The 72,089-nt window shown below is 40.7% G+C and overlaps 2 protein-coding genes across 11 annotated transcripts; one reads left to right on the top strand and one right to left on the bottom strand.

Moving 5' to 3' along the window:
• Positions 1 to 24,626: 24,626 nt before the first annotated feature.
• barx1 (BARX homeobox 1) lies at positions 24,627 to 28,756 on the bottom strand. The gene is made up of 4 exons (XM_040115746.1): positions 28,212 to 28,756; positions 26,463 to 26,754; positions 25,634 to 25,718; positions 24,627 to 25,119 (listed from the first exon to the last, which is right to left on the bottom strand). Exons 1-4 carry the CDS (start codon positions 28,411 to 28,413, stop codon positions 24,952 to 24,954), a joined length of 747 nt encoding a protein of 248 aa, XP_039971680.1. The 5' UTR covers positions 28,414 to 28,756; the 3' UTR covers positions 24,627 to 24,951.
• Positions 28,757 to 34,345: 5,589 nt separating this feature from the next.
• On the top strand, positions 34,346 to 66,551 carry ptpdc1a (protein tyrosine phosphatase domain containing 1a). 10 transcript variants are annotated; one of them, XM_040159573.1, is made up of 10 exons: positions 34,346 to 34,535; positions 39,378 to 39,476; positions 41,692 to 41,863; positions 42,184 to 42,264; positions 43,296 to 43,414; positions 47,142 to 47,279; positions 47,375 to 48,495; positions 58,387 to 58,572; positions 64,852 to 64,962; positions 65,045 to 66,551. In XM_040159573.1, the coding sequence occupies exons 2-10, from the start codon at positions 39,389 to 39,391 to the stop codon at positions 65,147 to 65,149; spliced, it is 2,121 nt and encodes a 706-aa protein (XP_040015507.1). In that variant the 5' UTR covers positions 34,346 to 34,535; positions 39,378 to 39,388; the 3' UTR covers positions 65,150 to 66,551. The 10 variants fall into 10 exon arrangements, with proteins under 10 accessions (XP_040015507.1, XP_040015506.1, XP_040015505.1 ...); XM_040159572.1 differs by lacking the exon at positions 34,346 to 34,535 and adding an exon at positions 37,608 to 37,733; XM_040159571.1 differs by lacking the exon at positions 34,346 to 34,535 and adding an exon at positions 37,609 to 37,848.
• Positions 66,552 to 72,089: the final 5,538 nt, after the last annotated feature.

Raw genomic sequence — 72,089 nt, 5'->3', positions numbered from 1 at the left:
GAGGTTTTCTTTGTCGTTTGCACTTGTATGTCAGTTAAGGCTTCATTTCACAGGCCAAGGGCAGACCAGAGGAATTAGGATATCATAACATCACAGCGAAATACTACATTTCGTTCCTGATGACTGCAAAACACAGAATTGCAGTTACAAAGAAATAACAGTGGCGATTCGTATGGAAGACAAAACGTATTGTTTCAGGCACTGAATATGCATCATATCTCTGTGTGGTCTCGTTTTATTTATTTTTATAAACCATAGCCTGCCATTTATACCATTACTAAATACCACTGTGATTAACAAACTGACATTCTGCAGAAAAGGCTGACGCATGATCAGTGTGTTGATTAAATTAATCTTAAAATGAGATTCTTAACAGAAATGGCAGTATATTTTCTTTCCCAGTCCAGTTATTTTCAATTTAAAACAGCAGTTTCACAATTATATTTAATCAGAGAGGGAAGAAGTATTCAGATCCTTTACTTGAGTAAAGGCAAAACCACAATGTAAAAATGTGTAATTAAAAGTACAGAAGTATTATTGGCAAAATGTACTTCCAGTATTATACTTTGTATTAAAACTCACAGGTAACCAGTGAAGGGCACCATGGATTTGGGTAATATGGTCGCTTCTCTTGGCACATGTTTAAAGACTTGCAGCAGCATTTTGTATTAAATGCAGTCTTTGGATGTTTTCGCTTACTGATACCAGAATAAAGTGTATTGTATAAAAAAGTAGTAATTTAGTGTAGGAGAAGTACAAAGTAGCATAAAATGGAACTCAAGGACACCACTGTTATTAATTACATTTTCATGAATACTGTTTTTTATTTGAGTGTATTAACTGAGATGTTAATCCTTCTGGTGTTCGACCTGAAGACGTGGAAAATGTCTCAGCTTATGACTTTGACAGATGGTGACAAATGCCTTATTGAAAGGTATGAATTTCTGATGAATTATGCCATGATCCATTCAGTGAAACTTGATGATGCAGAGCCAAGCCTTACTGGATTCATTATATGGAAATGCTGCTTCAGCATCTTGAATGAACATTAGCAACTTTCAACAATGTACAAGAAAGGCCTTGTCTCTGTGGTGGAAATATTATAGGGTTAATGAAAAGCTCATAATGAAAAAAAAAAAAGTCTTTTGTTCACTCATGTCTCCTATTTTCTTTTCCATACCCTTTTAGTGATTTTCCTTCATAAGATGCAATCTGTCACACTTGCAGCACAAAATGCAAGGAAGTCAATCCTGAAATGCTCTGTCTGCAGTAACTAAAAAGCACCAGAGAATTAAATACAAATACAAACCAGCATGACAGCAGGAGGTGGATGCTCTCAGAGCTCAAAATTCAAAGTACAGTTAACTGCCCACTAGGCTATATCTGTTCTATTAGCGTACACAAAATGGAGATAACTAGCTAGCCATGCTGAACGGATAATGACAGAGGTGTCCAGTACATATACAAACAAATTTTTAACACAAAATCTTCAGACTGAACTGACTTTAGTGAATCATCACTGCTACTGAAAAAATCAGTAACTTTTAGCACTGGAGCTTCTCACTGGTGACTGACAGCACTGTTGTCAGCAAAGCCATGACTCACAGTACATTACTGCCTGGTTAAAAGCTTATCAAAAGACTGCGAAAGCCGCAGAATATGATGATACAATCACAACTCTGTTGCAAATAGGTGACTGCGGCGCCATTAACCTTATAAAAAATGATTGTGTAAACCAAGTTTTGTCTTTAACTGAATGTAACAATCTGAAAGTAAAATATGGAATACCAATACTAATGAACTAAAGACAGTCACAAACAGCGGTATAAATGGTGATACATTCACCTACTGATGTACTGTACATACTGAAGTGCATTAGAATGGTGATATAATCGATTAGCTTAGAAAAAAAGCACGCAAACTACTTTGTCAGTGACTACAAATCTTTGAACTAAACTGAATAAAATGTTTCAAATCAAGTTATTTCCACCTCTCCACTCACCAAACTCCAAACCATCTGAGAAGCCATGTCTGGAGGCATTTTATATTTGACTCCATAAATGGAAAAATAGTGGAAACAGTAAAGCTGACATCCTAAAATGCTAATGCTTATTAACGTTAGCTTGTCACAACATTAATTCTACAACATAACCTCATCAAGCACTTTATTAGGAACACTTTCACACCTGCTTATACATGCAATTATCCAAACAGTCAATTGTGTGGCAGCAGTGCAATTTATAAAATCATACAGATACAGATCAGGAGCCTCAGTTAATGTCCATATCAAACATCAGAATGGGGAAAAACTGTGATGTCAGCGACTTTGACAATGTTATGATTGTTGGTGCCAGATGAGCTGGTTTGAGTATTTCTGAAACTGATGATCTCCTTGGATTTTTACAGCACAACAGTTTCTAGAGTTTTTACTCAGAACGGTGTGAAAAACAAAAAATATCCAGTGCGCAGCAGTTCTCTGGATGGAAACGTCTTGTTGATGAGAGAGGTCAGAGGAGAATGGCCAGACTGGTTGGAGCTGATAGAAAGGCTATGGTAACTCAGATAACCACTCTGTACAACTGCAGAAAAGTATTTCAGAGTTCACAACACGTCCAACCTTGAAAAGGATAGGCTACAACAGGATCACGTTAGGTTCCAGTACCGTCAGCCAAGAACAGAAAAATGAGGTTGCAGTGGGCACAGGCTCACCAAAACTGGACAGCTAAAGACTGGAAAAACATAGCCTGCTCTGATGAATCAGATCAATAGGATTAGGCTTTATGGGTTGCGTTTATATTAATTTGAACAAATTGTAGGTTTGAATTTGTTCAAACTTGATTTTTTGAAGATCTGACTTCCTTAAAACCCCCTGAGGGGGAAGTTGCTGTATACTGAGAAGACAAGAAGTGCTAGGAAATGACAATTCTTATATACAAACATGCAACAAGAGCAATCTTCAGCTGCCATCCATCAAAGGCTTCCTTTGTAGGTGCAGGTAGTTTGGCAGGTGGGTCATCGGTCAGCGTCTGGTTTACACCTCTCTCTCCCTGTTCCAGGCCAAAGTGGGTTGACTGGAGGGGGTCATGGTATTGATCGGGGCCTTGGATGGGGGCCCTTGACCTGTGTCTCCACTTAAAAGCTATAAAGGAAGCCCTGCTCCAATCTAATGTTTTCCACTGAGGTGCCAGAGGAGGTGGTGGACACCTGCACTATGTCAATCTGTTTAGATTGGGAGCTCAGGCCAATAGGTCCAGCTGGGCTTTTCTATCATTAGATCCTACAACGCTTACAATAACAGAGAAGAAGGCAACACAGAAACACATTAGATTTCGCCTTATTTATGGCATTTGATGACAAGGGAACAGCTCACAATCCAACTTGGACATTAGCTGGCTAAATTGATGCAAAGCACTTACGGAGCTCATCCACCAGTCTAGTGTCTAGTGCGATGATGCTTGTCTGTTGTAAATATTAGCTTTGAGGAATATTTCAGCTTGTCAAAACAAAGCCCAGCAATTGCTTTTAACATCCTTAATCTTTGGATGATAGTTCAAGACAGATTCTTGACTCACTCTGCCTTACATCTGTTCAAACAGCTCCCTTCAAAGTTTTATAAAACTGTATGGCTATAGACAACAACAAAAAGGAATTTCTATTAAACTTTAATGGAAATATATATTCTACACTGTGAAAATTATAGAAGTTATTGGATTACCTATACATAGCTTGTTTATGAAAGTCTCATGAATACTTATGAAAACCTTTTTTTTCCCATGCAGCTTGGAAAGTAAAGATATCACTTAAAAACTCTTAGTGAAATTTGACTGAGGTTTCTGAAAGTTATTTCGTTAAATATCTGACCTGTTAAGATATTAATTTCATCGTGGGACTTTAGTCTCAAAAATTGTATGTTGAATGTTACTCATGATGAACCTAATCATGAGAGTTTTATATTATGTTTAGGCTTGTGAATAATGGAGCTGGGAATTTGCAGGCTATAATGTCCAGAATCTACCACCATTTTGAATCCAACATTTACTAAAAATATCCTGTTATTAAAAGTAAATTATCAATGATGAAAGGTCCAGACAATGTTGTGGCTTTCATTGGCAAAACTTTAATAACAGGTCACAAATTTATAGTTTCATTAAAAAAAATAAAAAAAATAAGAACCCTCAGTAAATTCCTAAAACACCTTGGCACTGTAGTTTTAAACAACACTTGAACATGAGGATATAATTGATAACTTATTGAGTGTTTTTAATGGCAGCTCAATGGCACAAACGAATAAGCTATATCAGTCTTTATAGAAAAATAGAAGAAGAATATCACCAGACTTTTCCTTTAAATTGTATAATCCAATATAGTGAAAATTAAGTCTGCATTATTTTTTGTGAATGGTACAATATCGTTGTGTTGTAATGCACTGCAGAAATTTCAAATCAATCAGTGCTTAAATTCCATTACCACACAACAACGTTGAAAAAACTTAATAAAATTGATTGAATAAGTCGGATTTTTATACTGTACAGAAATGAATGGAAATCAATGGTTGCCTGGAATGGTAGGAAAAAATAGATAGAAATTTCCAAAGCACAACAGTACTGTTTACTCAAATGGTTGTGTTGTACATGTGATTTGTAGTGAATGGGTTAAATCATAAAAACCACTGGTATGGTCCTTAAGGTATAGAGCCAACTTTGTCTTTTTATTTATATTTTTCATCTCGGATAAAATCTTGTCATTTTCAGTGAGACCTCCGAGACCTTTGAGAAAAGTTCCTCCCATCCAGGCAAGGTGAGGAGCACATACAGAGACTTAGCTTCTCCGTTTCACTCAGTGTGTGTGTGTGGTGGGTCCCACGGCTAAATCTAAATTGCAGCTAATTGTTGGGTTGTTTTTTGTCAACGCTTTCCTTCATTGTTTCCATAAACATTAACACATTCCTAACTAGGTTTATAATAGGATATCTGTGCTTGACAATTCTGCTGCCCATAACCACAGAATTTTTATGCTGTAATGTTGTCAGCTTGTCTGCAGTAATCACGAGTAACACAAACTTTTATTCATAGCCAGCATACGCTTTCATTTAAAATGAAATAAGAGTCAGCGTAGTCAGATTTGTCTGAGCTTCCAGTGCAGAGGACACAGGAGAGAAACAGAAAAAGAGAGGTAACAACAGAGAAGAAAAGAAGGGAAAAGATAGGGAGAGAAATGCTGTGTGGCCAAGCAGCCTAGGGCAAGGTTAGCAGAAAAGGCGCCCATCTGGCAGTGTGAATTTTGACTGGCACATAGTTAAACAGTGATGCAGTTTGACAAATTTCAAACAGAGCTTATGAAAAGATAACATAAACACAATAGTCACTCTAGGCTCAGCGTCCACCTGTGTGTGTCACCCCAGAGTGTGAGTTAAAGGCCATGGCTAATGAGCAGAGCTGCTCCACACTCTTGGATTAAAGTTTTTGCAAAGTAAATCACTGTCAGATAAAGGCACAGTGTTTATAACATACCATTAATATTTTGATCAGTATGTTTAAGAGAGCCAGCTCCTTAATGCACACTTTCCTGGGCTTTAATGGGATGCACTGGCATATCTTCCTCTGCCCCCCAGTGTGTTAACAGGTCATGAATCTTTTGCCAATTTAGGCACCTTACTGTTAGACAAGATTTTTTTTTTTCCTTTGTAGGGACGTGTCCGTGTAAGGCTTGGTGAGATATTCTTGGCAGCTGCAGTGTTATTCGGTTAATATTGTGGGTGGAGGTGGGATGCCAGTGGGTAGAAGGGGAGGGATCAGGGACATTATTGACTGAATAGCCATGTCTGATTTGACTGTAGCAAAGTAACACTAGGATAATGTGAGAATGTGTCGTTTTGGCTTGGGTGGCCTTGGAACAAAAAACACTTTTTGTTTTTTTCATTTGAGGTGTCATGGGACAGTTTAAAGCTCTTGAAATGTGGTTTGGCAGAATAATTTTCAGTTTCATTCATTCATTCCTGCAGCAAACACATTATGCTTCTGCAGGATTTACTTGAGAAATACTAAAGCATTGGAATTATAATGTGCTACACTGCACCATTAAACTTTTTCTCAAACTTAGCTCAGTCATCTAATGCAGCCATTCATGTCTTTGTGTTCGCATTAGAATTATTTATGATAACATTAAAGACAACTGATTATCAGTAATGAGTGAAATGCAGGTTTGAGTGCAGCAACAATATTAATCCAAAATACCTTACGATCATATGGGTTGGCTACTTTAACAGAGCCAGACATGTTTAAGCCAAATGTATTGAAGGATAATCGCAGTTCATTAAAACTTGAATTACACCATTGCAGCTTTATCTGTCATTTCCTATGATAACATTGTACTCACCAAGTTAACTGCTGAAATCTGGGAATGTGGTAACATTGCTACAACAAAGTACAACGGGAAGGAGAAGCACTAGCAATGAGATGACCACACAGGTCATAAACAAGCCAACTGTTTATCCAGACTATACAAACCACTTTATTCGGAGGAAAAACCAAAAGTTAGTGGAAATAAAATGTAACCAATAATCCCTCATTGCACAAGAAGACTTTTGAACGTACAACTATGGCAAGTTCCGTTATTTGTAAACTGTGGTAGGTGCTTATAAGTTATTATCAATTGTAACAATGGCCAAAATGACAAAAAAATAAGACCAAAGCCATAATAACCAGGAACTACAGACTATCTTGTGATGGGATCACACCAGCCGCAACACACATCAACATGTTGACATTCCCAGTTTACGTACTCAGTAGTCATTACTACATTATTACATGAGTACTAAGCAGTCATGGGTCGCACCACACCCATCTTCCAACCAAGCCTTCATTGTCAACTACACACCTGTAAAGTTTTGTGACTGTCTCTTGCACAATTGCGATGCTATCGCAGTGACAAAATCTGTCCACAGATAGACAGATAAAAAAGAAATATAAACACCTGCCAAATTACTCAAAACCTCCTCTGTGGTTCCCACTACAGTAGGTGTGTCCAGGACCACAATTTTTCTATGATGACACACACACACACACACACACACACACACACACACACACACACACACACACACACACACACACACACACACACACACACACACGCACACACACACACACCCACACACAGACTTACAAGGTGAAACCAAAATTAGCCCTCCTGCCGCAGCTGTTAATAACCCTTTACATACAGAACTGTATTACTGTTAAGGCCTGATTACACCAGCACTTAAAACATAAAAAATTTCAAAATCAGTCTCTGTTATTGCATTTGCCAAAATTGTTGATCCACGCTCTGGGATCAGTTAGTGTTAGTGTAGTAATCATATGCACAACCTTAGCACTGAGTTCAACTAGCTTGTGTATTACAGTCCTGGTTGATTTTATTAGCACCCCTGAATTTCGAGTACAAAGTTTAGAATATCTTCAGAAATAAATGCAAACCAATTTTGTATAATCAAAATATTTCAATAAATTGTCCAAGGTTACTGAACAAAACTTGCATAATAGTGAAATAATACAAACACAAAATGTACCACAGACACAATTATTGGGAGCCCTTCACTAATATTTGGTTGCAGAACCTTTAGCAACAATGGCAGCCTTCTGAACATTTACTTGTAGCTATCTAGAAGCTTCTTGCACCAGTCTGCTGGTAGTTTCTGCCACTCTTCCATTGCTTGTTCAAGCCATTTTAAGTTAGGAGTCCTTTTTGCAATGGCAGATTTCAGCTCTGTCCAAAGGTTTTCAATGGGATTTAGGTCAGGACTCATTGTTGGCCAGTTTTAAACAGTCCATCTTTTCTTTTTCAAACAATCTTTTGTGTTGCCGGATGTGTGGTTTGGGTCGTTGTACAGCTGAGAGACCCAAGACCTCCCCCTAAAACTTAGTTTTCTGACACTGGGTAACACGTTTCGCTCTAAAATTCCTTGGTAATCTTCTGATTTCATCATTCCTATGATACATCCAATGTCTCCAGTACCAGAGGCAGCAAGACCTCCACCATGTTTTAATGTAGGTAGGGTGTTCTTTTCCTTATGGGCTTCATTTCGTTGCCTATAAACAAACTGATGCACTGCATTCCCAAAGAGCTCTACTTTGTTTTCATCTGATCACAGAACATTATCCCGGAAAGAGTGTGGCTTATGTATGAAAGTCTTTGCAAACATTAGTCCTGCCTTTTTGTGCCTTTCTGTCAATAGTTATGTCTTCCTTGGCCTTCACCCATGGAGCCCTACTTGATTTTATTTGCTGTGTATGGTAGGAGCAGAAACCACCACTCCAGATTGCACCCTGTCAGCCTGAAGGGCTTGCATGGTGTTTTTCCCACAATCTCCACCAACCTCCGCAGACTTCTTTCATTGAGTTTCTTCTTAGCACCATGTCCTGGAAACATCTTAACAGTTGTTAAACTTCTTAATAACATTATGAACTGTGGAAACAGGGATTTCAAGATCTCTGCCTTCTAGCCTTTTGAATTCTTATGTTTTTTGATAATAGCAATTCTGATGCTCTCAGACTCTTGTCTTCGCCATTGTAAAAAATAAACTGGAAACAATCAGCCCCTTTTTATGAAGTAAAACCACCATTCATTGGTTAATTCAGGTCATGTGAACACTGAAAATTAAGCTTAAGAGAGTTTTATTTGGTTTTTTATTTTGTTTGAGGCACTAATTTAAACTCATCAACAGGGTGACAATAATTGTGTCAAGCATACATTTCTTGTCTGTATGATTTATTTCACTGTATGAAAGCATTTTGTTGTTTCTGCTGTTGTTCAGTAACTTTGGAAATTTCATTATATATTCTTATTCTGCAAGTTGGTTATTTTGCATTTATTTCTGAAAATATTCTAAATTCTGTACTCAAAATTCAGGAATGCCAGTAATTTCAACAAGGACTGTAACTTCACTGTGCCACTCTATGGTGTAACTGGGCCCATAGACCCGTACTATATATTGATATAAATATTTTAAACACATAAACCCATTGATAAGATGATGGACACGTCACTACAGACCACACCTGCCTGTTGTAAAGCCTGTTTTTCCTGCTGCAAAAAGAATGTTGCTTCTTGTCTGCCAGGCATTCTTTGTTTCATTCCAGTTTTAGGAAACAGATAAGCCTGTTTGAAGGTAATTTTTCCTTTGGTATCATGATGGCTTCCAATAGCTGCCAATGCCATAAAGTGAAAGCTTTAGCTCTGCTTACCTTGGGAAAACAGTCCTTTCTTACTGTTTTGTTCCATAAATCAATTACAATTAGTGCTATAAAGCACAAGAGACCCCTACACAGACAGAGGTTCGTCACCTGAACATAAATATATGTCGTTGTGGGGTATTTGCTGAAACAACTGATGCTGTTGTTTTTCTTGGGAGGACAGTTCCACTAAATTAGGTGCACTGATGAATAGATCATAAGGCCCGAACAGATCCCGGACAGTATGTTAGGTCCTCCAGTTTAGTCCAAGTCATGTCCAACATGTTTTCCGTGAACATCTTTTATAGCCATGTGGAGGAATATCTTCCACGTAGCTTGCCACTCGTCATGGCTATACAACGGTGATTATATCTGTCACCTCTTGTAACTGTCTCCAAGGCCATCATAGAATTACATACAGTTCCTGTGCCAGGCATTTCTGATTGTTTTTACTGAATCCACATAAGGCCTGCGAGGAAACTTCTCCAACGATTCCAGAGCTATGTGAGGCACATCTGGGAGATTACTACCACAGTGTCAAGCACCGAAGGCCTTCTGCTATTTTAATCCACACTGAATATTCCAGCAGCCTGCAATCAGACCAAATGAGAGAGGACTGGACATACAACAGAAGGTTGTAAAATTAAAAACATTTGCCGGAAATTGGAGAGTATGATTGTGTTGTGCATGTCTTGTTCAAATAAATATCAAGACATGTATCCTGAAACTGCAGCAGCACATAAAACTTGTAGGACCTCAAAATCCAGAAGTGTCAAAATTTAGTTACAGCTAAAATAAAACCCTGAAAAAATTTTATGGTGACTTTTGAAACTGCTCCACCAATTTCATTTTTTTGTCTTAACGTTATGTCTTTGATATTACGTTAATCGATTCAGAATTACTCATAATTGCAATAATATGATGCAGATGGAGTCAAGCTGTCATAATATCATAAATGGTGAAAACATTCCTTGTGATTGTTTGTAATAGGTGTAAGGAGAATAATTTGTCCATTCAGAGACATTATTTCAACAATGTATTAATCATCACTGTCTTCCAATGTCAGAAAGAAAAACAAAAGGGAAAAAACAGAATATCAAAGGAAAAATGCAGACTTCTGACAACAAACAGTCTTTCACTGCACATTTTCATACTGTGAAGGGTAATTTAGATGATAGAAAAGTTCAGAAAAACAGTAAACGGGGTAATAGTCATCTGCACATGTTTGTATCAGATTTACAGCTCTGGAGCTCTTGTTTCAGACTTTAGAGAATTCATTGTTTTCATAAATGCTGATTAGCAAATTAACTTTTCATGCTTTTATTTATTATTTTATATTTTATTTTATATTTATGTTTTTTTTGTTTACATTTTTTTTTTTTTTTTTTAGATTTTGTTTTGGTGGGAAAAGTATCGACTTTAGTGCAAAGTGTTGTTTTCTGTCTTTATTGCTAAGCAATCATCACTGTAATGTTTGTGTAGTGATCTTCCACATCATCACCTGTCAATCAAACCTTGTCGGCAGGACGTATTTTCCTTGGATTTTCTGTTAATGACCTGGAGCTCTCTGCTTTGTCTGTTCAGTCAAGAGGTCGGCAGTGCTGATATGAACTGCCCAATGCTTCAGGTTATTATCAGTTAACTGGAAACGTTACACTCAAACATAAAACACTCATAAAATGACTACCTTTACAATATACAATCCAAAAGCCTGAAACTAAATATTTATCGTTTTCATTTTTTTGTTGACACTTAGTCAGAGGTAAAATGACTCTATATGATTCTGGTGCTGCTTACTAAGAAATCTTTTGGGTTTAAAGAAATCATAAATACTTTCAGATGCTACTGTCACTACTGGGAAATACTGAGCCCATATTTAACAACTCTAACACTTAGCGGTGCAGCTAGTCAGTGTGAAAAGAGAATTTCTTACTCATCTAAACCTTAAAACACTTTGTATGAAGATTAAGGTAAATATGTATTGGAAAAATAAATCCTTAAATGTTGCTTGTTCTCCTCACTATGGAATGGAAGAGTGGAAAACTATGGTTTATTACAACCTGGATTTTATATTTGTATCTCTGGCCAAAAACTCTCGCTAACATTATACTCTCAAAAGTAATTGCTGAGATCTGGACATGCTGTAACATCACTAAGTTGTGCCCAACACAGCAAGAAACAGATACCATATGTGCATCCAGGATGTTTAACCAGCATAGCAGTTTGGGAGTCCAGATTAGTGCTGAAAAGATTAGTCTATCAGTCAGTTCTTTCAAGCAAAGCGACATTAAGGTCTGAGCTTCTCAAAGGTGATGATTGTCTTCTTTTTTCATCACTGCGAAACTTTCAATATCTGAGTTTTTGACGGTTGGTCGGGTAATACAAGCGATTTAAAGATGACACCTCGGGATCTGTGAACTTGTTATAGACAGGTTTGGCTATTTTCATATGCTGTAATTATTTATTTGAATTTTTAAAGAGCAATTCGTAAGACAGGTTTGCACCCCTAACCCAACCTCAACCTGCATTCATATTCATAACGTCAGAGCCACATACTGTAGAACCATGGCTGATGCCTTGACGAGAAAACAACCTTTAAGAGGATCAAGTGGTGTTGAAGCTGCTTCTTTAAAAACCCTCTGCACATCCACCTGTTTTTACTGAGCACGCCAAACTCCACTACTAATACTTAAGATAACAACACAACTTCACATAATAACTTCTGAACTAAACATGTTCTGTTTAGCTTTGTGAGTCACCAGAAGAGTTATGCTGAATGATAAAAATCAGGAGTCAAAAGTGCAGTAGCTCTAAAGACTCTAATGTTTTCTTACAGTGTTTTTTGCTGTTCAAACTAAGTTTCCGCTTCTTGGGTTTCATCTGTTTTCATAATCTGTATCACTTAAGACACAGAGTGCTCTTGCGTGGCCGCTGCTGGGCTGCTTTAGCCAGTCCAGAAAGGTTTAAGACTATCAGCTACATCTAAATAAGAAGCAAAATATGAACACAGCAAATATCCATAATGAATTATGGAGGGCTATAATGAGAAATGAAACTGTTTCCACACAGTCATGCTGTGATATGATGCCTCAATAGAAGGATCTGTCCAAACAGCTCTTGGAAACAATGTGAAGAGGGCATGACAAACTGTTATGACGTTTGTATTTTGTTTAAAGTGCTGGGGAGAAGGCCTCAGAAAAAATATGGGGATAAACTGTTCACCATTTCAAACAATTAAGCATTTAACTGGCTTTCGATGATGGAGAGTATTAAAGGAAATATGTGTAATAGGAAAAAAGATTTGGTTGTTTTCTGAAGAATAAACTACAGAGGAATTTTTCACAAAAACAAATGAATGACTGGATAAATCCTTTGCTGTGCATCATGGGTAGTGTAAGTCTTGAAGTTGTTAGCAAAGATAAGTTGCTGCCTTGTCATATCTTGCTTTTGAAAAGCTCTAGAAAGTGGGAATGACTTTCAAGCTGGATTTTGAAAGGAAAGGGGCTTGTGCTGTAATTGCTTTAAAATGAGGGTTTCACTGACCTCCTGCCACATCTTGGCCGTTTTTTTTTTATTTACTCGTATAGCAAAAGGGAATGACTCGGTTAAACAGATGGAAAAAATATGGCTTTCCTGCTCCTGCAGGAATTTGATTTCTCCCAACAGCTGTCTTGCTTTATACAAGCATGAAGTCAGGGAATCGCCCATTTCAAATCAATCACACTGGCTGACGTTTCCTGCAAACTGTGCTCGCAGAGCTGACTGGAGGCGCAGTGGGTTGAGAGGGGAGCATCATCGTGGAAGAGGGGCTGATGGGCTGATGTACTCTTGTTTATGTCCTCTAATGCCTTCTCCCATTAGCTGCATGACTGAGAGCTGTGATCTGAGCCACAGGAAATCACATGACGCCTACAGGAGGAAAATTTACTTTTACACAACTCCATTTGGTCTGAAAAGGACTCTGTGTTGCATATGCACTGATGATGGACCAGTTTGCTACCATTACAAGTTATATTTTTTTTAATTGACCGTGAAAGGCAGCAATACCACTAAAGTAAAAACCCATAATAATTTCATGTATAAATGTCTCTTTTGCTACTCGCTACTACCAAGCAGGGGAAAAGCTGTTCGATTCACTGCTCATAAACACATTGATGAAAAAAAAACCAACGATCTTTGCAAGTCTTTTAAAACATATCTTTTTTAAACAAGAGAAATTTTGGCAGTGTTGACTCTTGAAATGAAACACTGAAAGACGTATTGAAGTAGTTGATTTGTATAGCTTAAATGTAATAAAGATTTTGCGACTCAACCAACGCTAAAACTCTAAAATTTGTTGTTTTGCAGTACATTCAATGTCTTTCAATTCAATTGGTCTTTTCTGAAGTAAGTCTATCCAGGGTGCTCGGGAAACAATGTGTTACATTTTGAATTTGTTTGGAAATAACCCTGCATATGATTAAACACTCATTGGCCATAAACATACCATAAATTCTACCTTTACAAAGTTTATAATATTCAGTTTTTTTGGTGAAATTTTCAGAAATGTGTATATTCAACTAAATATTTATTAGAGGTCAAAATGAAAGGTGGTGTTGTACTGGATTACATTATATTGACAGGGGTTTTCTATTTTTTTTTTTTTTATAATTTACACGCATGAGGTGGGCAGAATATTAGAAACACCCCACGAAATACTGCGCTCCAGTACAACACCACCACTAATTATGACCTCAGTGTTGAAGTGTAAATTGAAACATTCCTTTACTGCTATTGGGATTATAGGGATGGGATTCTTCGCGTCTCCAATACAAATAGTTGAACTTTTATTAGTCCTGAGTTTGAGACATCCATCTCTTTGAAAAGTTGCACTAAATATTAAGAGCAGTGAAACCCTGTTATGCTGGATAATCCACAGAACAGACTGTGGAGCAGTTTTCATTGGAACTAATTTGCCCCACACAAAAAGTTCCCTTAAGATAAGTGAGCAAATACGTTTTCTGTTTCTGGATAATTAGCATGAGCAAGAATTAGCATGTACCCACATAGAAATGTGCACCACCTACGGTATATTAAAGTGTCAGTTCACCAAAATTAACCAAAAGTACATTGCTTAATACCATTTTCAGTGCTGTGAACAGCACCGACTACTGCACTACAAATGAAATCCTATTTGCTTCCGTTGTATTGGAGTGGATATCTCGTCATATCAACATAACTATCTGAATGGCTACCATGGGTAAGTGAGAAAATGTGTTTTTTGGTCGTTTGGGTGAACTGACCCTTTAATTTTCAAATCTTGTGGTAACCTCAAAATAGAAAAGACTTCACTGAAAAAAAAAAAAAATGCTACTGTTTCATATGTAACACGGCATGCCCAAGGATATGTGGTTCATTTACATTTTGGCAAGTTGCAAATATGTTGATAGTGAATATATCAGTAAAATGTTCACAGACCACATATTTGTTTTCCACCAAAATATCAGATCTTGCCATGCAACGTCCATTTGGAAGGACTACAGCATTATAAAACTTTTTTATGGCTATGTTTAAACTCTCACAGCCCTTAGGGAAAAATCGTGGTCTGGTTTAATTCAGAAAAAATTTACAGTGAGTTCAGATACAACATGATCTTACCCTAACCTTAACCAAATGCTGTTGTTGCCTAAATATAACCACAGGCATGTGAACTCCACTCCAACTCTACTGCCATTAATAAACCTAGCAGTTCATTCTTTAAAAAATATGTTGCCTCTGAACATAATCCAGTAATCCAAGTTTTTTTTTTACATTCAGCGTTACTCACCAAAACACAGTATGTGTATCATAGAGTTCTAACAAAGGATGAGTGTATTTCCTTCCCCATAAAACATTTTCAAATTTAGTATTTGAAATCCTACATTGTCTACATACATTTTTAATTGCTAGTGGTCTTCTTCCCTGCCTTTGTTGGCACATTGCTGCGTTTCTTGGCTCATTACCATCACCTGTAGATCAATGAAATCATCTGAAACAGCTCCAAAAAACAGCCCCATGGTGCTTCTAGAGGCCCAAAGCTCAACAGAGAACCTTTAATTTGTAAAGCAGCACCAACTATTACTGTAAATGTCATGCACCTCCACTGTATTGAGGTAGCAGTCGAAATCTCAGGCCTCAGAGGAATGTATTTTTATCTTTTGGGAAAAATTTCTATCCTACTTTTAAATTCCACAAATGCAATGAAAAGCTGGACATCCAAGTTTTCCGCCAGCAGCGAAACACAACATTGCATCTGTGGGTGGAAGACTGTGAAGATTCTCAAAACTCCACACACAAAAGTAACCCAACACACAGGTGCCAGGCAATCTGTGCACACGCATTTATCCGCATAGGAAGTGTTTCAAAAGCAAACGTTAGTAGGTCTATGGTCTTGAAGTAGGAAATTTATATGTAAAATACTTTTATCCAAGTTGCCTTTTTTTTTTTTATTAGTAAAATTGTTCTGCATTTGCTAAACTTGGTTGGCATTTGTTTGCGGATTGGACAATGCATTTGTGCATTTACTTACCAGTTGTCATTATGAAACATGCACGTGTCGCCAATACTGAGACTACTTTCTCTCCATAGAAAGGTGAGTGAGAAAGTATGTTTTCTGTAATTCTGGTGAACAGACCCAGTAAATTTCATCAGGAATTAAACAGGAAGACGATGTTGTAATGCTGAGTACAATGTGAGATAGAAAAGTAGCAGTCTGTGAGAAATGTAGATCAGTGAATCTCACGGACCGTAATGGTCACCATGATGATCATAACACTGACAATAGCAACTGTTCCATCACTTAAAACTTTTTATATCTGATAGAGTAGGCCAAACACCCAGGGGTAGGTGGAAAAATCCTTAAATAAATGATATCCTGAGAAAAGTAATTTTCCCTTGGATGGATATGGCAGGTAGAATGTCCATTCTGGTTATTCTGAAATATGAAATTTGACTCTGGATGCTGAGTACACACAGAAAACGGTATTTATTTAAACTGCAGCCCTGGGTGAGGGCCCATTCAGTGACACAAGTTGTTGTAGAGAGCGAAACAGTACGATCTTTATTCCCCATCACTTCAAACTGCGAATGTTGCTCTGCAGTTCACTTCATGTCCCCCTCAGAGCGCCGAGCGTTTAGCCTCGTAATGAACTGGAGACACACTGAGCTATTTATAAAGATTGGGAGTCTGTGAACACGCCATGTGTTAATGTTACAGCAGGTGATTGCCAGGATAATTGATTATCATGCAAAATGGAGAATTACTGAGGAAATGAATCATCAAATTTTCTTTATTTTTACAGCACATATTTACACCTTGACTGTGGCTTTGTCAACAAGGGGGGGGGGGGGGCTGTGGCTCAGGTGGTAGAGCAGGTTTGACCGCTGATCCCTATTTAGGTGGCTTGGTCCCAAGCTCCCCGAACAAAGGTTCTGTCGGGGAAGGCATCCGGTGCAAAAGCCTATGCCAAATCAAATGAGAGACCCCTACTGGGAGCTGCCACAAGGTATCTCACACACACACACACACACACACACACACACACACACACACACACACACACACACACACACACACACACACACACACACACACACACACAGACCCACACTGTTACATTGTCACATTATCAGTCATGTTACTAAGAGAAGTGCAGGTAAATGATAGCTAGCCGAGAATTAGGAAATGTTTAACTGGCTGGCAGCTGGTTAGTCATCCATAACCCTTTTCTAGGCTTGGATATTAAAGGGTAAGTTCACTTTTCACAATTATTTATTGTTTTATTGTGCTTTATTAGGTTGTAATTTTGTGTTTTTGTACTCTTTTCTGCTTTTATTGTAAAGCTATAACTGTGTTTTCAAAAGTGCTGTATGAATAAGGTTTAATTTTTAATATTATCTATCAAGTTGTGACCCGTGAACCAAAGCAGTAAGCAAAAACACGCTAAAAAGCTCTGCAGAGATGAAGGTTACTGCAGAGTTGGTGATAACTTCCTGTGGGTGACTGCTTTTACATTACACATTCTTATCTTTTCAATTGTCAATAAAAACATTTTGATCCGTGCAGCTTTAGACTAAGCTTTAACACAGAGACCCTTGTACAGACAGGACCTCAAGATCAGGTAGTAAAACATGGGGTGATTCCACATCAGGTACATTTTGAAAATATATAAAACCCACTAACAGAGGTAGTATCTTTGGTACTGACACAGTTTTGTTGAGAAGTTGTCTAATAGGTATTTTCCTTTGAATGGACTTGATCATGTTGGCTGTACCTTTGGGCAGGATACTTCAGAAAGGTTTCTCTTCCGTTTTTTTACCATTTAAGCCTCATGCTTCCATTTCCAAAAGATGCAATTGAACAATGATAATATCGACATCATTTAGTTAGAATTATCTCTGCAAACAGAATTTATAACAGTCTGATAAAAAAAAGGGGATGTTGTCAGGGAACTTCCAGTGAAAACAAAGAGAAGAATGGCAGAGCTAATGTGGAGTTGGGCCTGCACCGAGTTGGGTTTCAGTCTAATTGGGATCATACACCGCATGTGCAGTTTTGGCACATACGTTAGATTAATCAGGGGCTCTTTAATCGTGGAGAAATTCTCCTGTGCGTGGCTGGGCGGACCTGGGCCCCCCCAGACCCTCAGCCTGGGCTCTGTCTAAGCACAGACCTTTTGACTCCATAAACACCCGCTCTCAAAAATTGGGGTCAGCCTCTCATTGCTCGCACCAGAGCACTATCATGCCACTATAAAGGGTCCCCCTTAATGATTAAATTGCATCAAGTATAGATGTTCCGAATCCGCAGATTCCTGGCGGCTGACTCTTCCTCCTGATTGTAATTTATGTCGGAAGTCATTGCTGTCCAACACTCAGCCCATTCAAAGCCCTGGAGAGAGAATGTGCACGTGGATAAGGCTTGCATCATCCAGCCTGCTGCACTGTGAAGCAAAGGCAGCCTCACACATTCACCTTATACCATTTACAAATTGACAATGGTAATAAATGCATTTCTAAAATGTGCTTCTGTTTTTCTTTTTTATTGCTGGGACTCTCCTGCCAACCTCAGCTCTGTTGTTTAGGTTAACCTGTCATTAATCTGCATATGATTAAGCCTTGACATCAATTTGACGTTCTGAGCATGGACTGATTAGACATTTGCTTGGATGATGATGATGGTAGTGGTGATGATGGTGGTGGTGTGTGTGTGTGCATGTGTGTGTTGGGGGGGGGGGGGGGGGCAGATGTACATGTGGATCTTTAGGTGAAACTGAGAACTGTTATACAAGACCACCAAGTAAAAGAAAGGTGCACTTTGGGGAAAAAAGATAATTAGCATGAATTTTTAGGGACTTTGGTTTCCATCATTTTTAAAGCGCCACCAGTGAAAATGAATATTGAGTTTAAAAAGCCTCAGAAGCTTCACCACAATTCTGCTGGATAGAACTAATATAAATATTATGAACTAACATTGTAGAATTTTGACTATATGGTTATTTCATCCATACAATAATTCAATATATGTAGTTTTTTTATCATAATGAAAATGCCATACTTTACATCCATTGCCATAATTAAGGCTGACCCTCAGTGATGAAAGCATATTTTAAAAACTTAAAAAGGCCGGTCATTTGATATTACAGGAAAAACACAAAGAATGCCTCTTTATAAGCAACTTGGGGAAAAAATGAGCAGATGCCCAGCGAAAAAACTCTGTGTATAATGTGTGTTTATTCAGATTAAAACTTGGAAGTTTCAGAGACCAAATTGTGTGTTTTGAGCCTGAACTGGGAGATCCAGACCTCTAATTTTCGAATTTAAGACACGTATAAGAGACATTTCCTTTGAAGAAAATGATCTCTTCACTCTTGCTTTGTTCTTTTGTTTACAGCACTTTATGCACGCAGACATGAGTGCTGATGTTTGCCACATTATAAACCCAGCTGCTTATTGATCCCACACACTTCCAACCTCAAGGACAACACCTTAACCTCAAGGTCATCGGGCCTAAAATAAAGCTTAGGGAAAGTAACTTAAACGTAGGAGCAAACACAGAAAAAAAAAAAAAAAACATGTTGAATTCCAAGACAGTTTAACATTTAAACCCCTTTGTTTCCAGTTTTTGAGCTGGGTTTCAAACAGCAGAGACAATAAAATGTATACAAACTCTACTCAATTACAGCATTTTATAATGCAAATCATATTTCCCATACTTGAATTTGGGCTTTAAATGTCACGTTTCTAATGAAATGAACTTTTTGGATATTAAAGCGAATTTAATGCCATTTAAAAAAAACCCATCCCCTGTTATTAAAACACGGTTTGTTTTTTTTCTTCAAATCATTTCAGCCATCACTTCCCTTGAGTTGGCATAATCGGTCATAATACCTCATTATTTTGATACAAAGTATTGGTAAAAAAAACAAAACAAAAAAAACCGTTTGCTTTATTGGTTAAATACTTACAGGTTGAAAAAATTGAAAGCATGTGCAGAAAGGGGGTCAAAATATTGGTGTAATCGTCGTTTTGTCAGTTGCTGTTTTTTTGTAATTACTATCAATCTTTTTTTTCCCCATCTCTTTTACATATAAACTGTCCTATACAAGTTTCAGAACTTACGTCTTGGAGGATAACACTCACAGAAGAGGCGGGGGTATTTCCATGCGCCCGCTGCTCTGCGTTTTCACAAAGCCGTTCACCCGTTGTCTTGAAATGCGGGCAGGTGTGTGTGTGTGTGTGTGTGTGTGTGTGTGTGTGTGTGTGTGTGTGTGTGTGTGTGTGCGTTAGGGGTAACAGACAGTAAAATCCGCATCGTTTTGTTCATTTACACAAAATACATTTAGAGTTTTATACTTAAAAACATGGCATTACGCTCATCAAATTGAACCTGACTGTGAGCTGCTGACCTGCCTGGTCTATAAGACAGATAGGCCCACTTTTCTTTTTTTTTTTTTTTTTAAGTGGTTGCTTGGGCCCGTTTTAATACACGTAAAATGATTTGATTTGGTTGCAGAGAAAATATCTTTTTGCGAAGCTGACGGAGCAACTATAGGGAAAGGGAAACAGTATAATAGACTTAATATTTATAATATTGAACTTCTCTTCTCAACAACAATGCTGTTGAGCCGAAATGATAAACTAGTAATAGCAAAAATGTCGGACTAAATTAAAGCCTGTCTGCATCCTATTTACACGCAGTGAAAGGTTAACCAAATTCTTTAATTCTCTCTTAGGGTCCCACGTATTTAGGACTTTATCCTCCCTAAAGAAAATAAATAGGCCTTGACTATTCCCACTGCACACCAGTGGGTTTGTAGTGACCTTATTTTAATGGGATTATCTGAGCCCATACTGATTTATATTGTCTCGACAGTAGTTCTTTTTTTTTTTCCTAAGGAGTTAAGCATTTTTGCGTCGTTGTTACCACCAAACCTTGCGTGAGAAACCAAATCTTCCAAAGATGGATCGCTCAGTGATCGGATGAAAGAAAACTGTGAGAGTATTATATCCTGCCCGACAGGAAAACTTCATACCGCCCGGTGGTTTTTTTTTTTTTTTTAGAAGAAAAATGCTCCCATTTGTGCCTCTGACTTTGATCAGCTTCTACTGAAGCTCATGTGGCGTGTGTGTCGAACCCTCAACCGGGACACTCGGACTTCAGCTTTGAAGTCCACGGGATCACAGGGGACCGGGTCCTTTGGATACGAGAAGCTGTGGAAGGCTATGAGAGGTGGACCTCGATGGTGGCCGGTGAACACGCGCCTGGGTTTCTTTCATGAAAATGAGTCACAAGATATTTCTGAAGATCTTTCTGGGGAAGTATACTGGCACAAAACAAAACAAACAAAACTTTCTCACACATCTCACTATTTGCTTTAAAAAGAAGCCCGGTGTATAGGCTTTTTTGATTCGGTTCAAAACAGTAGGCTTCGTTAATCTAGGCGACAGGGAGTCCACTTCGTTTTGCCTCCAGTCTCCTCTCAAATGAAGACCTGCTCGAGATAAAGCAGGTCCTCTGGAGTTTAGGGAATTACATCCCAATGTAACGTTAAAGATGTCGGCCGCCGAACGCTCGGGCGAGACGAGGGCGGGAAACTGCGCGCGGCAAAACGGGTGGGCTGCACAAATCATGCCTGGGGAAATGCAACCTTCTTGGTAGATGTTGTAGAGTTGAAGGGGATGCTTCACCTGGATGTCAACGAGAGCTCGATCAGGCTGCATCAAAACGCTCGCCGGTCATGTTCAGCTTCTGTGCTGTGTTTTGTTTTTCCCGTGAGCCTGAACGCCTCGGCACAGTTACAAAAAGGTGATCCTCCCGTCTAACCTCAGTAAGGCAAAGCTCAATGTTACCACGAAAAACACAACTTGAAATAGGAAGTGATAAAGTTAGACTTGGTCCATTGTAAACCCGATGGACCATCTCAGTCCGGCTGCATCAGCACTTGAAAAAGTGTCTCAGGACACAACGTGTGGGCTTGAACATGCCGCTCATGTCCCACCAGTGCTGTGAGAAAATGGTAGAGCTACTGGTCAGAACATAAAAAGAACTGTCCTGTTCGGATACAAGGCCAAAATATGAATGAAGAAACGAAAATGCTCTCAGACAGTGATTCTTCCTGTTCTCCAGTTCCTCTAGCAACTCTTAGCTTATACTATATAATAATAGAACATGTAATGGGCTGTTGATATGAGTATGATAAATAAATCTGTTTAGGTTGGACCGAAGCAAAGCTGTGGGTATTATTGGCCATGTCATAATATCACTAGACTCGCTTGCATCAAAATTAACTTGTTGTTTTGGTCCCTTTTCTAAAAACTGAAGCACAGAAACCTAATATCCCCAGACCTCGCAGATATTAGGCATTTCCTCTCTTCAATTGCAGCCGAGAATTGAAATGAAAAGAGACAGAAACAGAAACAGAAAAAATTTCAGGGAAAGAAAATAAGACACAGAGTTTCTTTTTCTCTGTTTCTCATTAGTTCCTCAGAGGAGTCAGCATCACTTCCTTTCTTTTATACAAGACTATAATAGCAGTAGTACCAGTGCATGCGTGAATCCAAATCTTAACAAGAAACGCGTGGCCACTGTTAAATCAAATAATAATAACATTAAACTAGGAAACCACTGACAAACTTTTGTCAGATAGCCTGCCTTATGTTCCTCATACACAAGACAGAGCAACATGTCGTGAACACGGATCCATGAGTTTCTCTCTCTTTTTTTTTTTTTTTTTTCTTTTTTTTTTTTTTTCCTAAGGAGTTAAGCATTTTTGCGTCGTTGTTACCACCAAACCTTGCGTGAGAAACCAAATCTTCCAAAGATGGATCGCTCAGTGATCGGATGAAAGAAAACTGTGAGAGTATTATATCCTGCCCGACAGGAAAGCTTCATACCGCCCGGTGGTTTTTTTTTTTTTTTAGAAGAAAAATGCTCCCATTTGTGCCTCTGACTTTGATCAGCTTCTACTGAAGCTCATGTGGCGTGTGTGTCGAACCCTCAACCGGGACACTCGGACTTCAGCTTTGAAGTCCACGGGATCACAGGGGACCGGGTCCTTTGGATACGAGAAGCTGTGGAAGGCTATGAGAGGTGGACCTCGATGGTGGCCGGTGAACACGCGCCTGGGTTTCTTTCATGAAAATGAGTCACAAGATATTTCTGGGGAAGTATACTGGCACAAAACAAAACAAACAAACCTTTCTCACACATCTCACTATTTGCTTTAAAAAGAAGCCCGGTGTATAGGCTTTTTTAATTCGGTTCAAAACAGTAGGCTTCGTTAATCTAGGCGACAGGGAGTCCACTTCGTTTTGCCTCCAGTCTCCTCTCAAATGAAGACCTGCTCGAGATAAAGCAGGTCCTCTGGAGTTTAGGGAATTACATCCCAATGTAACGTTAAAGATGTCGGCCGCCGAACGCTCGGGCGAGACGAGGGCGGGAAACTGCGCGCGGCAAAACGGGTGGGCTGCACAAATCATGCCTGGGGAAATGCAACCTTCTTGGTAGATGTTGTAGAGTTGAAGGGGAGGCTTCACCTGGATGTTAACGAGAGCTCGATCAGGCTGCATCAAAACGCTCGCCGGTCATGTTCAGCTTCTGTGCTGTGTTTTGTTTTTCCCGTGAGCCTGAACGCCTCGGCACAGTTACAAAAAGGTGATCCTCCCGTCTAACCTCAGTAAGGCAAAGCTCAATGTTACCACGAAAAACACAACTTGAAATAGGAAGTGATAAAGTCAGACTTGGTCCATTGTAAACCCGATGGACCATCTCAGTCCGGCTGCATCAGCACTTGAAAAAGTGTCTCAGGACACAACGTGTGGGCTTGAACATGCCGCTCATGTCCCACCAGTGCTGTGAGAAAATGGTAGAGCTACTGGTCAGAACATAAAAAAGAACTGTCCTGTTCGGATACAAGGCCAAAATATGAATGAAGAAACGAAAATGCTCTCAGACAGTGATTCTTCCTGTTCTCCAGTTCCTCTAGCAACTCTTAGCTTATACTATATAATAATAGAACATGTAATGGGCTGTTGATATGAGTATGATAAATAAATCTGTTTAGGTTGGACCGAAGCAAAGCTGTGGGTATTATTGGCCATGTCATAATATCACTAGACTCGCTTGCATCAAAATTAACTTGTTGTTTTGGTCCCTTTTCTAAAAACTGAAGCACAGAAACCTAATATCCCCAGACCTCGCAGATATTAGGCATTTCCTCTCTTCAATTGCAGCCGAGAATTGAAATGAAAAGAGACAGAAACAGAAACAGAAAAAATTTCAGGGAAAGAAAATAAGACACAGAGTTTCTTTTTCTCTGTTTCTCATTAGTTCCTCAGAGGAGTCAGCATCACTTCCTTTCTTTTATACAAGACTATAATAGCAGTAGTACCAGTGCATGCGTGAATCCAAATCTTAACAAGAAACGCGTGGCCACTGTTAAATCAAATAATAATAACATTAAACTAGGAAACCACTGACAAACTTTTGTCAGATAGCCTGCCTTATGTTCCTCATACACAAGACAGAGCAACATGTCGTGAACACGGATCCATGGGTTTCTCTCTCTGTTTTTTTTTTTTTTTTTGCACGTGTGGTATATGAACTCGTACCCGGTGAAATATGCCAGGAATCAACGAGACATTTTCTTATTGTGAAGGTATGTAACCATATTAGGCCCTGAGTCATCTCAACATGTCGGTGTGTGTGACTGATGAGCCTGTCGGACGGCATCATCACATTCGCTTGCACTCCACACACACACACACACACACACACACACTGGATTAAAAGAGTATCATAAACCTATGTCCTTAATAATAAACAGAGAGCAGAATTAGTGAAAATATATTTAATAATTAAACATAGCACAGTTACACAAAAGGAATGCAAAACAGATGAGTGAGAGTGGATCCTTAGAATATAAAGGGTAGACCTACTGCAAAGGTTTGAGTTCCCTCCTCAACACCAGCAAGTTCATCATGAGGGAATGCGCGGTAGGGCTATGACAAAAACACATGGCTGTTGGAAGATGTTGCCTTGTGTCCGTATTGGCGGGGCCTGCAAGTCCTTGGTTTGCACGAGGGGGTATCGGCAAACATCTTCTCCATACCAATATGGAGTCTGTTCCCATCCAAAAGATGCAGGGTGAGTGTCGCCGAGGTCCTGCACGTACAGAGTCAGATTATCTGCGGGCTGAGGCCCCAGTCACTCCTCCTGAGTGTTTTCTGAGTGAGAGCTTGAGCCCTCAGACTGACGGTCAGCGTCAGCCACAGACCGTTCCTGTTCAGAGAGCTGCTCACTGCTGGGGATGGAGTTCTTCTTTGGACGGCCTTTGGGTTTAGTCGGGGACTCCAGGCCTCCGCCCTGCAACACCTACAAGGTTGAACGTGAGCAGCAAACTCGGGTTTAATTTCAACTACAAACTGTGATAAATCATATCACATGCCCTCCAGTCAGTGGCCATCATAATGCAACACACCAAAAAAATTACAAATTAAGTTTCAGAAACTGTTTATTTATTCAGTTTTTTTCCCTAAATACTCAAAAAGTTTATATCCGTCGTTGCACACTGTACAGCCAATTTCATACAACCCAGCAAAAAAGTTGTTAAAGTATCTTCTGTGCAAACAACAAGGCCAAACTGAGTCGCACAGGTAACACGACTGTTGCTCTAATTTGGCCCCTTATGCATGCAGGGTCAGGTATACATCTCATTTTGAGTCGGTGCTCATTCATTTCACTGAACCGCCTATCCCACCAATATCTGTTGAAATACTGCACCAGAGAAACAATTCCCATCCCTTGTTATTGACCGCTGCCGTGACACCATCGTCCTGGTGGTTACCACCGCCACCGCAACAATATGGAATATGAAGGAATTACTCACAATTTTCTTCCACTTCATCCTTCTGTTCTGGTACCACGTTTTCACTTGCAGTTGACTCAGACCCAAAGACTCCGCGAGATCTATTCTGTGAGGAACAAATAAATCAATAAAATCAAACCGTTTAGACTCCAATTCGAGATCTTTTCAGTTCAATGTTTTGCCAACAAAACCTTTGTTTTTCTCTATGGGCAAATAAACAAATCTTGCAAGTTGTTTCTAATAATTTTGTGTAATAAACTGTCACATTCAAGTCATCAAAGCATTAACTTGGAGGGGGCAGTGGTAGCTGTTAGGTATTTACAGCTACCAACTGAGGCTTCTAACAGTTTCACTTTGCATTACAAGCCCATACTGTGTTTTCCAGATGAAAATACAGTATCACCTGCCATCAGGGCCCCCATTGAAAACAAGGATGTCGTGTCCTCCTTGTGTGTGTGTGTGCGTGTGTGTGTGTGCGCGTGTGCGTGTGTGCCTGTGTTCAAAATTGTGGGTTTTAGCAACATGGGGGAAGTTTGCATTCTACTGTTAAAAAAAAAAAAAGCTTGTCTTTTTCATAGCCGTTCCCAATCTTTCTAGACCCGATATGTTTATACATGTATAAATTAATGATTATAATGATGCATTTCCTGGCCATTATTTTTAGCCCGTTTACAGAAAATGTAATTATTTATCTATTTGAGAGAATCCAAATGATTCTAAAAATAGCGACCGTCTTTTGGGGCTTTTTCTGCCACATGCCAAATATTCTGAGCACGGCGGTGACCTCGGCGTTTTCTAAACTCCTGTTTGCAGCCCTGCTCATCGGTCTCTAAAGGGACTATGGACGCACCTATCAGGCGTAGAGAGATACTTCTGCTTCTCGAAGCGCTTCTCCAGGCCCATGAGCTGCAGCTCGGTGAACACGGTGCGGCTCCGGCGGCCCTTCTTCGTTTTGCTGCCGCCGTCGGCCCCGTGCTCCAGCTTCCCGCGGAGGTGCAGGTCCAGCGGCAGGTGGTGAGACGCCGCGCCGACCTGCAGGCCCGGCGCCGCGGACAGCAGCGGGGGGCCGAGCGGGGAGCCCAGCGAGCAGGACAGGGGGGACATGGGGAACTTGAGGAGGCTCGCCTGGTCGGCTTTTAGCACTAGAGACAGCGGGGAGCAACAGAGACACACACGGAGGGGGGTTTGTTTTAGAAACTGGCTTATGGTCCTTTTTTTAAATCTAGTTTAGGCTAGTTAGGATAGTATTGAAAGGAGGTGAATTCAGCAAATCAGTAAATTAGCGCATTTAATTTGACTAACACTGCTGGTTTGACCCGAGATGGGACTGTCCCTACGGTGGCCTAGAGAAATGATATCAGGCCGTACGGACTTATCAGGTCGGAGCTCAGGGCGCCCGTCGCTACGCAGGGATCCATAGTCCCTGAACCACAGTTGGGAGAATAAGAGGGAGACAAATCACAATGCATCTATAATAAAAAAGGACCTGGCAGTAGCCTCCACACTGACATCAAACAAAAACAGCAATGGGGCCTCATCAATGTGATGGACCTGAAACGTTAGAATAAGATACCTTTATTATCGTGGGATTATTATTCTTAGTTACGCTGTTTGTTTCTACATTTATTATCACGTTCGATTAAAAATCAAATCGTATTCAGCTTCAAGAATGCCTCTTTAATCCCAATATAATCCAGGGTTTTGGACTAATGTCCCATGATTTGAGTCGTGCTTAAACAAATCAAAGCCTGGCGTTCAGTGTCAGGCTTTTTTTTTTTCACAGACAATGGGATCGATGTCAAAAAGTCATCTAGGTGTAAACCCCTGGAGTTACAGTCGATAATCAGACGCAATTAATTTCACGGTCCGAGTCGGCGGTAGTTCCCGTCCCGCGGCTCGGCTCACTCGGGTGGCAGAAAAACGACCGCGCGATAGGTTGCATTTTAACGGTATAAACAAACTTTGGCCGCATAAACTTTTTTTTTTTTTTTTTTTTTTTTATGAATATGAGTAAATGTTATAACATCTCCGATTCGTGTAGGATTTTTTTTTCTCATGTGAGACGAGCGCTCAGGGAGCACGGGTCATCCTGAAGCCCGACAGAGAATCCACATTTTAGGCAGGCCCTTTAAAAATGTAGAAATATTAAAACCAAATTATTTCTGATTTTTTTTTTTTTTTTAGCCGTTGGGTATTTTTCCAAATGCAAATAAAAACGAGACACTTCCACTACTTGACAGTACAGTTGGATTTATCCGAGTTATTTCCACTAGCCGAGACTGAATCGATAATGTCACTTATATCTGACTGGTTGCTTAATTGTTACAAATCATTGGCAGTTGCTCCAGTCTCCAAAAACAAGCCTGCATGTGACGAATGTTAAATTATTTTCCCTCGAAAGACATGTTTTATCAGGCACAATACACCCACTGGCTCGCTCTACTGCAATTTATTATCAATCCTAATATAAATCAATAGTGTAAATAATATTAATCCGATATACTACTATATATAATCTGCCGTTCTTACATTTTTACAGCATGAAACCAGCCACACTGAGTCTGTTACTCATTCATTTTCTCACAGCCGCCTCTCTTACCCAGTTGGTTATGGAAAGGCCGGGCGGACAGCAGAGCTTGCACCCCGAATTTGAGGAGCTCCCCGGCCGGAGCCGACGCTTTGTGCTCCGGGTGATCAGTAAGGATCTCCTCGATCATGAAACTCCTGTAGCGATGAGTTCTGTGGTCGGGGTGAACTTCCGGAGGATAGTAATGCGCCCCCATGTCCAGAGGATGCTGCATAGTCTGGCTGTGCGGTCACTTTAACAGACACCAAGTGCTCACACCGATGATCGCTCCCCTCAGAGGCCCAGGCTGGCTGTCATATTCCCTCTGTGGTGCCTGTACAGTCCGGAGATCAGCGCCGTGGGTCAAAGTTATCCTCAGGTTCTGGAGCAAGCAAAACGACGGACACGGGCAGCCCAGACCTCTCCGCAACTCTGCGTGTCCTCTGCGGTATCTTACGTGTCACTTCGGGCCAGGCTTGGCTCTTTTCGGAGAGGAGATCTGGGGCCGGGAGCAAACCTCTGACCAAAAACGCCCGAGCCCGGCCTGGTTCATGCCCACTTTGCCGTGTGCGCGCCGCGGAGGTCGGAGCTATTTGTCAGCTGCAGGAGCGCGTCACCTTGGCAGTGGGTCGAGGAATACGCTTTGGGTTTTATGAGCCTCGTCGTGGCTCCACCTCCTTCTCGGGGTTCGTCCGCTGGTTGCTTTCATTGAGCTAAAGTTACACGCAGAGCCGCTCTCGTCCCGCGTGGATTTATATGCAAAGGGGGAAGGAAACAAGGACCTGACAGGACGGACATTTTCAATTGCCCTGCAGGTGATTTTGAAATTTATATAGGTAAGGTAAAGTTAAAATTAAAACAAGCATGAAAGCTTTGATAAATAATGCAGATATCAGGGCAGTGCATGCTTCATATTTGCAGTAGGCTGTTACATATAGGTTGCATTTGCACACAGTTCTGTAGTTTCATACGGGAGTTTGCAGTGTTTACAATAAAAATATATCTTTTTTGCCAGTGATCAAAAAAATCAGTATCCTTTTTTTTTTTTTTTTTTTTTTTGTCCGCTACTCAACACGACATGTGTTGCCAAAAGGTTGTGGATACGATGCAGAGTCCGTACAGACTGATCAAACTTCAGCTGATGGGTAGCCCATTAGTGTTCCACTCCAGGGTTGTGAAACCACTGAGGTATCTCAGAGGAAAACATAAAAAAAAAAAAAAAAAACACTTCGGAACACCTCTGGGATTTTTCCTTCGCGGTTATTTGGCCTAGAATTTGTGAAATATCTCCCACAGCATATTTTTAGCATGTCTCAGAGCTACTTTGAGAAAAGCTCTGGCCTTCTAAAGTAAACCCTGGGGCTGAAAACCTCAGAGAACCTTTGAATGTTTTAGAGTTTGCGTTATATTTAGATTAAAATTTTTTTTTTTACATCGTATTTTGTTTTTGTTCTCTTTAAAATATGATACAGCATGCAACAAACTATATAGGGGGCAGGAGCTAATGCGACGGATATTATAACAGCATAATAGCAGAATTTAGAGCAAGACACCCTGACAAACCTGTCAGGCTCAATATACCTTACTCAGTCTTTATTTTAACACAGTGGCGAACAGGTGTGAACTAAATAACCTAAGAATCACACGTGTATGTCCAAAACTACGATAAAAGCAACATAACAGTGCATGTTGTCGAGCAGGATTGTCAAGATATATGCAACTAAGAAGGATATCGCCATTTTAAGTGAGTAAAAAAGCACAGGCTAAAATGAGTAGATTTTACGTTTTAAACTACCACTACTTAATAAAAGGCACAATCTTTCAAGGAGAATTAGGACTTTATGTCCTATTGTTCAGAATCTCAAATCGTTGTGTCAGCTCATGACTAATAGTCAGCTGATGGTGAGGGCAGTTTTGAATGGGCATGTTTTATACGGTAAGTGTTTAATACTCATGGTATTATGAGTCCTTCGTGAGGATGTGTATTGTGTAACAGTGTGTGGAACAAACGGCGGGTTTCAGAGAGAAGCAAACCGAAACAAACCATGAAAAAACAAATTTGAAGTCAAAGGGTAATGGTGCTCAGATGAGTTGCCCTCGGTCATATATCTGAGGCGGGTCCAGGAATGATCCACGAGCAGCAATAATGAATTTGCTTAAGGTGATAAAAGTACATGTGGCCTGAAGTCTGTTTGTAAACTCCGGCTGGATCACCTGACATTGTTGGAACATACCTTCCTCTGGTGGTCGTCTCTGAGACTGCAAGGAGAATCATCTGCCGCTGTATCCAACAGTGTATCTATAAAATACCTCTGCACGCTATAGTGTGCGCGTTTCCAAACCATGTCAATTTGGTCAGACCCACCGACTGCAGAAGGAAAAGATTTTACGGTCATGTGCTTACGCACTGTATCGCATTATACAGAGAGGGGCTTCCAGCCTGCCCTTGTTGATATGAACGCCTCTCTGTGTAACGCCACAGGGTTCAAAAGCACCTCGAACTGCGGCTTCCAAAATGACCGTTGAGTTGAATCAACGATTCTTTAAAACGGTTTCAACAAAAACTGGAAATTAGAACCGTCACAAAGAAAGGACTCACTGCAGGACTGTTATATTAAACTGCGTTAGTGTTAGCTCGGTGTACCTAATAAACTGCGTATTTGTATATCTGTGTATTTATAATTTTTTGGTGTCATAGTATAAATTTTGACCTTGAAGTCCTCCCCCTTCCACTCCAAACTGCGTTTTGCTTATTGTTACTTCACATGGATGTTTGGGCTTCACTCTGCTGAATTACGTCTGTGCAGAGTTCAGTGTTTTCACATTCATCTGTTGAAGGAGGGAAGGTCTCTCTGTTTTCACCTTAAATCTTACTTTAACAAGTGTACCTGACAGGAGGTTCTGTGACAATTTTTGGTATTTACACGAGTGTGACATGTGACCTTGAAAACAGTGCACATAAACCGGGAATGGACTTTTCAGCAAAGTGCAGGACATCTTTGCGTCTGGCAGTTGAACTGTTGAAAAATGAACAACATTTGCATAGATTCTGGATTTTACCATGAGCTGGAAGGAGTGTGTGTAATTTTCAGAATTTTAACAAGGTGATTTAATGTTTTTGAGGAAAAAACATATCAGACACAAACTATTATTCGAAGCAGAGTATTTTATATGATACCTACTGTAACTTTTTTTTAATCTTTTTGCTTTCATGTTATTGTGGTCACGATATCATTCTGCTGCAACAAAAAGAATTTCTTGTACACATGAGCGCGGTGAATAGTGTCTGACTCTGTTAAGGATTTTTACTACCAGCTGGACTCAGTGTGGTTAATAACCTAGTGCCAATTTAAGCCTCGTCTTGCATATGCTTCCTGGTTTGGTCACTAAATATGCTACTCTGTGAATACTGTATAAATCACACCATCACATGATGCACGTTGTTTACCCTGCATAATATTTCAGTCCTCAACAACGGGCATCGCTCTGCAGCTTCCGTTATTCCCCTACCCTGCCATGTGAGAGTTGGTTGTTTGGACAAGTCACTGTACAGTGGCAGCCTGTCTTCATTTCTTTCAGCAGAAGGCCCTTATACAGTATAATGGTGTCAGGCCAGAGCAATGGGCCTATACTGTATGTCCCACAGAAAACCTGAGGTGACAAAGGCTCCCTTTGAAGGTATCAAGTCGCCTCTCTCTTTGGCATCCTCAGCATCAGTGTATAAGTTATTCTCTCAGCTTTTTAGAACCTGGTTTTGGGGCACTGTTATTTACACGATGGACTGAGCTCTTTGACTTTGTATAGTCATAGAGCGGTTCTAGCTTAAGCCCCACTAATTCCCTGGGCCTGTCCAGTAGGCGGATTTTGTAATTTATCCACGGAGCCCAGGCATGCCCAGGCCTGTTTTAAAAAAATACCAATAAACAATATGCTGACACAGACCTACTGGATCTTGTCCTCCTGTCCGGTCATCAGCCGCAATAGTTTGCCATCTTTCCTAATATCTTCATTGTGCGAAAGCAGCATTTTCTGCACCTGGCCAAGGAATGTATGCTGATAGTTCGCCTTTTGTCCCCAATGCCCAAGTATTAGGGAGGATCTGTTCTTTTTTTCTTTTTTGTTTCTCCTTGCTTACAGTAGTGTGTGACAATGGCAATGTACTAAATTGTAACTAGAGCATGGGGGGTGGTCATTCATGTTTTTTAACTTACTAACTTTTAGTTGTAACTTTTAATCACATCTCACTGTCTTTATCAGAAAAATAACTAACATGCAACCCAGTATAATTTAAACAAAGACTAATAAGATTATAGATACATTAAAATACTTTTGAAAGTAGTGGAATATATCTAATTTAAAGACATGAAAGATGCCAATAAACTTGATGTAAACAAATTTGATGTAAACATTTTACATCAAATTTCAAACATATCTTTATTACTCACTCATTAGAGTAAAAAAAAAAAATCAGATTAATGTACTGATTACAGTTGTATGAATATGGTTTATATGGATTATCATGCTAACTCTGGTTGCCCATACAACAAGCTCAAAAGCAGCCAGATGTCAGCTCGGCATTCTTAATTTTACTTGTGAAATCTAAGAGGAATTTTTTATCGGATTAAGGATATCTCTTTTTGCCACCAGATCCACATTGGGAGTTGATACAGATTTGCGTATAACTGTTGAGATGTAAATTCAGGATAAATTCCAACCAATGTATTGTACCAGAGAAGATTCTAACAGCTGGTTTTACTGGGATACAGGAAAGATCAAATACAGAAGTTATCTCCTTTTCACAGTCATGTGATATGGATAGATCACCGACCTGAACGATCTTATCGCAGCCGTCTACAACAAATTCCTTGGATTTTATGGCTTGGTTTTTGTCCTGACATGCAGTGAAGATTTTGGGACCTTATATGCGCACACGTGTGCCCTTCTTTGCCGCTCGTGGACTCCAGTCAAGTTCAAGACACATCTCAAGGATAATTAAAGCAAACACCTGAGCACAATTTTGAGTGCCACAGCAACAGCATCATTTTAATAAAGGGCCACTAGGCTGCACCAGAGGACTTCATAAAAGATTTACTTGCATCAGTCTTCTCTTTTTCTCGGGGATCTTTATTACGACAGGCAGGTGCAGCAGAAACAGTATGTCAGTAGACTGAGCACTGGTTGTTTTAATGTTAAGGAAGAAAGTCGTTTCTTTGAAAGACATTTACCTCATTGGATAATTCAATCATACACATTACACAAAACAGTGCCCAGTTTTGGTAGAATCTATTGAAATCTGTATGTGAAATTACTGAATCACTGTTACAATGGCTTATGTAATATCTCAGAAGGGTTGCTGTAACCTTTGTCGCCAGACTGTCCAGGTGTGAAGACTGTAGTGTCTGGGTTTCTTGAGATGCTTATTGTAAACTGTTCTCACTGGAATTTTTTATTCAGAAAAGAGACTGATTATAACGTTGCAGTTCCTGCAGCTTGGCATAGTAGGCTGTGGGAAGAACGACTGGTTAAGCAGATTCTATGATGTTTCTTGCGTGTGGCGTCTTTTTCCTTGGCTAAGAATAAATACATTCATTTAAGACAAAGGAGACTGACCAGAGAGTTTTTTTTTTTTTTTTGTTCATCATGAGTAAATTACATCTTCATATGTCAATATATTTCCAAATGTGTTAAGATGTCAATTCTACATGAGGGTTAGAAGAACCAGTGGTGTAAAATAAAATGCCATTAAGCACCCAAAAATAAGGTCATTATATACACAAATGTCATAGACTCAGACCATAAAAGAGTTTTTAATTACTAAAATATGTTTTATTTATGGACTACTAGGATTTTAAAATAGTTTAAGAAAAAATAACAAAAGAATGAAAAATTAAGGATCAGCGTAAAAATCAACAAAAATACAGATATAGAGTTTTTACAGGGCTATGAAACAGAAAATAGCTGTGACCTGCAAATCTTGTTTTCAGTTTTCTGTGGAAGAAAAATATAAATACAATTTTATTCATACAAAGCCTTCAATATTTTTGATAAACATATGTATTATGAAAATCAAATATCAAAATTAGGTTAAAATAAATGTATCCAAACTATTAGCATATCATAATAAAAGTATGCTGAGCCATGTCTATGGTCACATGACGTAACTGAACCGTTCCACATGACATGTCAGGTTGCTAAATTAGCTAGCAGGCTAGCTTTGCTTAGCTAACCAAATTATGAGGCTAGTGGGAAGCCCCGACTTGGTATTTGTCAGCGATAAAACAATCATGGCTTTAGAGAAATGAATCTACTATGTCAGAAAATCTAAAGACAGCTCCGGAGTCAGACGACAGGAAAACGGTAAGTTAGCCCCTCTGTAGCCACCGTGCTAGCTTCAGCTAACACAGAACAGTAGCTAATTAGCTAGCGTTAGGTCTTCAACTTGCAGCACGAACACCACACGTTACATAGAGCAGTTAACGTGATGTTAGTCTTTTCTCTGTCAGAAGAAGGCTTGTGACTTTCAGATGTGACAGTACAACTACAGCTAACACGGTTTCAGTGAGCTGTAAGGGCATAACATATGACCTAAATCAGCATTAAGTGTCTTTAATAAAAGGGCTGACAGTAGTGCAGCTAGTAAGTCGGAGAGCTGCTTGGTAGCCGAGTGGAGTGGCCAAACTTTGGTTCGTATTCGCCGGCACACGGAGATAGTCAGCGCTAAGCAACCTGTCGCAGCACGCCCATCAACAACCTCGCTTCCCTGCCACAGGCATGGGGGGTCTCCCCCCTTGACACTTGAGTCCGCTGTCAACACATTTTCACCGGCAGTTAGAGGAAGTAATCTCTGGAGTGTCACTATAAAGAAGGGGAATTCATGCCCTGTCTTGTGACTTTAATATCATTCTTCACTCTCAGCAAAGTGGGACACCCATACTTGGAGTTAAAAGAATGAACCCCTTCGGCCATTCTTCTGTTGTGCATGCACCAGTGTGCTCTACCTCACAATCGTCTGTGACTTGAATGAGAGTATGCAACTCTGTATCCGAGATTTATGAATACTTTTGCTCCTATAATGTACAGTATACCTAATAATCAAAGCAAAGATGTAACTACTATTAAAAAGATAAAATAAATAAATAAATTGATGCAGAATGATGATTATTATTATTATGATAAGTGTCCAAAGTCTCAATTTACTGCTCACTGTAGAGCAATCTACCGAGCATCTTGTTTACAGGGATTACAGAGTGAGTGAGTAAGGGAGTGATTTTAGGCACAATATAGAATGTCTCCTGTTAACGAATCTTGTAGTTTACTTGGATGTTGAATATTTTGTGCTTCATTTGCTTTGTTCAGTGGATTACCCATTGAGAACACCTGTTACTTAACTGTAAAGGGGGGGTAACGTTACATTTCCATTCAACAAAATTTCCCCACACTTATTAATGAGTATTAATCAGGGCAATCAGAAATCTTAAATTGTATATGAGAGTGATGCTACACTTTGTAGTGTAGTACTGTGATAATGTACCAAAAATAATGAGGAAACACACCAGAATAATAACTTATCAAACCAAAACAGGAAACGCTTGCTTAAATTCATCCATTATAAGGAGAAGAAGTGAAGGAGACACAGAGCAAGATTCGTTGGATCGAAGTCTTCTGTAAACAGAAGATTAAGCGATGTATTTTTCATGATGTACTTATACTACTTGTTAAATATTAGAGCTGAATTGACCAGTCAATTAACTGATTAGTCAATCTACACAAAAAAGTAATCGGCACGGGTTTTGATAATCAAATAATTGTTGCAGTAATTTTTCAAGCAAAAATAGGGACAAAATGCCAGTCATCCTCTGGTTGCAGTTTTTATCCGATGTGAGGTTTTGCTTTTTTTTTTGTGTCATAAATCTTTGTAAATGAAATATTTTTATGTATTGGACTATTGCTCAGATAAAACAAGACATTTTAAAGGGTTTTGAGCATTTAAGGGCAAGTTCTAATGAACATTTTTTTCAACATGAATAATTTAATGGATTAAAGGATTAATGGATAAAAATAAATAAAATTAATCTGTAATGAAAATAATCATTAATTACACCCCTACTGCATTTACTCAGTAGTTTTTTTAAGTTCCTGACCCTACTTTGCTCATCTTGACCACTGAACAGACCTACACATGTGTGTTTAAAGGAACACTTTTTGGACATTTTTTAAGGCATGGCTGTAATTCTGCTGTCTATTATTTTCAATTTTGAGGCTTCATAGCCTCAAAATTCCCCTCACTCTGGTATCTACTTGTTTGACATATGGGTGATGGGAAATGACACTGGGCATGTAAAATAATTAGTTAAACATATCGATAGATTTCTAATTAGTGGCTGATAAACACCTGGATGCCAAGTGAGAGCTGATTTGCCACACAATAAATTCCAGTGGTACTGTTTAGCACGAGATTCTGCTCATTCCACTGTGACAGATAGCCGTGCTGTGGTATTCTGAAGGCTGTCTATCCCGCCGGTTTGCCTGTTGTGTGATTAGTACCCCTTTAGACACATTAAAATAGATTAAACACGGTGTTAGGAGCACCATCTTGTCAGCCGTATTGCTTTAGTAGCACACTCAGTGGAAATGACTCTCACATCCCACACTCATAGGCAGCATCTCAGAAAGATCATTCTCGGCCTTCACACCATCTTTCTCACATCCAACAACACACTGGCTTCCCAGTGGACATGAGCTTATCGGTCCACCACAAATGTAAGAAGCGTTGTGGTGAATTTGTTCTTCATCAGTGGCTAAGTGAACAGATTTAATTGTGGTCATTATATTATCTCTGTTTCATATAACTGTTAATATTTGATGTACCAGCATCACATTTGTCATGAACACCTTCTCATTCACCAGTTTGTTATCAAGAGCTTCCTTTAAACAATGCTCCAGCTGAACTGATTGGATAGGCTTCTTTCCAGCTGTAATTTTAGAAACACTTCAACCAAGTGTCATACTAGCTTTAGCAGTTTGTAATGAGAAGTGTACATTACAGTGTAAAAGAATTCCAAAAACAGTTGTGGATGGAAAAAGACAGGCTTTAACTTTACACTATCTGTTATTCTCAGACTACAAGAGCCTTACTCTTAACAGAAGAGGCATTTTGACCTAAATGTTGCCTGTCTCAGAAGTTGTAATAGATACAATGTCACCTTTTTACAAGAAAATAATGATTAGTGGATAAAGCACTATCCCAGCCTAAGTATACAAAGTCTTATTTTCAAATCGTGCCCCACCCTTGCATCAAGTATTACTCCTTAATATACAAAAATACTTATTTATAGATCCCTTGATCAGTAAAAGTCCACATACGGGTTCAAAGAATATATTTCAGCTTGAAAGCCCCACACACTGAACACCCACACAGGTGTTCTCACTTGTGGTTGATTAGACCTTTCTCAGGATTGTGATTGTAGCTTTGTTCAGACTGCAGGCAAATCCAGTTTGGTTCTTAAATCAGACCTCTAGGACAGACGGTCTGCACCCTTATTTGCAAGTGATCAGGTTGGATTTGTGCGTCCACATCACCAACCGTATCTGCATGGATTGCTGTGGTGACAACTTGGGCATAGCTACGCTGGTGGTGCTGCTTTCCAAAGCGGAAGCATGAAAAACGAAGGTCCATCATCTCGCCCTCAAAAGAACTTATTTCAGTATCTGTCCACAGACTGTTATACTCTCTGAAAGCACTCTGCTAGCAGCAGAGTAGCAGCATGGATTCTACTCACTCTGTCGCTCAGAATTTGACGTAGTCATCATGTGTTGCATTGCGAGTGGCGCGAATGACACATTGAAATCTGATTTGAGCAGTCAGAGAGTCCGAACTTAGATGTGTGTATATATAGAAATCCAATTGGAATTGCATTTCAGAACACCTTCAAATGTGGTTTGGATCTGATTTGCAAAAGTTTCATTTCATGTGTTTTTTTTTTGCCGTGCAGACTTTCAAAATCAATCTGAATACAATCTAGATATGCCAAAAATTTCCGTTTCACCATGGCTTACTAGCAACACCAGTCAACAGTCAAAATGACTGCTGTGTTAAAGAACAGTTTGAAATGAAATTTGTATCAGAGTTTCTACACATAATATTTTGTTACATTGATTGAATTATTTATTGTTAACAAATAGTGTGTGCAAAAAGTAAATAAACATTTCTTTAATTTGGCATTTTCAGGTTGCAGAAAATTGTACTGTTTCTGCTTTCAGTCTCCAAAAGCTGATTACGGATCTTAATTCAGATTCAGAAGTCAGATTTTACCTCATATAGACTCCTTGCTCTTTGATTAAGCCATCCCTAAATTACTTTATCAAAGAGGAAGGCAAAGAGCAAAGGCCAAGGAATCTTTTGCCCATCGAAAAGTTAGCATGTGAAGTACACTGACCATGCTCAATTGTTAATGGGACACACTGAAAAGTAAAGGTGCAAAGTTTCACTCTTGCAGCACTATTTACCACAAGTGGTGAGGGCCATAAGAGCTCTGGGTGTAACATGAGAAACAATTGGTCTCTGGAGTTAATTTGACACTGGGAAATCTATGCGACACAAGTCTGATATCAGGCTACATAAATCAGATGTGCAAGTTAAGAAGTATTGCTCTGGAGCTGCAAATTAGCAGGTGGATGTGTTTGCTTGAATAATTGAAGCGTGGCATCAGCCTTGTAAAATAGGAGGAATAGGCCAAATATCTAATGGAGTTTAAAATACTCTTACTGGTTGCAACTCAGAACTTATTGAAATGGGGTTCGATGAGGTCATATTGGTGGTGGCTCATCTTGAGACTCAATTTGGCCTGTGTGGGTGCTGGTGAAGTCAGTATGGTTTGTAACTCAGCACCTTGGATCTCGTACGCACTCCTCGCTCCCACTGTTGTCCCCAGGCCACACCCACCTGCTCCCAAAGGTAGAGTGGTCAGACTGACACATGAGCTGCTGACTTGTGGCTCCATTTGCACATTTCCCTCTCTCCCCCGGGTTATCCTGCCAGGCAGCGCTGCTCACGCTCCTCATATCTCCTCATTTGTGTGCGCACCTTGTGACTGTTTGCATTATCAGCACAACCAAAGCTTATACTTGTAAGCAGATTTTTTTTCTTTCTTTTTTTTTTTTTCATTTTCCTTTGACACAATGGTTATTCACACCTTTCAGCCCCCCCCGCCATGGCAGCTGGTGTCAGCATACTGAGTGACCTGCCTTACTCCATGACTGGAGCCTGCAGTGGAGAGATCAGCACAGACATGGAGACAGGTAGGAGAGCTCTACAACACTCAAACAACAAGAGGTGGTGTTTTCGTAATGACTGAAGACTTCAAATGATTTGAGTCAGTGAAGTTAAATTGCCTTTTTATATAATGTTGAAGTTAAAAATTAACATGAAGTCAGACACAATTTTTCTATAATCTGGTTTATGCGCTGGCACTGTGCAGGGCAGCTTTAGAAATGAAACAAAACTTTCAGGTGAAACACATGGTACCTTTTATCTCATCTGTTTGTATACAAAAAATATTCTTTGTCATGAAAATGAATGTTAATATGTGGCTGGATTTTATATTTTATTTTATATTTAGGTTTACTATAAATTGAAGTGTAAGGTCTGCAAGATGGATATAGTATACTTCAGACCTGATGAATGCGTCAGCATGTCTATTATCGGAGAAGTATCATTAGTTAGTCTGGGCTAAAATTGTTAATGGAAAGTTTCCTTCAGTTTATCTGCCATGGAAAAGATCGTCTGGAGTCAGTTTCTTGAGTTGACCATCTTTAAAACTTGTGCTTATTAGAGAATAGCCACAAACACACAATAAATCTATTTACATATATTATATTTTTAAGTGCCGTAATTGGCTAAAAAGCCTGATCATAATTGCCTCTAACTGTGGGCTACATATTGTAAGTAGAATTTGTTCTGAAATATTCTCTCAGTTCAAATGTCTTGTCTGAATCTTTGAGTTATCCTAATACTGGCTTTCTAAAATATTTCATTAATAATTTCAGAGGAAAATCTGGTACTAACTGTAAGACTAGCAAATAAGTCAGTTCATTGAAAACATGCTAACAGGTAAAACAGAAGAGAAGTAATGAATGTGGCTGGTTTTCACTGTATTTTGTGACAATAACTTGTGCAGCCAGTCCTCTAATGCTTTCTGTAGTTGCATCTCTATCTCATATTTGCTGTTTGTTAGTCTATCTGCTGCTCCCCCACACCGAGAGCCTCAGTGAGCCAGCAGTTTAATTTCACCTTTTGTCTTCAATTGGACTGACCGCTGAATTGTCGAATGGGCTTCATCTTGTCTGTATTGTCTTGTCTTAGATACAAGTCGTTAGTAGTAGTGATATTTGAAAATATATGAGCTCCAAGTCCATAAAACAATTTAGTAAATCCAGCTGGTTCCAGGTTTAAATGTGGATTTTCTAGTGTTTCTTGGTTTCAATTAACCATTAACGGAACCTCATCAGACAAAATAATCAAATTTACAAAATAATCAGTTTCACTTTAGGCTTTAATCATTTTCAGTGGGCATTTGCTGTTACTTTAATTTTGACATCTTCTGGAACAATATATACAATTAATATATTAAGAGAAAAAGACAATGGAAAGGTTTACTTGTTATGAAACTAATCGACAAACTTAGCCCTGGAAAAATACTAGTCCTTTCAAAAAGATGTTTCATAGTGTTTTCAGCCAAATGTCACATCCCTGGGCATTTTATGTTATGTAAACCACTTGGCTGTTGCCGATCTAATCAAAAGCAGAAAGAGGTGTTTCATTGTTACCACTTGTTGATGGTCTGTTCAGGGATGTACACCACCAGATGTGTGGCCTTTTTAAGCAACCAAGTATGGCATTTTCCTCTTTCAGTTACAAGCCGTCTGCCACAGATCTATGTGTGCAGCATTCGCCCCCATCTGCCTCCCACTGACGACTTTGGAGATGGTTGTCATGGTGACACTTCAAATGCTGCTGATGAACTGATGGGCTGTATTTGCCTCTCTTTTTTTCAATGGGTGATTGTTGTGCGATGATTCACCATGGGCGCAGAGCTGTTGAGTCAGGAGCCTTGTAGTGCAGGTTGCAGCACAGCCTTCACTGTAAAATGCAGCAGCACAGAGGACGGCACTCCTTAGCCTGGGAGATGATGGCAAGTGTGAAGAGGCATGACCGTAGGCATTCGGCCTCGGACATCCTGCTGAAGGTCCTGCAGTGCAGACGCAGTTCTGCCCTGGAGATCCTCTCCTCTTCCTCCCACAGAGTCATGGTGGCCGTCAGCGTGACCCAGCCTGAACCTCCATCTGAACGCAAGGCCAGGAGATGTAACCACACTGAAGAAATAACTAGTATTTTAACATTTAAGGGTTTGATAATGATTTTAGCTGCAAGGAAAGCTCAAACTTAGCACTGATGAGTATTGTCGAATCGTTCTTATGTTTTGTTTTGTTTTTGTTTTTGTTTTTTTTCCCCCAGCCAATGCGAGGGTTCCCACAGCAAAGTACACCAAGATGGGGGAGACCCTGAGGCACGTCATCCCAGGTCACATGCAGTGCTCCATGGCCTGTGGAGGGAAAGCCTGTAAATATGAAAATCCCTCTCGCTGGAGTACTGAGGAGCAAGCTATTAAAGGACTCTACTCGTCCTGGTACGTTGGCTAGTCTTACCAATACCTTTCACACAGCCCTCATTGTTCATGTGCCTTTTCCTCTGTGCTGTACTCAGTTAGTATGGTTGACTGAACATCAATAGCTACATGAAAAGTCAATACATTTTTCTTGGTTTTTGCTTTGCACTGTGATAATATCAAAATGGAATAGTTGAACAAGTCAGATTTTTAGTTTCAGTGCACCAGTATGTTTGCAGGATCTTTGGCTATCTCTGTTGGTATCTTGAGGTCTTGAAAGTTGTGTTTTTGTTTCACTTATATGACAACCGCTCCTAACTTGTCATATTCTCCATTTACAGGATTACTGACAGCTTGCTAGCTATGGCAAGGCCTTCCACTGAAATCATAGAGAAATATAATATAATTGAACAGTTTCAAGGGTAAAGTAGTCCCCTTCTTTCACACATTGTTAGAATTTAAAATATTATTTGGATTTATTTTTTGCCAGTCTTTATTAACATTTATATTAAGATTGAAATGAAGATTGGTTGTTAAATGGTTTGCTCCAGCTGTCTTACAGTCCTGATTGAAATTATTGACACCCCTGAACTTTTTAGTACAGAATTTAGAATATCTTCAGAAATAAATGCAAGTTAGCTAATTTTGTATAATTAGAATATTTGATAAATGTCCAAAGTTACAGAACAAAAACAACAAAATGCTTTCATTCAGTGAAATAAAAAATACAGGCATAAAATGTACACTTGATACACTTATGTGAACCCTTTTGAAGAATTTAAGACCTGGGGGTAGAGAAAAGTGTCTGAGAGCATCAGAAATGCTATTTGGCAATCTCCAAAGATCTTGAAATCCCTGTTTCAATAGTTCGTAATGTTATCAAGAAGTTTCACAGTCATAACACTGTCATAATCCCATTGAAAATCTTTGGAGAGAGAACAGAGAAATCTGCCTTTGCAAAAAAGACTCCTGCAAACTTAAAAGAGCTTGAACGCATAGCAGTGGAAGAGTGGCAGAAGCTACCAGCAGACAGGTTCAAGAAGCTTTAACATGGCTACAAGAAATGTTTAGAGGCTGTCATTGTTGCCACAGGTTATGTAATCAAATATTGGTGAAGGGTGCCAATAATTGTGTCGGGGACATTTTTTTGTATTATTTCACTATCATGCAAGTTTTATTTTTTCTTTTTTGTTTAGTAACCTTACACATTTTATTGAAATATTTTGAATATATTTTAATTTTTTTTTTTAATTTTTATTTTATTTCTGAAGATGTTCTAAATTCTGTACTTAAAATTCAGGGGTGTCAATAATTTCAACCAGGACTGTATGTTCACCTGCAGTACTGTCAGATGTCAGTGTGTACATATTGCTGTGAATATATGTGTTGTATTGACTTGTGGTAAGTGTTGTGAATTGCTCTGTATGCTGACTCGAACTTGTTTCTGGCTCAGGTGTGGTTTGAAGACTGTCATTAACCTGCAGCGGCCTGGAGAACATGCTAGCTGTGGTAACGCACTGGAGCAGGAGAGTGGTTTCACTTATCGACCTGAGACTTTCATGGAGGCAGGAAGTGAGTCTTTATATCCACCCTCACCAACACACTGTAGACTTTTTAAAACAGGACACAAACCAATATGCATAAGAAGTATGACTTAGAGGCTCAGTAGGTGATTGGATAAAAAAACAAAATCCTGGATATCATCAGAGAGATGTTTTTGAAAATTACTGTTATGTAAATGATTTCATACAATAAGGTCATGCTAACCTTTATTTTTAATTACAGTGCATTGAGAAAGTATTCAAACCCCTTACTTTTCACATTTTGTTATGTTGCAGCTTTATGCTAAAATAATTTAAATTATTTTTTTCCCTCATCAATATACACTCTATAGCCCCTAATGACAAAGCAAAAACAGAATTTAAGAATTTTTTGCAAATTCATTAAAAAGGAAAAACTGAAATATCACACTGACATAAGTATTCAGACCCTTTACTCAGTACTTGGTTGAAGCACCCTTTGTAGCGATTACAGCCTCAAGTCGTCTTGGGTATGATATGACAACCTTTGCACACCTGGATTTGGGGATTTTCTGCCATTCTTCTCTGCAGATCCTCTCAAGCTCTGTCAGGTTTTTGCTTTGATAATCATTTTCAGCTTTGAGACCTTATTTGGACAGGTGTGTACCTTTCCAAATCATGTCCAATCAATTGAGTTTACCACATATGGACTCCAATCAAGGAGTAGAAACATCTCAAAAATGATCAATAGAAATGGGAGGCACCTGAGCTAAATTTCAAGTGTCCTAGCAATGGGTCTGAATACTTATGTCAATGTGATATTTCAGTTTCCATCCATTCATCCATTAGCTATAGTGCTTATCCATCAAGGTATCACTGGGGGACCCCTTGATGCATTAAGAATATATATTGTCAAAATAAGGTGTAATTATGCTGTAACTTTTTAAAAGCCATAATTAATCGACATTATTATAGTTTTTTTTTCTTGATCTGATTAAAGGCCCAGAATAATGCTTCAAAAACTAAAGTCGTTTCTGTTAAATGTTGTTACAGACAGTAACACAATAATATGGCTCACCTAACAAGCTAGCTTCATGGCAATAAAACATGAACTTGTCTAATAAAATTCTTCAGATGGCATACTTCAATTAGATATTTCCCTCTCTCTCTCTCTCTAAACTGTATGAATACCTATCAGCATTAAACACAGTTATCTATAAATGTGTATATAAATTAAACAAAGCAATGCCTTGGTTGTATTCATTTTTAGGATAGTTTAATATGCCACTTGTTCTATTAAAACCATTATTTTTTTGGCTGGACCGCAATAGTGGGGGCAGCCCTATAAACGCAAATTTCCGTGACTGACTTACTTATTGACTGAGCGATTGATGAAATTACACCATTGGTCAGTTAAACGCCACGTGAATAATTGCTGGAGTAACAACATTGGTCGTTGCGCTTCCAAAATGAATTGGCACAAACAGTTTCTATTGTGTCATTGGAGGGGAGCTTACAGGCAGTGTTGCCATCTTAGAGCCTTTATCACTAGATTTACTGACTTAACACGCTTGTAGCAAATTTGCTTTACAAAAACAAAGAGCAACAAATCTAGCAACTTTCTGGACAAACCTTAGCAACTTTCCATAGTAGAGATTCGCAAGTATTGTCCTACAAGCGCGAGGTTGGGATTTCCCTCCGCAGACACACTTTGCTATGGGTCTCATTCAACTGACCGCATATCAGCTGACACAGACGTGAATGAGCTTGTAACTTTCTCTCTGAGTGATCATTTTACGAGTAAATATAGCCGAAATCACAACACACCTATTGTCTTTACCTTACGTGTGTGGTGATTTTGTCAGATGACTTTGCAGTTATAAAACCAGGATTTTAGCAGAGCAGCAGCTTGGAAATGGGTTGGAAGTGACTGCTGGTTAACATGTAGTCTTAATGGGTTGCGTTTCAGGTAGTGTTTCATTCTTGTTCCGCTGTCTGACAACAGAAAAACATGAAAATGAGAACAGCTTTACTGGGAATTTGGATGTATTAAATACTGTATATGTGAGCACAGACAGTAGGAGAGTAGCAAACAGCAAAATGGTGGTCAAGCCATATACTTGGTTTTGACCTAGTCTTGTTTTTTGAAGTATTGTTGCAGCTTCTTAGGCTGCAGTGCATTCTGTGTTTACATTTCCAATGGCCTTCTAATTGGATGCTAGCTGGAGATGTTTCTGAGCAAAAGATTTACATATTAGTAAGGACTTTACTACCTGAGACCTTCCTTATTAGTAGTAGCCTCTAAGAATGTAGTGAAGACTTAACATGTGCACTAAATCATAGATTTATTTATAAATAAGTGGTGCAACCCTGGTCTCTGTTAGAAAGAGAGAGAGCTCTTTCCACATTTGTACAAGGCATAGAGGTATAGGTATAAAGGTATAAAGACTGCATGACTAAAGAATAGTGGTAAAAGATTAGTCTTTATGGAACACATTTAATCTGTATCTTGGTAATTTACAAGAAAATGCGTAGCAGTTGTAGGTATTAGATAAGAGACTAAGGTAGATTTAACATTTTCCTCAGTATCATCAATGTTGTGTTTTGCATACATGTGGAACATGATGTGCTCCTTAGTAACCGAGTAATTAACGAGGGATTTCACATATGTAATGTCTGTGGAGGGCTGGAATCTCAATTCATCGTCCTAACAAGCTCTCTTGAGATCTTTACCTAAGTCACCTCATTAAAGCATCAACTGCATTTTGAATAGGGCTGTCTTCAATTTTACACTAAAAAAAAAAAAAAAAGCCTCCAGTATGAACACTGACTTGTTACCTTGCTGTAGGTCTTTATCATGCACAGTTTTTCACACTCCAGTTTTATGAATTTACAATTCTAAAGAGCCCCTTTCAGACATGCACCTCTTTATGTAAGTGCTTTAGAAATTTAACATGTTGGTCTCATGTCTCAGTAAGCACCAGAGTCACTTTTACGTAAAAGTCAGAACGGCTGTCTCACTAGATTGGACATGTAACATTTCTGTATCACTGTCAACATGACACAAGTCTGAATTGAATGCTGTCAGATTAAATTAAAGGCAGCACAAGGTCAAATATGCACAGGGAGATTCAAAAAATTTAATGTTCTACCTTCATCAATCACTTGAATACATTAATTATCTCAATCATCATTTCTTATGCACAAAGAAGATAAAATTCCTTTTAATAAAGCAGGAAATACTGCAAAAGAGCCTATTTTAAGTTGTTCAGGAGATTTTTATTCTCAGATCTATCGCCTGTTTTATAAATCAGTCCGTTTCCAGGCTACTGCATATGTGAAAAAAGGTGTATAAAGCTTTTTGTCTCTCCAGAAAGAGCTGTGTGAAATCTGATAAACGCCCTCACGAGATGTCTCTTGAGAAAAAAATATGCGAGTTTGGAATTAGAAAGAAGTTAGCTTGCCAGAGTAAGCAGTGGGTGGCATTGTAGGTAATGCAGGGACCAGGTTTTGACAAGGAAGAAGAATTTGTCTCTGCTGCATCGATTTTTATCCTTTTTGGAACTCTCCATCATGAGTCAGACAATCTTATAGGAGTGCAATTTTAAATTGGAGTACTCTTTTAACGTAAAAGACACCTACTTTATATCTGAATGGAAAAAAAGCCCTTACTTTAACAGACAGATGAAGTCAGCGATGCTACGTGTTCCATGTCTGAAATTGCCGTAGGAACATATTGAACAGCTCTAAATTCAATCCTCTGGATTTGTGTATTTCAGTCTATTACTACAACTTTGGCTGGAAGGACTATGGTGTGGCATCTCTGACTACAATCCTTGACATGGTGAAAGTAATGTCATTTGCTGTCCAAGAGGGGAAAATGGCAATCCACTGCCATGCTGGTCTTGGAAGAACAGGTTTGTAACACCAGCAACTTGGAAACTCTCTTAAATCATCATGTATGCTTGCAAAATATCAATTTTGTATTTTATTTTTAATTTTTTTCATTTAGGTGTGTTGTTGGCCTGTTACTTGGTCTTCACTTCACGGATGAGTGCTGACCAAGCCATACTGTTTGTGCGAGCCAAGAGACCCAACTCCATCCAGACCAGAGGGCAACTGCTGTGTGTCAGGGAGTTTGCCCAGTTCCTGGTTCCTCTCCGAAGCGTCTTCTCCTGTGCAGAACCCAAAGCGAGTGCAGTAACCTTGTCCCAATACCTCACTCGGCAGCGCCACCTGCTGCATGGCTACGAGGCTCGGCAGATGAAGAATGTGCCAAAAATTGTCCAGCTGGTCTGCAGGCTCCTCATTGACATCGCAGCTAACAGACAAGTAGTGATCGAGGGGGGTTGGCTAGAGATCCCCGACCTCACAGCAGAGGTAGAAAAGACTGTGTCCCAGCAGGCCCTCCAGCAGCTGGGGAAGGAGATGAGAGGGAAGGGGATTCCTGTCCCACCTTGTTTATCTCATCCTCTCGGCCTACCAGCTCTGCAGTCAAGACCCTTTAACGATCAGCCTCTAACCAGTGATAATGACCTTGACCCTCTGTGGAGGCAGCAGAATGTAGAAAGCCCTCTAAGATCTTCTCTGTCTAAAAACAGGAGCCTGAGCTACAGTGATTCAGTCCTTCACAAACTTGGACCACAGCAGCACCATTTAGGAAATTTGAAGAGCAACAAACCAATCAACTGCCTGATCAAACATTCCTTGTCTCACAGCAGCCTTGCAACTTGTAAACCCCCCAGATTTTGTGAAATCTCTTATCAGGACATTATCAGCAGCCTTCAGGACCCATATACAGAAGCAAAGCAAGACACTGAGTCTCTCTTTTTTAAAACGCAGCTATATAAGAGGCAACAGAGTTTGTGTTTACATCTGTCAGAGCAGGGACGAAAATCCTACTGTAACGCCACACTGCCAGCCTTATTGCCCAAGAGCAAACAGGTAACCAGTGAAGAGCAGCCAGACGTAGACGTGTCAGCGAGTGGAGCAGAGAAAGGGAATGTAACAGAGATTCCCTTCATCACCCTCCAGTCTGACGTTTCTCCAGAGAGCAGACGCCTGCTGGTGGCCAAAGTTTTAGCCATGGAACTGACAGACAAAGGTCTTACCTCCAAGGTCTCAATGTGGCAGGTAGGCTCGTCCATCATAACATACAAGCAAATATACCTTGTAGTAACATGGAATAATACAAAACTTCTAAACTATTTTGATGTTTAATTGGAAAATATTGTGGAGTAATATTATTCCTATCTGCAGTCTAGACATGACCACTTTAATGGTCCTATATTGAGTGCTGCAGTATATTGAGGTATTGAGAAGACTGGCAGCGCAAGCATTTAATCTCATTTGGTGTGCCACCAGGTCAGAGTTCATTGGATATCTGATGCAGATATCTTTAGAGAGGATATCTGCAGGTCTTAGTCTTAAAAAGCACTGAATTCTCTTCTATCAAAAAAGGTATTAGAAGGTGAGTCTCATATTTTATCTACAGAGATCTTGAATAATTTTTCTTGTCTCTCGTAGACATGAACGTCAGTTATAGCTTTTCTGTATGGGGATGCAGGCTTGGGAAGTGTTTTACACCTGTATAAACTACATGTGAGACTGATGTAACAGTGGATTGTACTGTAAGAGAGTGGCTGAGCAGTTAGTACCATCAGACCTGTAGCAAACACTGTCACTACTGCTAGCTACAGTAGCTATAAAGATCATCTTCTCATAATTGTCAAGCGTCAGTTTTAGGCAAAATCTAATTTTGTTTTATCATCAATTTTCAGGTACTTATCTGCGCGTAGGTCACATTATTTGATTATTATATTACTGGGAATTATAACTTCAAACAGCTGTAAAGTCCTGATTAAAAATGTGATATAAATATCAATATTCATGTACTTTTTAAATAATTGTAGACTACTGGCTTTCCGTCATTCTTTGACCAATATGACAATTAGTATGAAATTGCATTTTTTGTAGTATTACAAAGATGTTGAAAATTATTTTTGGGTCGCGCTGCGATTACAGTCCACAGGTGGATTTATTGAAGTCCTTACAGAACATACATTAAATTGAGCTGGTTTATTTCATAATAAACCAATACACAATAAACCTGCCACAATAAAACCAATGTCCCTATCACATCTTGTCACGCATATGTGGCTTGCTAAATACATTCACAAAGTTAATGCATCCTTCTTCTCATGAACCTTTTTTCATGCATTATTCATACATTATTCATACAACGGTGTGATTTGTCTTTTCCCCGCTTAATCTCCATTATAACTTTCCTTTAGCAAGCATAATTATGATGTTTTTTGGTTAACTAACTAACATACCCAATTAAGGTTCTTACACAATCACCATGCAGGCTAATAGATGTCTTGCAAAGCGCATAATTTGTACCAGTGCACTCCTTTAAATCAATTTGTACCAGTGCACTCCTTTAAATCGCACACTTTACTCATATTGTTGGTTTACACAGTTGGTAACTGCCCTGGAGCTTCAAACCACTTGCCCCTTAAGATTGATTACACCCTTTGCATTACAAGCAAAGCATTTTAAGCAAAGTCCCATACGCCCACATTTTTGAAAATGAGGCTTATATAAGCAGGGCAATCCTTTTTAAATGTCTTCCCAATCTTCAGCTCATGCATTCTGTACAGTAGAGAGCTTCCCACCATGGAGAGGTGCACATATGATGCATGTTGGATCGAGTTTGTAATCAGTTATTTATGGAGAAATAGGGGGTCCAGGCTCCTTTTCTCTTCATTACCCTATTTTGGGCATAGTTCAGCCCATCATTTGTGTCAGTGTTGAACATAATTGTGTTGTCTGTGCAGGAATTGATAATGATCACAGTTTTTGTATGTCTATTTGCCCTGCGATTCGCAGAGCAGTTGTCCTGTCCAAATAGCTAGATCATATTCATAGTTAAGGATTACCGTACATATGTCCAAGCTAAGGCTGCCTGGCAGTGGGAATTCTTGGATAGCTCAAGAGTCGCAGTTTATACGGAGTATACGAACCTCATACAGGGTTGGGACCAAGGGATAGATTTTTGGGTTGCACTGAAAATCCTAGAAATCTCCGCCAGGATTGAGACTCTGGAGGGCTATCGGTCCATATGGCAGTTTTGAGAGTAAAGGTTGCAGCTTAGTGTTATACTGCTTTTTATGCGACGACTTTGTCAATGTTTAGGAAGCCAGTAATCTAAGTTTTAATTAATGGAGGGTTCCTGCAACACTGACCCTATATCTTTATTCTCCAGGTTCTCTATCATGGTCAACTGCGTAAATCTTTGATCTCCTCTCGGCACTTTTTGGTAGGTGATATTTGCCAGCTCTATACGGCACATTCAGGGTCCCAAGGGGGCACCTGGGTTTACCACCCTATACTCCCCTACCCATCAAAGTAGCAATGCTCTAACACACGTTAACGAGGTACAGAAGCAAATTAACTTCCCCATTACTATCACCACAGGAATAAGGACATGGACCTCAGCTTCACTTCAGGGGCCTAGGTCCTTTCTAAGCCGATCAATACCACTAGTTCCCACAGAGCTGGAGGGGCCTAAGGCCCTACGGATTTTCTTGAGCGCTTCAATTACTCTGGTCATGTTATCTGTGTAAGCTATCAGAGTAAAGCAGTTCTTTCTGTTCAAATTCATGGTCTAGCAGAGCCCTCTCATACGGGCTAGGATAAAGTCCAGTGCCATTTCGTGCTTCATAAGTGTTAACCTGTGACTCTTTTGAGTAACTTTGAGCACATGGAAGCCAGCTTGGGTTCAGTTTGCAAATCCCTGTAATTCATACCCAGTGCAATCAACATGGTCTGCTAAGAAAGTTACTCCATACCATGGAAAAAGTCTGGTTCTCCATTTTTCTGCTAGGGAAATCTCAACGTGGTAAGCATCTAAGGTAGTAAATTCTGCCATTGCCCGTTTGACCCTACCAGGATGCAGTTTGCTTACGTCATGTGCGTCCTACAATCTGGCTGCTTGGTAGGGGAGTTTTAGCTGGCCTAGGCCACAGCAACGCTCTATTATTCTTTAGGTAGGTATGGATAAGCTTTGCTTCCGCACACCCACCAGAGGCCTCTCAACACACTCATTGAGACATTGGAAAACAACGTAGGCTACGGTCTAATGAGGGTCAGGAATGTAATGCCCCTCAGTACACAAATAAGTGTCATTGGGTTGTTGTCCTGTGTAACTCTCTCCTTCATATGCCTTACAAACAGAATAACTTCACTGTTGTCCAGTGTCATTGTTGCATCGACACCATTGAAGAGACTTCTCTCGTACTTTGATTCCCTCAACACTTGATGTGGCAGACTCAGTTGGTACATAAAGAGCTTACTGAGCCTACCCACATTCATCCCTGGGTAATGGAACCTGGTACCACATTTTCCCTTCGCCTTACATCTGGTACTCCTCTAACAAAATCATTACTGACCTTTCACATTGTCCTGAGAGTGGCACAGGATAAGGTAGAGTGATTTCATCCGACGATGCTGAGTCACGTATTTTTACCAAGTAGAGCTTTCCAGTGCCTCACTTCTTTCCTCCTCTGATCGAGTATTTCACCAAATTATACCATTTCTTAAATCTCCACCTCTTTTCCCACAAAGGGAAATTACTTCCTTTCCGATTTGGTATGATCGGGAATCCCATCGTTTTATTGATGTGGCTTTTTGGAAAGCAAATGCCGTCATGGCAACTTCTCTGTAAGATGATGGCATGCCCTTTTCAACATTGCTTAGAGGGGTACTGAAATAAGCTATTTTTTTGTTTTCCTGGGCTTTGTTGCTTGATCAACATGGCAGTAGCATAGCCATGCTTTTTCTCATAAATACAAATGGAAGGGTTTGGAATAGTCAGGATTGGCCAGAGCTTTAGCTGAACAGTGATCAGATTTTATTGAATTGAAGGAAGCGTCAGCATCTGTTCTCCATTCCAATTTTTTTTTTATTTAGACCCTATAACGACTGTTTGAATCAAAGCTCAGGGTGGGGCCACCTTTTTAGGGGAAAGTCGCAAACCCTTTGTCGGCTGTAACCAGACATGACCAAAAAGGACAATATACTGTTTGAGGCTTTAGGGGCTTTGTGAATACCTTCAGTGTGGCTGGGATTGAGCATTCTATTTGTTCCCCATATCAGCCTGCCAAGGTATTCAATTTTTTGCTGGCACAGTTGTAAGTTTTCTTTTGAAGACCATGTTTCCCTCCTTAGCTAATGCATTCAAAACAGCAGGTAGACAGTTAGACACTGTTCCTTAGTGGGTCTACAAATCAGCAAGTTGTTAATGTACTGGATCAGTGTGCTCTGAATGTCAATAGAGGACAAGTCTTCTGCTACAAATCTATTAAAGATAGACTGGCCTTCAGTGTACCCCTGTGGCAGGTATGTGTAGGTGTATTGTTGATGGTTTATTTATTTATTTATTTTTAATTTGAACACGAATCGGTGCAGAGGGATGCTGAAGAATACCAAACACAAAACAGTGACTGTGTAATATTTGGTATCCCCTGAATATTAGATAGCAGAGTGTGAGGATCCGGGACTACTGGGGTATCTGCAATGACCACTTGGTTCATAGCTTGCAGGTCATGGACCAATCGCCACTTTTCTGAGGTGGCCTTCCTGACAGGGCAGATTGCTTTTGCCGTTGATCTTAATCAGGACTCCTGTATAGTAGGTCTAATGCCCTCTCTTGCCTCCATTGACTCAATTGAGAGAATAATGGGTTAGAGGTTGGGTCAATGATCTGGAGCCATAATACTGTACAAGGCATCTGAGGTCCTGCAGGGGTGATTATGGATAACTGCCATGCGAATGGTTTGTAGGGGTCATAGTAAGGCATCGTCAGGGCTGGCAACTGCTGTGCTTTGGACTCGGGGGACACCATATTGAAGTCTTTGGTGTGTAGGACATCTGTGATTAGGCTATCAGAACTGCACTTGATTCGTGCCTTGAATTTACACAGCAGATCTCTTCAAAGAAGAGGGTGGATGTAGAATACAGGAGTTGTTCTGTAATTGTGATGTAATCTAGGGTCAGCCTCTGAGGCTCAGTGAAGTAAAATATTTGTGAGATTCCCAAATACCAGGATTTTTCACTGTTCGTCCAGACAATAGGAGCTTTGAGCCTTATGACCTTATACATGATTTATGTAGTACCAGTATCTACCAGACATGGTAGAGGCTAAGCATCATTAATGGAGATCATAGCAGTCAGTTCCTGTGTAGGATGCAATGTGGTGATGGACTGCATCAGGCCCCCCTCTGGTTCCTCGTGGCATCTTCACTGCCAATGAGCAGCTGGCCCAATCCATGGACCTGGCTGCAACAGCTGGGGGCAGTTGTGTCGAGCGTGTCCTTCTTGCCCAAATTCCCAGCAAACAAATGGCAGGATTGCTGGTGGTGGCAATCCCATAGGAGTTCTTAGCTGCGGAGGTCCCCTAGAAGGTTGTCCTGTGAGTCCGGGCCAGTTGGGCCTTGGAACCTCTTTGTGTTTTTGTGGGCCTGGTTGATTTGCATGAACATGCACATGAGGAACCTGTGGATCTGGCACACCTTGGGCGCACCCATCTGGGGACAAGTTGTTGGGATTGATGAGTAGTGTCCCTGCGGAACCACTACTGCTTGTCTCTACGTCTGTGTTGATCTGCATGATGTATCACATGTTTTCGAAAACATGGGCCATGAAAGAGCTTTCAGTCCTACCACTTCCTCTAAGGACTCCTCGTTCCACTGTCCCTGGAAGCAAGTAATGAACTTGCTTATAACTTTGCCTGCTCCGATCTTGACAGCCTCAAATTTGGCTGGGTCCATATTTGTGGGGTACATTCTCCAGAGGGCATCCCACATGTTGTTTCTGTAAGGGATAAAGGCGTGCCCATCATTTTGATTTCCACCCTTGAGCAGGCCCTGCTGGGCACTTGTGAATACTTCCCTAGTCCTGTCATGTCCTATTGTCCATGCTAGGATTGTTTTGAGCCCCTCTTAGCGCAAGGTGTTGTGCCATTTTCTTTTCATCGAATGCAGTGATCCATTTTAGGGCTCCATGACAAATGTCAGGTAATTGCTCTGATAACCCCGTCATATCCATAAAGGACCGTGGTACATATTGGGCGGAGTTTCCTCAAGCTATAAGTGGCATCATGTATTCTGATTTTGGGTAGCGTTTTGGTGGCCTCCACATCCGTTTTTGCTTTACAGCTGCTTTATCGGGGTTGCCCGTTTTCCAGGATTACATCTGTCTGCAGCAGGGTGGCAACCCACAGCTCATGTTTTATCCGTTCTTCATCAAGGGCTCTCCTTGTCTCTACCTCCTTCTCCTGCCCTTGGTTTGTCTTCTTGATTCCAGAGTTACCATTCCACATTCTTCTCTTTCTAAGCCTTATTCTTCCTCTTCACTTGATTCACTTGCCATTTTTGCTCCACTGTTTCTTGTTCATCTTGTCTGACCTGGTTTGCATTCATGATCTCTGATTTTTCAACAGACAAGGGTGGCGTTGGGGATGTGAAGACATGGGAAGCAGCAGTTCCAGGGGAGGGTGAAAGGCACTTTGGTTTTGAGCCCATGCGGGGGAGTGGAACTAAGGGTGGAGGAAGCGGAAGTGAGTCCAGACATCTATAATCTGCCTTATGCAGCAGCTCCTCCCTCTCTTCATCTAATCCACGCCTCTCCCTCTTCTTATTTTTGTCTTAATAAGTTGGGGCACCTCTACCTCTTCCTACTTGTCTTCTCCTCTTCTCGCCATTGTCACAGAGCTCAAAGCAGGATATATGCCTTTTCCTTCATACATGGGTGGGAAAGGTGGGGGATCTGGATAGGGTCCATGGGGAGGATATGGTCTTCTATTACTTCCATTTCTGATCTTGTCTCGCTCTCTCAGCTTTTCTTTTTCTTTGTTTTTGCCAGCTGTAATTGCCTGAAAAACTGCTCTCTGGTCAGCAGCCTTTTCTCTTCCTCTTCTCTGAACCACTTAATCACTTCCAACCTCTTCTGCCTCTTTTCATTAACTTTGTCTCCCTTCTTTCCCTTCTTCCGTTCATCAAATAATCTTATCACTTGGTCACATGCTTTTAGAACAAATGTTCCTTCTTTTGGCCAGCGTGACACCCTGCTGTCCTGTCATGCCATTTTTCATAAGATGCGCTAGCACAGAAGCATTCTCTAGATTCCTCCCTTGCATTATTTGTAACGGCATTTCTTTTCCCACCATTACAGTTACACAGCCTTGAAGTGCCCTACCCTATTCTCCCTCTCTTCACATTTCCCTTCGAGCATCTTGTCTTTGGTTTAGTCTGAGCCAAATAAGGGTTGTTACATCTATGTTCAATAATGTGTATGCCAAGGGTATAAGAATTACCGTCCTGTCCGTCTATCCACTTCACATAACTTTTGTCTATGGTGTCATAAGTAGTGAGGCTAGAGTTATAATATTTCCATCTTACTCTATACAGGATTTGGGCCACCTCTGGCACCTCACGTGCAAATGACAGTCTTCGCAATGTCTGATCCAGCAACTCAGCAGTCCACACACCTTCTAGTTTTCCTCTTAAGTTGGTCCCTGGGAGATTGGCTCGGGCTGTACTTAAGTTAAACCATCTAGTCAGTTGCCAAAGATTTAGATTTATTGTTTCAGGAGACTGAGTTTTTTTTTATCACAGTGTTTCTATCTTTGAAAAAGCTCTCTTTCCAAAAATGTGTATGCACTCCACGAGTTTTTAAATACACCTCATGTTGGTCCATATTCTCAAATGCATCAATTGCAATCGATCCTCTGCTTCTTCTATCTGTATTCTTTCTTCTAACCAACTCATACACTTTTACATTGTTTTCCAAATTAACCTTTACTATTTCTCTCTCAATCCCACTGGCTATGCTCTCTCTGACTTTTCCCTACTGTCACTGGCACCATTCAAACACATTTGACTCCTCACTCCCTTGGCATTTAGCAGGTTCAATTACTTCGATCCTTTTACATTAAACTATATAGTTTGCATGGCACAGCCCGAGCAACGCCCACAGAGGTCTTGGCCAAGATAGGGTCGATCTGACGAGGACTAAACCTCCAGACACCTAGTCCTGGCTCCTTTTGCGAGCCTTCAATACTAATGATAATTGCACAGTATTTACACTTTTTTCACAGGATCTACGCATTTTACAGACAAACATTTAGCTTCTTATACATGTCCCACAGTCATTCACACATCAAGCTTTTGCTCACTCAATATCCGATTGTAGCTTTAGAGACAAATTTAAAGTATCATTTAAAGTATTATTCTAGGTACTACAGCAGCATGTCCTTTAATTTTCTTCTATAACATCAAACCTTTCATCTCTTTTCAGTCTGCATGATTTTAACACCCAAATTGCTTCAAATGCTTTTATTTGTATTAGTTTCTTTACTTAACTCCTAATTTCCAAGGTATGATTCAGCCCTGAGACAGACTTCAGGCCTTAACATGCTAACACAGCAGTATCTATATCCTGTAAACCGCCTAGATTCAGTCCTGCACTACCTATGTATCAGCCCTGAAAGGCAGGAGCGATAAGGATTTGCTTTGTGTAGCGTTATCTGAAGAATTTAGTAGGGTTACAACACATTTATTTCACAACCACCAACTGCGAGCTCAACAGGATTTCCACCACCAAGCAAGCTTGCAATATCCAATTATTTGGAGCTTCCTTGACTTCATTAGCAAATAATTAACCTTTTAGATCTTACTGCTTCGTTAGGAGGGCGTCACGTGACGAACGGTCTTCCAAGGGCCAAGCTGTCCCACCAACAGACCAACCACTCTGCAGAATTTGTAAAAGACAGGTTTCTGCTTACCTTATTCTTAGTTGTCAGCTTTGATGCATTCTACGGCGTTCGTGGTCCGGGCTCCAGGGCTGGGGCTGTCGATGTTGCCCCTCTCTCTGGCTTGCCAATTTCCTGATTAAAAATGTGATTATAAGTGTCAATATTAATGTACTTATTAAATAACTGTAAACTACTGGTTTTCCGTCATTCTTTGACCAGTATGAGAATGAAAACAGTAATAAATTGCATTTTATGCAGTATTAAAAACCTGTTGAAAATTCTTAAATTGAATTATATGAACACTGCAGAAACCCCCTCCATCAATACACAGTGGAAATCACATCGTACTAACTACTTTCCTTTGAGCCTGCCTTTCTGTTTTATTCTCTTTACTTCAGCTCAGTGCAGACTTTAGTAGGTAAAACCTGTGCCAAGCTAACTTCAGCCGGATGTCTGATCTGCAGTGCAGCAGAATTTTTCTCACGCATAAGCAGCCGACTGTGACTGAAGGGGCTGTTTGTCCAACTTTTAGAAACTCAGAAGGTTTGACTTTTTCTTCAAATTGTGACATGCTGCTCCTATTAATTACTGCAGGTCAGTCATCTGAGCTGAATCACATCTCATCTTGTTAACAATGTAGTTACTAGATGAAGATTATTCCAGTTGCCTCACACATTAAATATGTAACCTTTGCTGTGTGATGTAGCGCCCCTGCTTGTTTTCCCTGAGGCTTAATAAGCCTAATGTTATGTTGAAAAAAAAGTCAAAATTTCTTCTGACATTAGTAGAAGGGCTCTTTTTTTCATGTAAGGTGGAACACCTCTGAAATAAAACATTGTGGGAATCCTCGTTTCTATAATTGGGGTAGATGATTAGAGAAACGTGATTTCTCCAGCGTTCTGAACATTAGCTTTTAAGATAATGTTCAGAATGTTTTAATTCTTTTATACAGTTTGTTTATGACAAATATACAAGTTTATGCTAGACAACATAGATTCAGAGCCCCTATTTATTGGTGAACTGCATTAAAGGATTTTAAAAATCCAAACCCTAAATAACCCGTTAGAATAGAATTGTGTAACAGTCAGAACCATAACTGAGCACATTTTTAATGTATTTTTAGCCCTGATTTAAAGCTGTATATTTTCCTTATTGACAGCTTATTTCAGTCAGTTCATTGTCAGAATGCTCTTTGCTGTGATCTACAGACAGAGCTGAACTCCAGAGAGGGGGCGTGGGAGAGGCTGTGCATGGAGAGAGATCCTCTGGTCCTCGCCAGTCTGATGTGGTCTTGGCTGGAGCAGCTCAAGGATCCAGTCATCAGCAGTGAGGATATAAAAGGTCTCAGTAGGAAGAACATAGACCCACAGAATGCCCTTGACTCACTGGAAAAGGTACAACATCACTGTCAGAGGCAAACATTGATAACAATTACCTGACACACTTTAACAGCTTTATTTCAGCCAGCTGTATAACTCCCTGTCTAGTGACACTGTAAAATGGCAAAAAATCTAATTCTGGTTATTTTTCAAAATATAGGTCCAGGAATTTTTAATTCCTTAAAAGCTGTCCAGACTGACGGAATTTTCAGTATTTCGCTTTCTATACATTTCTACGATTTTGTACAGAAAATGATACAGTGCGTGGGTCAGAGAGAGAGAGAGAGAGAGAGAGATTTGATTTTTAAAAAAACATTTATTAAACCCACATCATCACCCAATGACCAGAAAGAAAAATATCAAAACAAAGAGAAGCAAAAAACAAACTGTCGCCAAAAAAAACATTTTCTCTCAGAAATTAACAATCAGATCCCCCCCCCCAACAGAACATAAGACCCCTCCCTCAGCCCAAATGTGCCTGAAGTCCTACACGTTATCCATCATTATATAATAAGCGTGTTCCACTCTCAGGCGGGCTTTCAGCAGTCCCTGCAGAACCGGCACAGGTTCTACATTGCCAGTGTTCTGGACCCGGTTCCTGCGCGTCAGCCAGATGGCCAGCTTGGCAGAACCAGATAAAAAGTTCACCAGTGTATGTGCCGTCTTCTTTTTAGCACTGTACCTTGGGCCAAAAATGAACAACTCAAAAGAAAATTTCTCCCCGATACCCTGAAACCACCTTTTTAAAAGCTCGAACAGCGTCACCAGCCGAGGACACTGAACAAATAAATGCTCCAGGGTCTCCGCCTGAGAGCAGAAGACACACTCTTCCCCCAGCTCAGGATCCAGGTGCACTCTGTATCTGTTCGTAGCTATCGCCCCGTGTACAACCCTCCACTGGAGGTCTGCTGTCCGCTTTTCAATGGGCAGCTTGTACAGGGCCCGCCAGCTGCCTTCGGGAAGCGCCTGGACCAAAAAACTCAGTCCACCTCGACTCCCTCATCCCCGCCAAAGAGCGCAGGTTCAGAACCTTCACGCAGATTTGATAGGCTGCTTTTTTCCCCACAGCCTGGAACTGGTCCAGGTGTGGGGTTGTGAACGTCAGCAGCTGTCCTCCTCCTTCCTGCCACTCTCCCACAGCTGGGGTGACGGACAGAGAGGGGAAGCTGTACTCGCAGCCTTCGCTCCATTGTTTGGACAGGTCTCTGTTTTCTGCAAATGCTCTCAGGTTTTGTGGCAGGGCAGCACTGACCTCCTTCACCACTCTGTAAATCAGCCTGGTAGAGGTGATGTTGCTCCTCCTTCCAAGGTCGTCCACCGATGTTGCCGTCACCTTCATCAGATGTCCTAGTTTGGTGCAGCCGGCCTCCCTGAGACCGGCTCGCAAGCTGGCAGACTGCAACGTCCGGGTCTGTATAAAGTTGTTGGAGAACAACGGTTCTTCAAACAACCACATACCCGGAGTTTCATTTGTACGACGTGTGATCTTAAAGATCTGCCACGCCTGCAGGACAGAGCTGTAAAAAGGTGTCAGTCCAGTCAGGTCCACCGTTTCCGGTTGGAGGAGGAAAAGCTGTTTGTCGTAGCCCAATCGACCGGCTCTCCTCAGCAGCAGACGAGCTGTGTCGAACCAGCTTGGGCCACAGTTGTACAGCAGCCTTTGCGCTGTCTGGAGTCTAAATGAGGCCATTTTGGACTGGATGTTAATCAATCCCTGCCCCCCTTCAGCCACAGGCAGATATAGGGCTGCTGCTCTGACCCAGTGGTAACCAGACCAGAAGAAGTCCAGGATGGCTTTCTGAATTTCCTCTACCAGGCCCTTTGGTGGCGTCAGAGCGATAACTTTGTGCCAGAGAGTCGAGGAGACCAAGTTATTGGCAACCAGAACCCTTCCCCTATATGACAACTGGGGTAGCAGCCATTTCCATTTAGACAACCGAGCGCACACTTTCTCCCTAGCTCCCTCCCAGTTCTTTCTTTGAAAGCCCTCAGTGCCCAAGAACACTCCCAGCACCTTCAGCCCCTCCTTCCCCCACTGGAGTCCTCCAGGCAGACTGGGCACTGCCTGATCCCGCCACTGTCCCACCATCAGAGCTTCACTTTTTTTCCAGTTCAACCGTGCAGATGAGGCCTGTTCATAAAGAGTCAGGGTGTCCTGCAGATGTTGAACATCCTCTTGACTGGAAACAAAGATGTAAATGTCGTCTGCATACGCAGAAACAGTGGGAGGACGATCGAGGTCCGGCAGTGAGAGACCACTGAGCCGACTTCTCAGCCTGCACAGCAGGGGCTCAATAGCTAAGCTATATAGTTGACCTGATATAGGACAACCCTGTCTTATCCCTCGCTGTACAGGGATTGGCCGGCTCAGCCCCGTCCCCATCTTCACCATACATTGTGCACCTTTATACAGTAAACCAACCCAAGCCAGAAAACCATCACCAATACCAAAAGCCCTAAGTGCAGAAAACAAGTAAGAGTGATCCACCCTGTCAAAAGCCTTTTCCTGATCTAAAGACAATATCCCACAATTTATATTATAATATTTACAAACGTCAATAACATCTCGTATGAGGAAAATGTTGTCCATGATTGTCCTATCTGGTACACAATAGGTCTGGTCTATATTGACAATTATTTCCAGGACGTCCTTAAGTCTGTTTGATAAGGCTCTGGAAAGCACCTTATAGTCTGTACAGAGGAGGGCAACTGGCCTCCAGTTCTTAAGTTGGGCCAGGTCTCCTTTCTTGGGTAGTAGGGAGAGCACAGCCCTCTGACAGGAGACTGGGAGAGATCCTGTTCTAAAGCACTCTAACAGAACACCATGTAAATCGGGTCCAATGGTGTTCCAGAAATGCTTGTAGAAGTCACTGGAGAGACCATCGATCCCTGGTGCTCGTCGATGCCATCTGGTTGATGGCGACCGTCAACTCCTCCAGAGTCAGCTCCTGATCCAGACCAGCCTTCTCGTCCGGGCTAAGTCGAGGAAGCCCTTGCAGAAGTTCCTCGCGACTCTCCATGTTGCAGTGGCCTGCACCAAAGAGGTCGGTGTAGAAATCCATTGCATGGCTCCTCATCTCATCCGGACTGGCGGTCACTCTGCCTCCTGGCAGCCTAAGGCAGGTCATCTGCTTTCGTTGGGCGACCGATTTTTCCAGGTTGAAAAAGAAGGAGCTTGGAGCATCCATGTCCTTCAGCTGGAGGTAGCGGGACCTGACGAGGGCTCCTTTTATTCTCTCCTGCAGTAAGGAGCTCAGCTCCATCCTTTTTTCCTGCAACAGTTGGCCCTTAGCAGGATCTGGGTTGCCATGCAAGCCCTCTTCAATTTCCCTAATGTTGGCTTCAAGTTCTTGCACTGCTAACTTGATTTTAGCAGTGGAATGGCAGGTGTACTGTTGGCAAAAAACACGAATTTGTGTTTTGCCAATCTCCTACAATTTCAGTGAACTGAAGTCAGTTTTTTTAATTTTCCACTGCTGCCAAAATTGCTCAAAGCAGTGACAGAAAGTCCTGTCTAGAAGGAGTTTGTTGTTAAAACTCCAGTAAGATTTAACCCTTTCACCCGGTGAAATATACAGATCTATGCTGACTAAGTGATGGTCAGTGAACCCAACTGGACTAATTGTGCTCTCAACCAGTCTGGAGCTGAGACTTTGGGAGATATAGATTCTGTCCAGTCGGGCTGCACTGACCGTGCCGTCTCTGACCCTCACCCATGTGTATTGTCTGGACTGTGGATGTTTGACCCTCCACGCGTCCAGCAGATCTATTTGTGTTATAATGTTGTTTAGGTTCTGGGATGACTGCGGGTGGGGTTCCTCGCTTGTCCTGTCCACAGTAAAGTCGACAGTACAGTTGAAGTCCCCACCAATGATGAGTTGGTCGTGATGGTGTTTCGTTAGCTCGTTTTGTAGCTTGTTAAACAAGACTACTCTTTCAGCCCCCTGGTTCGGGGCATATATGTTGACAAAGCAGAACACAGATTTCTCTATTTCTGCTCTGACCATCAGTAATCGTCCCTTCACTACTTCAGTAGTAGACAGACAGGACCGTTGTATTTGTGGTTGGTTTTAACAAAACGGCTACCCCTGCACTGAAGTTGGTGCCATGGCTAAGGGCATATGTACCCTCCCACCATAAACCCCAATCTACTTCGTCTGTCTGAGTTGTGTGTGTCTCTTGTAAAAAAAGCACATCAATCTTTTTTTGAGCAGAGACCTCAGATATTAGAGCTCTTTTGTGCTTGTCTCTCCCACCATTGATGTTTAGCGACCCTATTCTGAGGCTCCGCATAGAGAGGACAGAGAAAAATATCAGACATAAGACAAGCAGGGAACAGTAAAGAGGAAGAAACACCTTGTGGTACATGATCATGTCAGCGACCTTCTAGTCTTTCTAACAGTTTTATTTTTTGCTTCTTTCCTCAAATTTGTGACATGTTTTATTAGACGGAAGCGTTTCTTTTCGTCCAAAATGTCAAACCCAACGAAATAATCAGTCACTTTAACAGATTTTCCAAATGTTTCATCCAGGAACTGATTTATTTCCTCTAGAGAGTAGAGGTTTGTGTTCCTGTTAGGAGTCTCACCAATGGATACAGCGTCTGACTCAGAGTCGTACTCCATGTCTCCTCCTACATCTGATACCTGGCTACTGAATACACTTTGTCCTTCGGTATTATCTTTAACTATTAAACTGGTGGAAGCAGCTTCTTCAGCTTTTTCTTCTGACTGTTGCTTTGCCTCGGCCCTTGCAGACCGAGAGCTGCTCAAGTTCTCTGCAGTCTCAGAATCCTGCAGCTGGCTGTTACAGTTTGGCCTTGAACCGGCTGCTGCATCTGCAGCACCGTGGTCCACCCCCTCAGTCCCGGCTGCGGGCCCACCCGCCTCCCGGGCCCGAGCGGGGTTGCCCGCCGGCGTCACCTCGGCCCCGGCGGATCCGCCCGCCGGCGCCTCGGCCGGGGCGGACCCGCCCGCCGCCGCTTCCACCAGTTGTTGTCTATGTGGACACGCAAATCGTTTGTGACCAACGTCTCCACATTCGAAACATTTGAGCTGGCCTGAGCTGGCGTAGACTAGGTAGTGGCCGTCGCCGTGCTTCACCCTGAAAGACACCTCCAGTGTCTGGGTCGGCGAGTCCAGGAACATGAACACCTGCCGCCTCAGAGACTGGACGTGCCTCAGTTTGGGGTCCTTGCATCCCAGACTCACTGTTTTAAATCCGCTGGCGAATTTACCGAACCTGCGGAGTTCGGTCTCCAGCGATTCATTGGGGATGAACGGCGGAACACCGGATACGGTGATGCGCGTGGAGGGCACCGACAGCGGGGAGACCTGTACGAAATTCTCCCTGATAAACACACCGCTCTCGATCAGACGATGCACCTGAGGCTCGTCCTTCAGGAACACAACCACCGCTCGGTTCATTCTGGAGGCAAAACACAGCTGATCGTGTCCCACCTGTTCACCGGCGGCCAGCAGAACTTCCTCTACGGTCACGGTGCTATCCGGCGGGACTATCCGCACGGAGGACGCCATCACTACCGAAGACCCCCTGACAAGTCCACCGGTCGATCGGCAAACAAATCAATGAACCAATTTAGAAAAATGAAGCTTACCTGATCATGTACAGAGGAAAAGGTGCAGAGATAATCCAGAAACACACACAATACAATTCACAACTCCCGCCACTCGCACGTCCACCCTCACTCACGCTCGCAACGAGAGAGAGAGAGAGAGAGAGAGAGAGAAAAAATATCTGGTTTCATGACCAGGTGTGGTCTGTTCCCCTGTTATTTCATGACAAATTAAGTAGATAAAAGGTCTGGAGTTTATTCCAGTGCTGAATTTGCATTTGGTAGCTGTTCATGGGAACTCTCAATACGTGGTCCAAAGAGGTGTCGATGCAAATGAAGGAGGCTGAAAAAATGACACACGCTTATTAGACTGATAACAGAAACTTCAGGAGTGGCCACATCAACATTTTGTAACGGGGTTGGAAATTGCATAGGTCCATAGTTACATATTTACCTGACTTTTCAAATTTTAAACAGCCTTAGTCAAAAGTACTTAATATGGGCTGGTGGTCTCTACTCGGCTCAGATATTTGCCAAGAAAATAAATATAAAACGCTTTTTGAAGCCGATGCCGTCATTTATCTTGTCATTCGACTTTGAACATTGGTCTCTTATTTAAACATTGCTTGTAAAAGAAATGAAAATGTTTTAAATGTGAAACTGAAAATATTGTTATTTGAACTGATAGTATCGTACATCCTTCTCCTTACATCTGACAGGGTCACCGGCTCACTTTGCTCTGTATCCTCGACTGTGCTGCTCATCTCCTGCCGATGCCTGAAGAGGTGGAGACTAGCTTTCTCAACCAAACGATAAAAGTGTTTACTAAGGTGAGTATTCACATAAGTTGTATATTGAATATACTAAAATGTGTATTTGGTTTACATTGTTGTTGTTTTTTTCAATCTCCAGATTGACCTTGCCTCGGAGAAGAATGAGTCTTTATACATGACACTGAAAGCAATCCTGACTCCCATTCTTCATGAGCTGCGTGACAAAGCTCTGGACGAGTCCTGATCCAGCATCCACATCATCAGTCTGACAAGAGGAAGAATCACAAAAGGGCATTACTGTATTTTAAGCCAGTTCCTTGCATCAGATTCTGCTGCGGTCTACCAGTGTTTTTGTCTTTCAAGATTTAAGATTTCTAATATGAAGGTTTAGGATTTTTTCGTTCTTTGAAGCGCTTAATAGACTCAAAGCACTGCCATTTTCTATGTTAATGTGCCACCATGCTCTGTTTGAAACCATTGTTTGTCATCTGTTCTACTTCGATATTTGTGAGGAATTTAATGTTGCTTTTATTATGTTCCTATTATGTAATGATATTTAAATGTGTAAGTCAGCTGTCAAAGCTATTGGGGAGTGTGGGTCTTGTTTAAGCCAAAATGTTTTTACACTGTGCGGATGCTTCAATGTGTCTTATTTATTCAGATCTTCTTGTTTGAAATGCAGAAATTAGTTTAACTATAACCAGATGACAAGTTGCAAGATTGGTTTGTTCCTGTAGAATGTAAACTGTTTTCTTAGTCTAATGCAAACTGTGGCTAATGTTATGGCAATGCAAACTCAACAAGTCACACTGCATTTGCTTTCTCAATCAATTTTATGTCTGTGTGCACCAAAAACCTCACTGTACTGTTCTATTGTACATGCATTTGTAAAACATCGATCTGCCTCCACTCTTGCATTTAGCAAAATGCTCTCAGCCTCAACTGAAATGACCACTGTCTGCACTCGTGTGTGTGTGTGTGTGTGTGTGTGTGTGTGTGTGTGTGTGCGTGTGCGCGTGCGTGCATGTTTCTCTATGGTTGTGGGGGCAGATTTTGGTTTGAAAGCATTGTTGTGTGGACATTTTGGCCGGTCCTCACACTGGTTGAGGATTAAGACTTGGTTTTAGAGTTCAGATTAGATTTAGGTTAGGGTTAAGGTAAGGGTTGGGGTTAGGCATTTATTTGTGATGGTTAAGGTTAGAGTAAGGGGCAATTACAACTAATGTAAGACGTGTGTGTCATAGCCTACTTTTGGGGACAAATTCAGTAAAGGCTAATTAATTGGGGACCAAAGCAGTGTTCCCAATTTGGAAAAAGCTTTTTTTTTTTTTTTTTTTTTTTTTTTTGTGTCAGTGGTTAAGGTTAGGGTTAGGCAAGTAATGGTTATGGTTAGGGTAGGTTTCCAGGAAATGAATGCAAGTCTGTGTAATGTTCCCAAATGTCAGGGGCCGCCTCTCACCTAACAGATCTCATGCAGTATATGGAAACAATGTAATGTAGATCTGCTGACAAATGCTGAATGTGGAACACTAATGATAATAATATGAAGGACATGAGACATTTTGTGGGGAATCTTCAATAAGTACTATTTTTTTTCTTTGTTACAGTGGGCTACTTCTTACAGAATTAAACACAACTGACTGCAGGTTTTGTGTGAGTGTTTTTATGGACTTTACCATTTAGGGTTATCAATAGTTTAGCCTTAAACTCAAAGAAATAAAATTGTGCTTTTGTCCAGTAGTTTCTGTTTTAGCTCTGTGCAGTCCCGCAACAGGCATGCAGGCCAGCATAACAGGCAATCAGGCGGGATGCCAATGCTCCAGTGTGGTAAAGTGGACTGTCCCTCAAGCCCAGCTGCTGCGAAGGCTTGACTCTTCTACCAAAATCTATGTGTACTGCACTTAAGTCTCCTTTTATTGAAGCTCCAAAGGGTGAATAAAAAGCATGGGTCCAAGGGAACAAGTTACTCTCCTAAATCTCCCCACCCTAGACAGGAAGTGCTAACACCATGTTTCTGGTACAACTCAGAAAGGACACATCAAATAAAACCAAAGGAGGAGTTGAAAGGCATTTGGAATTTGACACCCAGTACACTGCCAAAACGCTAGTTGGCGATGGGGTTTCTATGCCACTGTGTTGAGTTTTTTTGTATACTTAAAATAGTGGTGTCTGAAACTGTACTGTACTGTAAGCAGAAAAGAGAGAAGATGTCAGAGGAGATGGTTTGTACGACCATTGAACCAATTTAGGCAGGAGGGTGAATTTTCTTTCTTTGTCCAGCGACTGAGAAACATGGACAAGCGGACCATTCAAAGTTGTTGCAGTCTGCATCACGGGGATTTCATGTTACATTTCCAGGGAGGTGCACATCAGGCCACGGCATAGACTACAGCATAGGCTATGGTTTAGGGTACGAGGCTGCACTGTACCTATGGTGTCAATTCTATGCAGTAGTATAAACTGACCTGTAATCAGCGGTTTCCCCTCAACTGCGTAGAGCTAGTACTGAAACACGATATAAAAACAATGAAAATAATTCGTGCCCTACAGTGTTGCTACAGGCAAAGAGGTTGAAATAGTAACTATTGTGACTGTGAATGCAGAAATATGTACTATGTCAACCACACAGTCACAGTAAAACTACAGGCAAGACTAGGAAATATGAACTTTATCCTATTACTAGCTCTTAGGCATTACTTAGCACTTTCTGTTACTTTGGTAGGGTATTTTATTTAGTGACAGCTAACCACAAGAATTATGAAAAGCAACAAGTTATTTTTTTAACCCTGTCTTTATCAGGAATCCCCTTTTTCTTTTGCTATATTGTAAAAGTAATGGAGGTAGGGACATGGGGAAACGTGCAATCTCCTCTTGTGGTACTGGTCAAGATAATGGTAGACAAATGGGGACTTTCTATTGCACAGCATGTACCAAATTGGGCACAATAACTTGTACAAAGTGTAACTAAATTGGCAGTTGCAAGAGCAACGATAAAACAAGTAGACATAGAGACAAATGGTTTTCCCAAATTGTCCTTTTTCCCCAAAGAACAATTTGGGAAAACCATTTGTATGGATTGGGCAGCTTTCCAGAAGTGGGAGTGGGATATGCAGAATAGGAAAGAAAGACAAGGCATGCAGGAGAGGAAAGATAAACTCGGAGAGGAGGAGGAGGCAGAGATTATGGTGATGCATGACATCAATTGATCTAAGGAAAATAGAGGGAGGAATTCGGAAACCCCCTCCTTACGCTCTACCTACTGCTCACACCACTGTACCCAAAACCACCTGCACTTGTAGAAGTCAGCGTGGGACAGAGAACACCAGGATCACCACATTGGGATAACCTTACCCAGCCCAGTTTTACAGGCCTTACTAATAGTTTTCCGTTGAAAAACAAGAAGCCATGCAAAGCAACAATCCACAAAGTAATCTGTCAAACAGCAACAGCTGATATGTGTTTCTCCCTACTTTAACCTGACACAAACCTTACCCTAGCCCTAACAAGATATCTCTGTTATGCCTAACTATAACCTAACCTGAACCTTAATCAAAAACCATGGAGGGGAGGAACCAAGGGAAAAAAAATTCTTATGGAAGGGAAATTAAATGAAGGGGAACAGACTTTGAGACAGAACCACCTTATCCCATATGCTAAGATTGGTGGAACAGTTTTGCAGCCATAAATCCATCCAACTAAATTAGTTTTTCTGTCCTCTGTCACTCTTGCAAACACAGAAAAATGCACACACACAAATAATTTTTTTTACTTATCTAGTTCTGTGTGTCTCTGGTTTAGGTCCAAGATAATGAATTATTCAGTTAGCTCCATTAACTCCGTTCAGTTAAAAATATTGCAGCCCAGCACAAGTTCAACACAGGACAAAGATCTACATCAAATACATTCCTACGTTTATATAACTAATTTATGTCCAACTAAATTAATTATAAAATTCAGCTTTTCACATCAATCTTTTCATTAATTTAAGACAGCTTTTTAAAATATATTTTTTGCCTTACAGAATACAGCAGTAAGTGTTTTGAATCAGTTTTTAAAAAAAACAGGATGTGATCTTATGGACACCTTAGTGGGGCCTATTGGTGAGTGTGAGGTTGGCCCTCCACGCTGCTCCCCCATAAAACTCACTATTGGCCGAAGACATTCCACCACAGGCCTCTCTCCATATGAAATTATAACAGGATGACGCATGAGAATGATCGACACCCCCTTTCCACAAAAGAAGCTCACTCTCCTGGGGATGGATGCAAAAATGATAACCTATTGTGCTTTGTTGAATGTTTTAAAGGCTGTGTATTCCCAGGTACATGCAGCAATGCCATAGTCAAAGGGAGGACCAGAACATCTATTTCAGCCAGAAGACAAGAATACATGTAAAATACGTGACCTAAATAGAGCCAAATGGAATCAGACAAAATGGCTCAGCCCATGTCAAGTGCTCAAGGTGATCAACATGGGTCATGGGTCCACTCATTACACTGCAAGCGACGACACACCAGTTGCTGGAGCTGGTGGGAGTGCAGCATCTGTTGCTGATTCCTCATCCTGTGCATCGGAGTGACAACTCTTCTATTCTTCGACAAGATTTTTTGAGGCACAGAGAGTTTGCAGCCTTGTATACCTCTGACAGCATGGTCTCACATGCTTCTGACAGTAATATGACAGAATACATGCACAGCAATGGTCGGAGCATTCATGGTCCAATCAGCAGCACCATCAACATCAAGAAAGAAGAGGGAACTGTACCAAGCTGTATACTGTAGTAAGGACATTTGTTATGGGTGTCGAAAGCAGTGTATAATCTCTAAGTACTAAAGGGAGATGGGGAAAGATTGAGTGTGGTGTCTGCAAGATGAGTCTGTGATATCAAGAGTAAACAACTAAGAAGTAGATGAAACTTACTCCATGTCACTGCAAAATCGTATGGCTCTTGACATTATTTTAGCGTCACAAGGTGGTACCTGTAAGGCAATAGGTACTGAGTGTTGAACGTACATTTTCTGACACATCCCCAAAATCATCTTGGCCCTTGGCCCTCTCTCATTTCTCTCCCTTGAACCTGAATCTATCTATTGCGAAATTATGTATTGTCAAGACTTCTGAGGGTATAGTAATGTTACAAGTAGCAAACTGTTCATATGCAAAGGATGTTTATTTTGATGTGTATCCTAGTCCTGGATTTCTTCCCACCATGACTGTTCTAGTGAGGATGGTGAAGACACCACCAATGTTTAATCATAATGAAGGTTTCAAAATGATAGCTGACATGCAGTGGGGGGAGTAATTAAAGTACTATACTTAAGTGCAATTGTGAGGTGCTTCTACTTTACTTATACTTCTATTTCATTACATTCAAAAGGGAAATGTACTTTTTACTCCTCTACATTAATGTGGCAGTTGTAGTTGCTGGTTATTGGTATTTTTCAGGTTTATGATTTTACATACAAAAAAATAAGCTTACAAAATATGACACATTTTTAAATATTAAACCAGTGGTTCTCAACCTTTTTCCTTGTGTCCCCTTACAAAAAAACTGTGTCTAGTTGGGGCCTCTTGTCATCTTTTCTCTGTTCTTTTTTTTTTTTTTCCATTAAAGAGATATATCCCCTCTAAACTGCTCACAGGGTTTCATTTAAATAACTGTTTTGAGGCCCAAAGAGGTATTTTACAAAAAAAGAAAAGGTGAAAACAACAACAAACAACATCAAACTTGTGACAATACAATTGGTATCTTGTGAGGATCCAATAGATTGCTGGGAGGAAGAAGAAGCAGGCCTGACTCTCCTGCAGGAGGAGGCAGAACACATAACCCTCAGATATCAAATAGCACTTTGTGACCTGGAGGAGGAAAACAGAAGGCTCCATAAAGCCAATTAATACCTGAAAGGATAGATGGAGCAGCTTCAGTACAACACTTGGTGATGCACAGCCTCAATCATTCATCTGTTAATAATGCTCCTATCCCCTCTCCTAGAACTATCTATTTTTACCCTGCCCACAGCCAGCTCTGTGAAGGTTCTTTCCAGAACCCACTACCACATGCTTCACCTAGTAAGCAGACGGCTTCAGCTTAACCTTCTGAACATGACAACATGGGTCCAAACAGAGAGAGTGTATACAACCTCACCCGCCAGCAACACACACCCCCTGCTTCAGCCTGTGGAGTCAATCATTATGCCATGCCGCTTCTCTGGAAGGATGACATGCCCCACCTACAGGCACCCAAAGAAGCAGTCATTACCCCACCTGAGAAACAGGCGGCTGTCTAAAGACCCTGTGAAAGCGACAACATACTGTACTAGCAAGTGAGGAAGCTCAAGGAAGCTGGCTATGTCCATTAGGCCACAGAAGAGGCTGTGACATCTGATGGAGAGTCACGGTTCATTCCTCACTACCTCGTTCACAAGGCTATGAAACTGTGTGGTGTTTCAACAACCCAGCTGTAGTGGAACACCTACTAAAGGAAGCCCTTTCAGACACCACAGAACTCTGGCTATCCCAAGACAGAGCGGGAGTAGCTGAATCAACTCTTGGCTTAAAATGGGACTGTCTGTCTGATACACACTTGCACACAAACCCTGTCCAGTGAATCAGGTAGCTCCAACAATTCACCATATGTACAAAGGGATGGTGAGCCATTATGATCCCTTGGGTTTCATCATCCCTTTCACAACTCATGCTAAAATCATCATTCAACGACGATCTAATGTTGCCACAGGAGCTGTCAAAAGCTTGCCGTGAAGAGGAGGGAGAACTCAAAATCTTGCCAAGTGTCAACCTGCGGCAGTGCTATGCAGCACTTGAATCAGACCAGCTCAGTGCTCAACAGATCCATATTTTCTGTGCAAGTAAAGTGAAGGTTCCAGTGGTCAGTCTAGACCCCCTACTGCTGCCCACTACCAACAGGCTGAGTTTCAAAACTTCCAGCACTCCTAATTTGACAGTTTCCTGGAAGAGTATAATCTACTTAAAGCCAGGAAAGCAGTACCTGCAACAAGTTGATTGCTTACCCTTACACCTGAATTCAGGACCAGGAGTAGCTACTGTACTTTTTGTTTCTCCCCTTGAAGCTTCAATTACTGAACAAAATCAGTTGTATATGTCAGTTAGGAATGTGAAACTTGTGAGATTCTATTTATAATGTCATATGAACATGTTAATGATAA

The sequence above is a fragment of the Xiphias gladius genome, chromosome 21, assembly GCF_016859285.1.
Source record: "Xiphias gladius isolate SHS-SW01 ecotype Sanya breed wild chromosome 21, ASM1685928v1, whole genome shotgun sequence".
NCBI classification, from domain to species: domain Eukaryota; kingdom Metazoa; phylum Chordata; class Actinopteri; order Istiophoriformes; family Xiphiidae; genus Xiphias; species Xiphias gladius.
The sequence above is the reverse complement of the archived record's forward strand: the minus strand, read 5'-3'. Positions and strand labels throughout refer to the sequence as shown.

Bases quoted from the DNA above. Each gene is read 5' to 3' on its own strand.
- barx1 (XM_040115746.1), bottom strand. From the start codon at position 28,413: ATGCAGCATCCTCTGGACATGGGGGCGCATTACTATCCTCCGGAAGTT. The intron at 25,719-26,462 runs GTGCGTCCATAG...TGTTCCTCACAG, and splicing joins TATCTCTCTACGCCTGATAG to AATAGATCTCGCGGAGTCTT. The intron at 25,120-25,633 runs GTGAGTAATTCC...TCAACCTTGTAG, and splicing joins GGATGAAGTGGAAGAAAATT to GTGTTGCAGGGCGGAGGCCT.
- ptpdc1a (XM_040159570.1), top strand. From the start codon at position 41,324: ATGCAGCAGCACAGAGGACGGCACTCCTTAGCCTGGGAGATGATGGCA. The intron at 48,496-58,386 runs GTAGGCTCGTCC...TGTGATCTACAG, and splicing joins CCAAGGTCTCAATGTGGCAG to ACAGAGCTGAACTCCAGAGA. The intron at 64,963-65,044 runs GTGAGTATTCAC...TTCAATCTCCAG, and splicing joins CGATAAAAGTGTTTACTAAG to ATTGACCTTGCCTCGGAGAA.